The sequence below is a fragment of the Scyliorhinus torazame genome, chromosome 12 (genome assembly GCF_047496885.1).
Source record: "Scyliorhinus torazame isolate Kashiwa2021f chromosome 12, sScyTor2.1, whole genome shotgun sequence".
Taxonomy (NCBI): domain Eukaryota; kingdom Metazoa; phylum Chordata; class Chondrichthyes; order Carcharhiniformes; family Scyliorhinidae; genus Scyliorhinus; species Scyliorhinus torazame.
This window is the reverse complement of record NC_092718.1, coordinates 91205743-91276518: the sequence shown is the minus strand read 5'-3', so window position 1 is coordinate 91276518 and position 70776 is coordinate 91205743. Positions and strand designations below refer to the sequence as shown.

Sequence of the window (70776 nt, the reverse complement as noted above, 5' to 3'; positions counted from 1 at the left end):
TGAGTGGGGTGCCCTTTCAGAGGGCGAGTGCAGACTCGATGGGCCCAACGGCCTCCTTCGGCACTGTAGGGTTTCTATGGAGTGGTGTCTTTCACCCTGTCAAACCCTCTCAGGATTAAGTACTCACGTTTCAGTGAGATCACCTTTCCAGTGGATGTCAGTCCACTCCACTCCATCCCTCCTCCCACGGGCAACCTCCCTCATCCCGGGAATCCATCAAATAAACCTTCCTGGCACCCCAACCTAGGTAGGTGTACCCTCATAGAATCATAGAAGCCCTACAGTGTAGAAAGAGGCCATTCCCAAAACCGGAAATCCTGTCACTTATGGGCCCGCTCCAGTGGGAACATAGCTGGCACACATAATCCGTGCTTACCCACAGCTACCAGGAGCAGAGAGAGCAGGAAACCCTTCATCCTGACACAAAAGACAAATTGGGGCCAGTAACAGCGGCAGGGGTGGTGGCTATTTATCCTCTACCGTCCCGCCCACCCCAACCTCCCCTCCCAACCCCCAGCTGTGAAAATCCACCTGCCGTGTTGGAAGCAGATGGAATTCTCGTCAAGAGATAGCGCAGGCGATTCAGCCAGAGGGTCATTTGCAAGCAAGTGTTGGCTTCTCACACTCGATGAAGAGGGAGCCATGGTGACACTGCGGTGCAAGGGAAGCAGTTTGGTCAGAAATCTCCAGGCTGCCTCCTGATGCCTCCTCTCCTGACACCCTCATTAGCCCAGGGCCGGATTCGATCTGACGTTCAGGGACAAGGTCAGGTTATGGAATCACAGAGCATCGGAGGAGGCCATTCGACCCATCGTTCCTATTCCGGCTCTCTCTAATTAGTCGCCAAGTACCTCTGCCTCCACCCACCCCACCACGTGCTCTCTCCCCATATTCTTGAAATATTTTCTCCTTCCAGTATTTCTCCAACTCCCCCTTTTGAAAGTTCCTGTAGAATCTGCTTCCACCGCGCTTTCAGGCGGCACCTCCGGATCACAACAACTCGCTGTGTCAAATTTCCCCACATATCGTTTTCCCAAACACATTAAATCTGTCTGCCTGGTCGTCCATCCTTCCACCAGAGCTTTCCCCTCTCCACTCTCCATAGAATAAAATCCATAGAAACCCAACAGTGCAGAAGGAGGCCATTCAGCCCATCGAATCTGCACGAGCTTCTGAATGAGCACCCTACTGAGGCCCACTCTCCCCCCCCCCCCCCCCCCCACACCCTATCATAATTCCGTAGCCCTACCTAACCTGCACACCTTTAGACTTTGGGAGGAAACCGGAGCACCCGGAAGAAACCCATGCAGACACGGGGAGAAAGTGCAAAATCTACACAATCACCCGAGGTCAAAATTGAACCCGGGTCCCTGGCAATGTGAGGCAGAAGTGCTAACCACTGTGCCAACTGGCGAAGCTCTGTCCAGACCCCCCTCGTGATTGTGAAATTCCCCTCTCCACCTTCCCTTCTCTTGAGGAAAACAGTCCCAGATTCTCCAATCGATCCGAGTCACTGAAGTCCCTCATCCCAGAAACCATTCTCCTGAATCTTTCTCTGCACCCTCTCGCTCGCCCTAACGCCACTACATCTTTCCAAAAGCTCGGCACCCAGCACTGGACGCAATGCTCCAGCTGAGGCTGAAGCAGAGTTTTATTCACATTTATCATAACCTCCTTGCTCTTGTACTCTGCCCCCCTGTTAATGAAACCCAGGATACCATCTGCTTCATTAACTGCTCTCTCAAACTGTCCTGCCACTATCAGTGATCTATACACATCTACACCCAGGTCCTCGGCTCCCTCACCTTCTTTACAATTGCACCATTTATTTTATATTGTCTGTCTGCATTCTTCCAACTAAAATACAGCAAGTCGAGCATGTAATGAGGAACGTTGATAGAATGTTAGTGTTTATTGTGAGGGGAATTGATTGAGGTTATGCCTCAGTTGTACAGGGCGTTGGTAAGACCACATCTGGAGTATTGTGGACAGTATTGGTCTCCTTATTTAAGGAAAGATGTAAATGTGTTAGAAATTGTTGAGAGATAATGTACTCGACAAATCCCAGGAATGGGCGGGTTGTCTGATGAGGAAAGGATGGAGAGGTTTGGTTTGTATCCACTGGAGTCTAGAAGAGTAAGAGGTGGCTCGATCGAAACCTTTAAGATGCTGAGGGGTGTTGAGGGTGGATATGGAGAGGATGCTTCCTCTTGTGGGACAATCTAGAACTCAGGATCACTGTTTAAAAGTAACGGTCGTTACTTTTGGATAGATTCTTCATTAACAAGGGGGTGAAAAGCTATCGGGGGTGACGCAGGAAGGTAGGGTTGAGGTTAAAAAAGGTGAACAGCTTCAAATGCCATGGGGTAGACATCACCAACAATCTGTCCTGGTTCACCCACGTTGACGCTACCACCAAGAAAGCACAACAGCGCCTATACTTCCTCAGGAAACTAAGGAAGTTTGGCATGTCCACATTAACTCTTACCAATTTTTGCAGATGCACCATAGAAAGCATCCTATCTGGCTGCATCACAGCCTGGTTTCATGGAATCTCTACAGTGCAGAAGGAGGCCATTCAGCCCATCAAGTCTACACCGACCCTCCGAAAGAGTACCCTACCCAGGCCCACTTCCCTGCCCTATCCCATCTCTGGACACTAAGGGAAAATTTGGCACGGCCAATCCGCCTAACCTGCACACCTTTGGACTGTGGGAGGAAACCGGAGCACCTGGAGGAAACCCATGCAGACACGGGGAGAAAGTGCAAACTCCACACATAGAGTTATCCAAGGTCGGAATTGAACCCGGGTCTCTGGTGCTGTGAGGCAGCAGTCCTAACCACTGTGCCACTCTATGGTATGGCAACTGCTCGGCCCAAGACCATAAGAAACTACAGAGAGTCGTGAACACAGCCCAGTCCATCATGTGTACCCGCCTCCCATCCATTGACTCTGTCTACACCGCCCACAGCCTTGGGAAAGCGGGCAGCATAATCAGAGATCCCTCCCACCCGGCTTATTCTCTCTTCCAACCTCTTCCATTGGCCAGGAGATACAAAAGTCTGAGAACACGCATTAACAGATTCAAAAAAAGCTTCTTCCCCCCCCCTTACCAGGCTCCTGAATGCCCGTCGTATGGACTGAATTGATCTCTCCACACAGCTTCTCTACTGAGTAGTCCTACACTCCACATGCTTCACCCGATGACTATGTCTCGATGTTTACATTGTATATCTACCGTATGTCCTATGTTTTTCATGCATGGAATGATCTATCTGGACTGTGCACAGAACAATACTTTTCACTGTTCCTCGGTACACGTCAGCCAGATCATATAGAATGGGCGAGCAGGGTCGAAGGTTGAGGGGCCACCTCCTGCTCCATGTTTGTAGAAGTCAATCGCTTAACACTCCTCTGCACTAAATTTCATAGAATCCCTACAGTGCAGAAGGAGGCTGTGATGATATGCATAAGGCAAGTTTGTACATAATGTTATGCATGAACTCCGACCACTAGGTGGCAGAGTAAACCCATCACGTGACCCTGTGGTCTGGGAGTTGGGAGTAGGTTGTTCTGGAGGACAGATGTGTTTTGCAGTAGTTCCACAATAGTTAATTAGTGTTAGTAGTTTATTATTTTATTTATCGTAGTTATCACGCAGTTGTTCTAAAATAAATTATTTCAACTATATGTTCTGTAGTTCATCAGTCAATTCGGCCAGTGTGCAGAACATGACGGAGGCCATTCGGCCCATTGAGTCTGAACCGACCCCCTGAAGTAGCAGCATGCCTGGGCCCTATCCCCATAACCTCACCTAACCTGCACATCTTTAGATTGTGGGAGAAAACCCATGCAGAGATTGGGAGAAAGTGCAAACTCCACAGTCATCCAAGGCCGGAATCAAACACGGGTCCCTGGTGCTGTGAGGCAGCAGTGTTAACCACTGTGCCACTCTGTCCCCATTTCCACCTTGCCTGTGCCCTTTTGAAGTTTCACACGGTCCCCTCACAGTTGACAATTCCTCCGGGGTTTGTGTCACCCATAAATTTTGAAAGTGCTTCTTGTGCCCCAAAGACGAGGTGGGGGGGGATTCTCCTGTCTCCTAGCCACCTGTTTCCCGGCAGTGCCCCATTTGCTGGCGGTGGGATCCTCTCATCCCGCTGCTTATCAGTGGGATTTTCCATGCCGCGAGGAAACCCACGGGCACGGGTGTGCTGAGGTGGGAACAGGGAGTCTCAACAGCCGGCCAAGGTCATTAATAGTGAACGGGGTGATACTGTTCCAGTTGACAGCGATGCCGGGAAGCAGCGGATTTAAGGTGATTGGCAAAAGAAGGACTGGGGACAGGAGGGGAAAGTCATTCCCCCAGGGAGAGGTTAGGATGGGGAATGCGCTGCCTGACAGTGTGGGGGACGCAGGGTCACTTGAGACTTTTCAAAGGGAATCGGATCGCTGGCTGAACAAGAAGAATGTGTAGGGCTTAGGGAGAAGGTGGGGAAGCAGGACACTTGCAGAGAGCTGACGTACACAGATGGGCTGAATGGCTTCCTCCTGAGCTGCAGACACCCTGCGACTCAATGAATATACCCTGGTGACAATCCAACAAGTCTGCTCGACTCTCCGAGACCTTGACATCCTTCATCGAGTGGGTGCTACCCAGAATTTGGCCAGCTAAATGTTTTCCACATTCAGTTCCCATCTTGATATTTTTAGCGGGCGTGTGAAGCGAGCACTTGTTTTATTGAACTCAGCTGGACATTGTATGTGGTCTCAATGCTATTTATTTCAGCAGAGCCCCAAATATCACACCAGCAGCTAAACAGCTGCCGTTCAACTATCATCATCAAGGGTTTTCTCCTCAATGCTCTCCAAACTGCACAGAATATTAAAGCTTCTCTCTCTACAGACTGAATGACATAATCGAGGCTAATACACACAGCAAAGAAATGAGGAAGTGCTGGGCTGCTGGAGAGTCAGAACTGAGGGAGTGCTGCACATTCTGAGGGTCAGTACTGAGAGAGTGCTGCACTGTCAGAGGGTCAGTACTGAGGGAGTGCTGCACGAGCAGAGGGTCAGTACTGAGGGAGTGCTGCACAGTCAGAGGGTCAGTACTGAAGGAGTGCTGCACTGTTGGAGGGTCAGTACTGAGAGGGTGCTGCACTGTCAGAGGGTCAGTACTGAGGGAGTGCTGCACTGTCAGAGGGTCAGTACTGAGGGAGTGCTGCACTGTCAGAGGGTCAGTACTGAAGGAGTGCTGCACTGTCAGAGGGTCAGTGCTGAGGGAGTACTGCACTGTCAGAGGGTCAGTACTGAGGGAGTGCTGCACTGTCAGAGGGTCAGTACTGAAGGAGTGCTGCACTGTCAGAGGGTCAGTGCTGAGGGAGTACTGCACTGTCAGAGGGTCAGTACTGAGGGAGTGCTGCACTGTCAGAGGGCCAGTACTGAGGGAGTGCTGCACTGTCAGAGGGTCAGTACTGAGGGAGTGCTGCACTGTCAGAGGGTCAGTCCTGAGGGAGTACTGCACTGTCGGAGGGTCAGTACTGAGAGAGTGCTGCACTGTCAGAGGTTCAGTACTGAGGGAGCACTGTCAGAGGGTCAGTACTGAGGGTGTGCTGCACTTTCGGAGGGTCAGCACTGAGAGAGTGCTGCACTGTCAGAGAGGCAGTGCTTCTGGGTCAAGTTCAAACTAAACTCAAAAGGTCAAGTTCAAACTAAACTCAAAAGGTCATTCTGCCCTGAAAGTGTCCCTGGTCACTAAGCAACAGCCCATTCATTCTCTAAACTCTTTGTCGTAAACTCTCTAAGCACAATAGAGACACAGTGTGAAATGAAACCAAAAAAATCCCGCAACTAAAGTTTGACCCCTTTCTTACACATCAACACTAAATTAACCTCACTTAAATCTATACCTTATTTCTAATGTCCAACAATACAAAAAGAGATTACTTAAAATTATACCTGCTTCCTATTACCTCCCCCTTCGAAAAAAATTTTTTTTCGGCGCCTTGAAGATTTCTTTCGACTGGTGTTATATCCCCTTCACACAAACATAACATCATGAATATCTAACAACATAACTTACGATATCATACAAGTAAACAGCTCTTATTTCATAATTACACGTCATATTGTAGAATGCCAATGATTTTACTAAAGCAAAGGTAATCATTATAAAAGCATTGTCAGAATCTATATCTGAGACCTTTATCAACCTCAAGTCTTGAGTTTCTTTTTCTTCTGGTTTACACTTTTTAACTCAGAAAATAATGTTTTGTTTAAGTCTGCAGCGCAATTATCCTCTTCACTATTTGTAGGCGCAGTTCACTCTCAAGACCATATTCCCAAATCATGTGGTGAATTCTCATTTCGAAAGTACACATCTGATCAAATAACTCACCTCACTCAATTTTTGTTTGATTCATAAGGGCCATTAAATATTGCTTTTAATGGTTCACTACCCTTAGTAATGATACTAATACTTCCTCCCCACTCACAAGATTTTTGATTTCCTATTTGCCACTTTTTTCATCACATGTTGTGACAATTTTATATGCTTTTTAGCCAACTCCCCAGCCCTAGTTAATCTCTCCCTAAAGTTTGACACATCCATTATGGTCAACAAATGCTGATTCCCACTTTTCATTTTGGGCAGGGGTCCCATGCAATCAATTAGAACCCGAGCAAAAGGTTCCTCAAATGCTGGAATGGGTATTAAAGGTGCTGGTTTGATTAACGCCTGAGGTTTCCCTATTACCTGACATGTAACATATACGTCAAAATTCAACTATTTGTTATGCTGTCCAGGTCAATAAAAATATTTTTGTATTTTTGCTTGTGGTTTCCTTACTCCTAAATGAACCCCGACTGGAACCTCATATATTACCCGCAATACATCCTTTCTATAAGCCATCGGTAATGTCACTTGATGAACTTCTGCCATTTCTCATCTGCTTGAATATGCAAAGGCCTCCATTTCCTCATTTTACGTTATTTCCAATGTAATAACACTCCAGCAAATTTACGTGTATGATTTCTGATACAACTTTATCTCTGAATCTTTCTGCTGTAATTATGCCAGTTTTCTTGAACCAACGATATCCGCTTCATCCACCACCTGCTCTTGTTCTTTTTCAACCATCTGATCAAAGATTGTTTCTGATAATTGAACTTTAGCCTCTCTATCTGTACTCCTCAAGTTCCCTTCTTCCTGACTCAACCTATGGCTTTGTGATCTGGTTACCACACAATCAGAAACGCCCCAGGATATGCTTTGTGCAACACCTCAGTTGTTTGACTTTCCATTGGCTTTTCATCCACAGTAGATATCACCCCCACCTGTGATCCAGCTGTATCATTACCCAGGATAAACTGCACCCCTGAGAAAGGTAATGGGTGGGATTCTACGTCCCGCAGCACACCCACATTCTAGTGCTGCGTGCCCCCGCCGGCAGCGGAATTCTCCATCCCGGCAGACATCCAGTGGGGTTTCCCATTATGGGCACCCCCACACTGTCGGGAAATCCGCGGGCATGAGTGTGCTGCTGGCGAAACGGAGGATCCCACCGACTGAGAATGCAGCCCAATGTCTCTATTATTCCGACTCCAACTTCACCACTTTTCACCGGACTCTCTAACCTTACCTTACATAATCACACACTACTCCTCTCACCACTAATTCCACATATTACTGCCTTTTCTGGAAGTACTCCTTCCGCGCGACATATCTCCTTATCTCTCACTAATATTGACTTGCTCCTGTATCCCTTAAGATTTTAACTTCCTTACCTACTCCACCTTGTACACATGAGGAAACCTTGTCCTCACAAATAAAATCTTTGAAACGATCTGGTTCCAACTCACTTTAGATACCTGGGGGTGCAGGTTGCTCGGGATTGGGGGGGGGCTCTGTAGGTACAACATTTCTAGTTTGGTGGGGAGGGTGAAAGCTGATCTGGCAAGGTGGGATGGTCTCCCTCGGTCACTGGCGGGCCGGGTACAGGCGGTTAAAATGAATGTGTTGCCACGATTCCTGTTTATTTTTCAATGGCTGCCAATTTTCCTGCCAAAGGCATTTTTTAGAGAAATTGAAGGGATGATTACCTCGTTCATATGGGGAGGGAAGGTGGCCAGGTTTAGAAAGGTGCACTACAGAGAGGAAGGCAGGCAGGGGGTTTGGGTCTTCCGAACCTAATGTATTATTACTGGGCGGCGAATGTGGAGAAGGTCTGAGGTCTGAGGGGTTGACTCCCAATGGGTCAGAATGGAGGAGAGTTTGTGTAGGGGGTGAGGATTGAAGGCGCTAGCGACAGCGCCGCTCCCGACGGCCCGGAGAGATACTCAGGGAGTCCGGTAATAATAGCTTTGTTGAGAATTTGGAGGCAGTTTCACCAGCACTTCGGGTTGGGGGCAGGGTCAAGGGAAATGCCGATTTGGGGCAACCATAGATTTGAGCCAGGGAAGTGGGATGGAAATTTTCGGAGATGTGAGGAGAAAGGAATTAGGACACTAAAAGATTTGTTTCTTGGGGGTCAGTTTGCTGGATTGAAGGAGCTGGGAGAGAAGTCTGGGCTGGAGCTGGGGGAGATATTTTGATACATGCAAGTTCAAGACTTTGCCAGAAAGGATATACAGAGCATCCCAGTAGAGCCGGCTTCCACATTCCTGGAGGAGGTGCTGACGACAGGGGAACTGGAGAAGGGGGTAGTATCGGCGGTTTACCGGGTTATTTTGGAAGAGGAGAAGGCACCGCTGGAAGGGATCAAGGCAAAGTGGGAGGAAGAGTTGGGAGAGGGTATGGAGGAGGGGTTCTGGTGTGAGGTGCTCCGGAGGGTGAACGCCTCCACCTCCATAAGACCATAAGACATAGGAGCGGAAGTAAGGCCATTCGGCCCATCGAGTCAACTCCACCATTCAATCATGGCTGATTTCAACTCCATTTACCCGCTCTCTCTCCATAGCCCTTAATTCCTCGAGAAATCAAGAATTTATCAACTTCTGTCTTAAAGACACTCAACGTCCCGGCCTCCACCGCCCTCTGTGGCAATGAATTCCACAGACCCACCACTCTCTGGCTGAAGAAATTTCTCCTCATCTCTGTTCTAAAGTGACTCCCTTTTATTCTCAGGCTGTGCCCCCGGGTCCTAGTCTCCCCTGCTAATGGAAATAACCTTGTGTGTGAGGTTGGGGCTGATACAGCTGAAAGTGGTATGTAGAGCGCACCTCACGAGGGCGAGAATCAGCCGGCTCTTTGAGGGGGTAGAAGATGTGTGAACGTTGCGGGGGGGCCCCGCAAACCATGTTCATAAATTTTGGCCGTGTCCAAAACTGGAGGATTACTGGAAGGAGGTTATTAGGGTAATCTCTAAAGTGGTGCACGTGAATCTGGACCCGGGCCCTCGGGAGGCCATATTCGGCGTGACGGACCAGCCGGAGTTGGAAATGGGCTTGGAGGCAGATGTTGTAGCCTTTGCCTCGGTGATTGCCCAAAGGCGGATCCTGTTAGGGTGGAAATCAACCTCTCCAACCTGTACCCCTGGCATGACGGGGGGAACCTGCTGGAACTCGTGACTCTTGAGAAGGTCAAATTTGAACTGAGGGGAAGGGTGGAGGGGTTCTACAATTCATGGGCGTTATTCATTATGCACTTTCGAGAATTGGATTACATCGAACATTGGGGGGGACTGGGAGGGTTGGGGAGAGGGACTATATGTGTTAATGGTGACTATGGGTGATTCATGATTCCTTTTGTCATTTGTTTATGTTAACACGCGAGCTAATGTTTGGGGGTTTGGTGGGGGGGGCGGGATTGTTGTTATTGATATGAGGATTGGCATTGCATTTGTTACTGATTATTGTTTATTGTTGGGTGTAAATTTGGGAGAAAATGCAAAAAAGGAGAATTAAAATATTTTTAAACAAAAAGATCTGCGCCTGCTTATCCACCAACTTCTGCACAGGCCGTGCACTCTGTTGCACCTCTTCAGTTGAAACCATGGGCTGGATTCTCCGCAACCCTGCGCCGAAATCGCGTTCGTCGCAGGGACGGAGAATCCAATTCACGCTGAAATTGGGCCCAGCACCGGTCCGGCGATTCTCCGGGACCCAAGAATGGGCGTGACCGCGGAGTACGCCGCGCGGCTGGGGGGCCATTGCCAGAGGCCCACCCAGCGATCCTCCACTCCCGACCAGCCGAGTTCCCGACGGCGTGGAACTAAACACCTATTGCCGGTCGGATGCGGCCGCCCTGGTTGGGGGCAGGAGGATTGGACACCGGTGGGGGGGGGGGGGGGGGGAGGGTGTTAGATCCGCGGGGTGAGATGTTTTGGCTCGTGGCCGATCTGGGGGGGGGGTCTAATTTTTCTGTCTGCCTCCAAGGTCCGGGTCTGCCATGGAGCTTGGCGCAGCCGCTGGAGGCTGCCGTCGTGCGCATGCGCGGACTCCGAAACCGGAAGTGTGGGGGCCCGTATCCGCAGCTAAAGCTGTGTGAATTACTCCGGGTCTCTGCTGGCCCCCTGCAGGGCATTGAATTAGCTGTACTTTTTTCCAGGAATCTCTAGAGTAAAGCTCCAGCGTTTTTATGCCGACGTGGCGACATAGTCCCATTTTGGGAGAATCCAGCCCTTTGTATTTTTTTCCATTTTCAGAAACAGGCTAACCCTGTTTTAACTAGTTTGTCTACCCAGTACTTTTCTTAAGCGACCAACACTGCGACTTCATGTGTCTGACTTTATTACAATGAAAACACTTCAATTTTCCTGTCTCTCTTCCCCTATCATAAGTTTCTTTTTTAACCCGAGGCAAACCCTCCTTGGTATCGTCTCCTGGGGACTCCTTGCAGTACCAGCAGTGGCCACTGCTGTCTTCTGGTGCTTCTGACACTGCATGGCTGCTGGCCAAGCCTGATTGGCCGGCATCTTTTGGCGGCAGGTATTCCTGTCCTGGAGGGTCAACGTTCCCCACCTTAACTCATTAAGGCTCCTCCCCCCCTCCCCCTCCCCCTAGCGTATTATCACTGGGGGCAGGCGATTTAAAGATGTCAAGGTTCCGCCTGACTTTCTGCTGGGGTGGGGGAACGTGGTACTTGTTACATCCCCCCTGTGACATTCACCCTCATAAATACTTTTGAGAGGCAGTTGGACAGGTATCTGAGGGTGAGGAACTTTCAGGGATACGGTCAAAAAGCGGGGGATTAGAAGGGGTGGTTTTGATGCAACTGTACAAGGTACTAGTGAGGCCACATTTAGGATACTGTGGACAGTTTTCACCCCTCCTTATTTAAGGAAAGAGTTCAGAAGAATGAGAGGTGATATGATTGCATATTTAAGGTGAATGGTGGAAGATATAGGGGGGATGTCAGAGGTAGGTTCTTTACCCAGAGAGTAGTGGGGCATGGAATGCACTGCCTGTGGAAGTAGTTGAGTCGGAAACATTAGGGACCTTCAAGCAGCTATTGGATAGGTACATGGATTACGGTAAAATGACATAGTGTAGATTTATTTGTTTTTAAGGGCAGCACAGTAGCATTGTGGATAGCACAATTGCTTCACAGCTCCAGGGTCCCAGGTTCGATTCCGGCTTGGGTCACTGTCTGTGCGGAGTCTGCATATCCTCCCCGTGTGTGCGTGGGTTTCCTCCGGGTGCTCCGGTTTCCTCCCACAGTCCAAAGATGTGCAGGTTAGGTGGATTGGCCATGATAAGTTGCCCTTAAAGTGTCCAAAATTGCCCTTAGTGTTGGGTGGAGGTGTTGACCTGGGGTAGGGTGCTCTTTCAAAGAGCTGGTGCAGACTCAATGGGCCGAATGGCCTCCTTCTGCACTGTAAATTCTATGATAATCTATAATTGATCTAAGAAAAAGGTTTGGCACAACATCGTGGGCCAAAGGGCCTGTTCTGTGCTGTATTTTTCTATGTTCTATGATTGAAAACACATCAGATTCTTAGGGAGTTAGACTTGGTAAATGTTGGGAGGATGTTTCCACTCGTGGGAGAGTGTAGAACAGAGAGCATAGAATCATAGACCCCCACAGAGCAGAAGGAGGCCATTCGGCCCATCGAGTCTACACCAACCCTCTGAAAGAGCCCCTTACCTAGGCCCATTCCCCTGCCCTATCCCCATCGTTCCACCTAACCTGTGCATCTTTGGACTGTGAGAGGAAACCCACGCAAACACGGGGAGAAAGTGAAAACTCCACACAGGCAGTGACACAAGGCCGGAATTGAACCCGGATCCCTGGTGCTGTGAGGCCGAATGGCCTGCTCCTGTTCCTATTTTTTAAAACGAATTTTATTACAAACATGTATCAAAGCAGGTTACAGCAAGTAAACACGCCGGGAAACATGCTTCCCAACAATCAACTATACAGTCTGTACAGATTTTCCCCTTTTCCACCTCCCCCCCCTCCCCATCACCCACCCCCCTGCGACGAACAGCTCCTCAAACACGGTCACAAACGTCCCCCACCTTTTCTCAAACTCCCCTGCTGAGCCCTTTAACTCATAATTTATCTTCTCCAACCACAGGAAGTCGTATAGGTCACCCAACCAAGCCGCTAACCCCGGTGGCGATGCCGACCGCCACTCCAGCAAAATTCACCGCCGTGCAATCAGAGAGGCGACGGTCACCACATCGGCCTTCCTCCCCCAAAACATGTGCACGTGATTGGCTGGCCCCGCCCACACTTCTCACACTCATCTGCTCCTGAAAGAACCCACTCATTCTCGCCCGAGTCATATGCACCCTGTGCACCACCTTAAACTGTATCAGGCTCATCCTTGCATAAGAGGTCCCGTTTACCCTTCGCAGTGCCTCACTCCATACTCCCCAATTGATCTCCATTCCGAACTCTGCTTCCCATTTCTCCTTGGTCTTCACCACCCGCTCACCTCCCTGCTCCCCCAGCCACTTATATATATCCCCAATTTTTCCCTCCCCTTCCACATCCGGAGGCAGCAGTCGCTCCAGCAGGGTGTATCCCGGCAACCATGGGAACCCCTCCAGATCTTTCGTGCCAAGTCCCTAACCTGAACTCACTCCCTCTCGGCAGCTCTCCCCTCTCCCTTAGCTCCTGCAGACTGGCGAACCCTTCCTCCAAACACAAATCCCTCACCTTGACCAGGCCCACTTACCTCCACCTCCTGTATACACTATCCATCTCCCCGGCTCAAACCCATGATTCTCGCACAGCGGCGTGAGCACCGACATCCCTTCCACCTTAAAATGCCTCCTCAGCTGATTCCATATCTTCACCGTGGATTGCACCACCAGGCTCCCTGAATACCTACTCCGAGCCACTGGCAACACTGCCATCACATTGTCCTTAAACTAGATCCTTTACAAGGTACCTTCTCCATCCTGACCCACTCTACCCCTTCTCCTTCCCACCGCCGCTGCACCTTGTCCACATTCACCGCCCAATAATAATGAAGCAAGTTCAGCAACACCAACCCCCCCTGCTGCCTCTGTAGCAGGGTCCTCCCCACCCTCGGCACCTTCCCCGCCCATACAAAGTCCGAGATGATCATGTCCACGTTCCAAAAAAAGGCCTTTGATATAAAGATCGGGAGAGCCTGAAAGATAAACAAGCACCTCGACAGAATATTAATTTTCACCACTTGGACCCTCCCCACCACCGTTAAGTGCAGTGTATCCCACCTCTTAAGATCCTCCCTGGCCTCATCCGCCAGCTTGATTAAGTTCCACTTATGGAGCCCATCCATTCCCTCGCTACCTGAATCCCCAAATACCTAAACCTATCCCTCGCTACCGTAAATGGCATCCCCCCTAAATTAGCCCGCTGTCCCAGCTCATTCACTTTAAAAGCTCGCTTTTCCCTACATTCAGCTTGTATCCCGAGAACCCTTCAAATCTCTCCAACAGGTCCATAATCCTTCCCATACTCTCCAACGGATCCGAAACATACAGCAAGAGGTCATCGGCATAGAGCGATACCCAATGCTCCCTCTGTCCCCTCATTATCCCCTCCACTCTGCCAACCCCCTGAAACCTGTTCCTATTTCTTATGGTCTTTTTGAACTGCTGCAGTTCGTGTTCTGTAGGTACACCCACAGTGCTGTTAGGGAGGGAATTCCAGTATTTTGACTCAACGACAGTGAAGGAACAGCCGATATATTTCTAAGTCAGGGTGGTGAGTGACTTGGAGAGGAACCTCCAGGTGGTTGTGTTCCCAGGTATCTAGATGGCAGTGGATGTGGGTTTGAGAGGCGATTAAGACACATGAGACAAAATGCAGTGGGGCAGGTTTTTTGATCTTTGAGAGAAAATTTAAAGGAATGCAGCACATATTCACCATCTCCACTCAAGGCCCAGGTTCAGATTATCCAACTGACACAATATTGGCCCAGCAACTGAGTTCTTTGATTCTTTTCTCTCCCATTGCTTTATCGCTTGCAGAAGCAATGGAACGTGCACAAGGTTACAGTTTATAGAACCCTCTGTTTGATTATTAACCTAACCCCCTACTCCAGATGTTTAATTGGCTTTCCATTATCGCATTTCCCTTCATCTATCCAGTTAGAGATTGGTGGACTATTATAGCCTTGGGCTATGATTATCAGCGTAAGAAATCATCAGGAATACAAGAGGTCATCAGCCCCTTGGGCTGGGTCTAGCATTCAACGAGATCATAACTCAATATGCCTTAAAAAACATTGGCTAGCAAAAAATCTATAAATCTCAACTTCCATAGAATCCCTACGGTGCTGAAGGAGGCCATTCGGTCTATCGAGCCTGCACCAACCCTCTGAAAGAACACCCTACCTAAACCCACTCCCCTGCCCTACCCCTGTAACCCCACCTAACCTGCACATCTGTGGACACTAGGTGGCAATGGCCAATCCACCTCACCTGCACATCTTTGGATTGTGGGAGGAAACCGGAACACCCAGAGGAAACCCATGCAAACACGGGGTGAAAGTGCAAACTCTGCACAGACAGTGACACAGGGCCCGAATTGAACCCAGGTCCCTGACGTTGTGAGGCAGCAGTGCTAACCACTATGCAAGTTCATATTACAAATCCACTGTTGAGTTAAACAACAACCACTTACATTTCTATAGTGTCTGCAACGGAGTAAAACAGCACAAGGAGCTTCACAGGAACCTAATTCAGGCTAAATTTGACCCCAAACCAAATGAGGAGTTATTTGGGACAGGTGACCTATAGGTCGGTCAAAGAGGTTGATTTAAGAAGAGTCTTAATGGAGGATATATATATATATACAGAGAGAGAGAGAGAGAGCAGAGAAGTTTAGGGAGGGAATTCCAGAACTTAGGACCTCAGGTAACTGAAGGCATGGCCACCTATGGTGGAACGATGGGAATCGGGGTTTTTCAAGAGGCTGGAATTGGAGGCGTGAAGAGATTTTGGAGGGTTATAGGAGCTGGAGGAGGTTACAGAGATGAGGAGGGATGAAGGTGCTGGAGGAGTTTAAAGAGATAGGGAGGGTTGTAGGGGCTGGAGGAGGTTACAGAGGTTAGGAGGGTTGTAGGGACTGGAGGAGGATACAGAGAGAAGGAAGGTTGTAGAGGTTGGAGGAGGTTGTGGAGGCTGGAGGAGTTTACAGTAATAGGGAGGGTTGTAGATGCTGGAGGAGGTTGCAGTTATAGGGAGAGTTGTAGGAGCTTGAAGAAGTTACATAGACAGGGATGGTTGTAGGGGGTCTGAGAACGATTACAGAGATAGAGAGGATTGTAGCAGTTGGAAGAGATTATAGTGATAGGACTTGTTGTCCGGGCTGGAGGAGGTTACGGAGAAAAGGAATTGAATATGAAAATTGTGTTTTGACGTTGAACGAGATGTCTTTGTACATTTGGCCAGCTCAATCTGTTAGCAAAACATCAGGTTTAACCTCAATAAGAGCAACTGAATGTAAGTGAGCAAGATAAGGGGACAGGATATAAATGGATTATGGAATAAGAATATAAAGTGTCTGTAAACCAGTCAGAACCAGCATTTTAACTGAAAGACAAGGGGCCACAAGAAAGATGGAAGGGCTTTCACGTCTCTTTCATGACCGCAGTATCTCCTGGGATGTAGAATTCAGGCCATCGAACCTGCACCACCGTTCAGTACAGACATGGCTGCCTTGTCCCCTGGTGTCCAAATATCTATCAATCTCAGGTTTGAATATACTGAGTGACGGAACAACACAGCTCTCTGGGATAGTGGATGCCAGAGATTCACCACTCTCTGATTGAAGACATTTCTTCACATCACAATCCAAAATGGTCGCCCCTTACTCTGAGACTTCGACCCCCCTCTCGAGTTCTAGACTCTCCGGGCGGGGGTGAGATGGGGAACAGCCTCTCAACATCAAACCTGTCAAACACTCAGAATATCTATTGTCTTCCAATGAGGTCATTTCTCACTCTTCAAACAGGAGAAAATATCAGCCCAAACAACACTGGCATCGACCTGGTATTGTGGAAAATTGCCCAGGTATGTCCTGTCCAGTAAGAGCAGGGCAAATCCCATCCAGCTGATTACTGTCCTTTCAGTCTGATCTCCATCATCAGAAAAGTGATGGAAGGAGCTATTAGCAGTGCTTTCAAGCAGCACTTACTCAGCAATAACCTGCTCACAGATGCTCAGTTGAGTTCCTGACCGCATCACAACCTTGGTTTAAACATGGACAGAAGAGCTGGACTCCAGAGGTGATGTGAGCGTAACTGCCCTTGACATCAAGGCAGCATTTGATCCAGTATGACATCAAGGAGCCTGAGCTAAACTGGAGTCAATGGGAATGAGGGGGGAACTCTTCGCTGGCTGGAGTCATACCTGGCACAAAGGAAAATGGTTATGGTGGTTGGAGGTCAATCATTTCAGTCCTGGGACATCACTGCAGGAGTTCCTCAGGGTAGTGTCTGAGGCCCAACCACACATAGAAAATAGAAGCAGGAGGAGGTCTGCTCAGCCATTCATTATGATCTTGGCTGATTAAGTTCAATACCCCGATCCCGCCTTCTCCCCATATCCCTTGATCCCTTTAGCTCCAAGAGCTATATCTAATTCCTTCTTGAAATTACACAACATTTTCGCCTCAAATATATTTTGTGACAGTGAAGGAATTTCTCCTCACCCCAGCCCTTATCCTCAAACTTTGACCCTTGGTTCTGGACTCTCCCACCATTGGGAATATTCTTTCTGAATTTACCGTGTCCAATCCTGTTCGAATTTTATAAATTACGATGAGATCTGTGTCACTGTTCTAAACTGCAATGAATATAATCCTAACCAACTTAATCTCTCCTCATGACAGTCCCGCCATCCCAGGACTCAGCCTGGTAAACCTCTGCTGCCCTCCCTCTAGAGCAAGAACATCCTTCCTCAGATAAGGACACCAAACCTGCACACAATATTCCAGGTGTGGCCTCGCCAATGCCATATACAATTACAGTGAAACATCTCTATTCCGATACTCAAATCCTCTCGCTATGAAGGCCAACATTCCATTTGCCTTCTTTACTGCCTGTTATACCTGCGCGCTTACTTTCAGCGACTGGTACACGAGGACACCAAGGTCTCTCTGAGTATCCACCTCTCTCAATTTACACCCATTCAAATAATAATCTGCCTTCCTATTTTTGCTATCAAAGTGGATAACCTCACATTTATTCACATTATACTGCATCTGACATGCATGTGCCCACTCACCCAGCCTGTCCAAATCCCGTTGAAGTATCTCTGCATCCTCCTCACAGTTCATCTACCTACCCAACTGTGGTAGTCTGTGTAGAGGTATTACAGTACCTAGTAATGCTGGAACACCATTGGTAGATATTGTACGTTTCCCATTGGTCAAGCTGTATGGTAGCTCCAACCTGCAAGGTGGGGTATAAGTGCCCGTGCCGCCCCATCAGCCTTCTTTCTGTACCTGAGCTGCTGGGGGCAACATCTAGCTTATTAAAGCCTTCAGTTGGACTACAACCTCACTTTAGTAGTCATTGATCGTGCATCAATTTAATAAGCTAGATTTAAAAGGATGGAGCTCCGAATCAAGCCGGAGTGTCTGCAACTCAGCACCCACGCGGCAAACTCAGCGGCAACCTTCAAGCACTGGCTGGCGTGCTTCAACGGATATCTCGGAACGGCCGAAAACACACCCACAGGAGAACAGAAATTGCAAGTCCTGCACGCGAGGGTGAGCCCGGAAATTTACACCCTCATCGAGGACGCGGACGACTTCAATGCAGCAATGGAGCTGCTAAAAGGACATTATATTCGCCCGGTAAACCAGGTCTACGCCCAACATCTGCTAGCGACGAGGCGACAAATCCATGGGGAATCACTGGAAGAATTCTACCGTGCGCACCTGGTGTTGGGGAGAAACTGCAGCTGCCCGCAAGTTTCGGCGAGCGACCACACAGAACTTTTGATCCAGGAAGCTTTCGTTGCAGGTATGCTGTCCTCCCAAATCCGCCAGCGATTGCTGGAGAAAGACACCCTAGGCCTCAAGGAGGCACGGGCCCTTGCCGGCTCCTTGGATGTTGCCTCCCGAAACGCCCGCGCTTACATCGCCGACAGCACGGCAGCTCCTGGGCAGCGTGGGACCCCCCCCGCGGCCGACCCCGAGGCATCGCCCATCCCCCCACAAGCTTGTGCTGCAAGACGGCCTGGAAAACCCGGGGGGCCCCGCTGCTATTTTTGCGGGCAGGCCAAGCACCCCCGACAGCGCTGTCCGGCCCGCACCTGCAAGGGATGCGGTAAAAAGGGCCACTTTGTGGCAGTATGCCAGGCCCGGGCGGTCGCTGCGGTCTCCGATGGTGAATGTGGACCGCCACCACAATCCTCTCCACGGTCCCCTTGCGGCCAGCAGGCGCCGCCATCTTCCTCCTCCAGGACCACATGCAGCCTCCGGATGCCGCCATCTTGTCCCGCGGATGCCACTTGCGATGGATGGGTACCGCCATTTTGTGCACCCCCAGCCATGTGCGACCAATGGGCGCCGCCATCTTGGATGGACTCCCAGGACCCCAGCTCGGCTGACCACTCACCGCCCGAAGAGAACATTCAACTGCTGCCGCGATTAGCCTCGGTGACCCTGGACCAGTCCCGGCCTCGAACACTCGCAACTGCTACAACAACGGTATTAATCAACGGGCACGAGACGTCCTGCTTAATCAACTCCGGGAGCACTCCCACTCAGTAGGGATAAAGGGGTTTTGTGTAGCAAACCTCACGGTCCAGGGAAGGGAGTTTAAAAATTACCGGCTCTACGTCCTTCCCCACCTCTGCGCAGCCACACTCCTCGGGTTAGATTTCCAGTGCAACCTGCAAAGTCTAACTTTCAAATTCGGCGGCCCTATACCCCCTCTCATTGTCTCGCGACCCTCAAGGTCGATCCGCCTTCCCTGTTTGCGAACCTCACCCCGGAGCCCAGGATAGGATCTTTATTAGGTCAACGGCTACTGAGGGAAGGAGTCATTGAAGCTAGCAACAGTCTCTGGAGAGCTCAAGTAGTGGTGGTAAAGACCAGGAAGAAGCATAGGATGGTCATCGACTACAGTCAGACCATCAACAGGTTTACGCAGCTGGACGCGTACCCTCTCCCCCGCATATCCGACCTGGTAAACAGGATCGCGCATTACAAGGTCTCCTCCACGGTGGATCTTAAGTCCGGCTACCACCAGCTCCCCATCCGCATTAGTGACCGCAAGTACACTGCCTTCGAGGCAGATGGGCGGCTCTACCACTTCTTAAGGGTTCCCTTCGATGTCACTAGCGGGGTCTCGGTCTTCCAGCGCGAGATGGACTGAATGGTTGACCGGTACGGTTTACGGGCAACATTCCTGTATCTCGATAATGTCACCATCTGCAGCCACGACCAGCAGGACCACGACACCAACCTCCGAAAATTCCTCCAGACCGCAAAGATCCTTAACCTTACGTATAACAAGGATAAATGCGTGTTTAGCACCGACCGCCTAGCCATCCTCGGCTACGTAGTGCGAAATGGAGTTAAAGGCCCCTGATGTGTTGGGTACTCTGCTACACAGACGAACCAACACGGTTGCGAATGGTACAACTCAGTTTTATTACTAACATTTATTTACAGTGGTAAACTGGTTACTGAGGTTCGATCATAACCATAGAATCTGTGGACCTATTCCTAAGACTATCTTGTAGTGGCACTCAGCACATGGTGGATGTCTGAGTGGCTTGCTATGAGATCTGTGCCCTGAGCTGTCTCCTGCTGGAATCTTCAGGAAGTGTTGTGTTCCCTGTTTTGTACTGTGTATGCTCGTGCCTGTGATTGGCTGTAGTGTTGTGTGTGTGTTGATTGGTCCGTTGACCTGTCCATCAGTATGTATGTATGTTTGTGCTATGATGTTTACCTGACTATCATGACAGCCCCGACCCTGAACGCATGCACCCCCTTATGGAGTTCCCCCTCCCTCACTGCTCCAAGGCCCTGAAGCGCTGCCTAGCATTTTTTTCTTACTATGCCCAGTGGGTCCCCAACTATGCAGACAAGGCCCAACCCCTGATCCAATCCACAGTCTTTCTCCTGTCGATAGAGGCCCGTCAGGCCTTCGGCCGCATCAAAGCAGATATTGCAAAGGCCACGATGCACGCCATCGACGAGTCCCTCCCCTTCCAGGTCGAGAGCGACGCGTCCGACGTAGCTCTGGCGGCCACCCTCAACCAAGCGGGCAGACCCGTGGCCTTCTTCTCACGTACCCTCCATGCTTCCGAAATCCACCACTCCTCAGTGGAAAAGGGGGCCCAAGCCATCATGTTCGATAATGCACAGCGGGGCAAGATAAAAAACGATAAGATCTTGCGGTGGAGGATCGAACTCTCCACCTATAACTACGAGATCTTATTTTGTCCCGGGAAGCTGAACGAGCCTCCTGATGCCCTGTCCCGCGGCACATGTGCCAACGCACAAGTGGACCACCTCCGAGCCCTCCACGAGGACCTCTGCCACCCGGGGGTCACTCGCTTCTTCCACTTTATCAAGACCCGCAACCTGCCCTACTGCATCGAGGAAGTCAGGTCAGCCACAAGGGACTGCCAAATCTGCGCAGAGTGCAAACCGCACTTCTATGAGCCAGAGAAAGTGCACCTGATAAAGGCTTCCCGTCCCTTTGAACGCCTCAGTATGGACTTCAAAGTCCCCCTCCCTTTCACCGACTGCAACACGTACTTCCTGAACGGGATTGACGAGTACTGCCGGTTCCCATTCGCCATCCCCTGCCCCGACATGACCGCAACCACCGTCATCAAGGCCCACCATAGCATCTTTACGCTGTTCGGGTTCCCCACTTACATACATAGTGATAGGGGGTCCTCCTTTATGAGCGCCGAACTGCGTCAATTCCTGCTCAGCAAGGGCATTGGCTCGAGCAGGACGACCAGTTACAATCCCCGGGGTAACGGACGGGTAGAGAGGTAGAACGGAACAGTCTGGAAGACCATCCTACTGGCCCTACGGTCCAGGAATCTCCCAGTCTCCTGCTGGCAGGAAGTCCTCCCGGATGCCCTCCACTCCATCCGGTCACTGCTGTGTACCACGACCAACCAAACACCTCACGAACGTCTCCTTGTCTTCCCCAGGAAGTCCTCCTCTGGGACATCGCTCCCGACCTGGCTGGCAGCTCCCGGACCCATCCTGCTCCGAAAACACGTGCGGGCGCACAAGTCGGACCCGTTGGTCGAGAGGGTCCATCTTCTCCACGCTAACCCCCAGTACGCCTACGTGGCGTACCCCGACGGCCGAAAAGATACGGTCTCCCTACGAGACCTGGCGCCTGCCGGATCCCCACGCACAACCCAGCCAGCAGTCCCCCCCCTCCCTCCCACCGGTGCACCTTACAGCCGCCCCCTTCCCAGGATTGGTTCTTCCGCCGGCCCATTCTAGGCCCCCCCGCCCACCAACGCACCCCGCAGACGCTCCCTTCCCAGGTCAAACGGCTTCCCCACCAGCGCCATCTAGGGGTGTTGAAGCTGCCACAGAGATCGAGGCCATGCTCCCGGAGTCACAGATGCTCGAGGCTCCACTGGCGTCACCACCAAAGCTTCGACAATCACAGAGGATGACCAGGACTCCCGATCGACTGATTGCTTCATCTTAAAGTGTAAATAGTTAATTGTGAAATTGTAAATAGTTACGACAATAAGACAAAACGCTGTACAGAGGTATTACCGTACCTCCATAACTATAACTTCTGCCACGCTACCATGTTGTAACATAAGAACATAAGAACTAGGAGCAGGAGTAGGCCATCTGGCCCCTCGAGCCTGCTCCACCATTCAATGAGATCATGGCTGATCTTTTGTGGACTCAGCTCCACTTTCCGGCCCGAACACCATAACCCTTAATCCCTTTATTCTTCAAAAAACTATCTATCTTTATCTTAAAAACATTTAATGAAGGAGCCTCTACTGCTTCACTGGGCAAGGAATCCCATAGATTCACAACCCTTTGGGTGAAGAAGTTCCTCCTAAACTCAGTCCTAAATCTACTTCCCCTTATTTTGAGGCTATGACCCTAGTTCTGCTTTTACCTGCCAGTGGAAACAACCTGCCCGCATCTATCCTATCTATTCCCTTCATAACCTTATATGTTTCTATAAGATCCCCCTCATCCTTCTAAATTCCAACGAGTACAGTCCCAGTCTACTCAACCTCTCCTCATAATTCAACCCCTTCAGCTCTGGGATTAACCTAGTGAATCTCCTCTGCACACCCTCCAGTGCCAGTATGTCCTTTCTCAAGTAAGGAGACCAAAACTGAACACAATACTCCAGGTGTGGCCTCACTAACACCTTATACAATTGCAGCATAACCTCCCTAGTCTTAAACTCCATCCCTCTAGCAATGAAGGACAAAATTCCATTTGCCTTCTTAATCACCTGTTGCACCTGAAAACCAACTTTTTGCGACTCATGCACTAGCACACCCAGGTCTCTCTGCACAGCAGCATGTTTTAATATTTTATCATTTAAATAATAATCCCTTTTGCTGTTATTCCTACCAAAATGGATAACCTCACATTTGTCAACATTGTATTCCATCTGCCAGACCCTAGCCCATTCACTTAGCCTATCCAAATCCCTTTGCAGACTTCCAGTATCCTCTGCACTTTTTGTTTTACCACTTATCTTAGTGTCGTCTGCAAACTTGGACACATTGCCCTTGGTCCCCAACTCCAAATCATCGATGTAAATTGTGAACAGTTGTGGGACCAACACTGATCCCTGAGGGACACCACTAGCTACTGATTGCCAACCAGTGAAACACCCATTAATCCCCACTCGTTGCTTTCTATTAATTAACCAATCCTCTATCCATGCTACTACTTTCCCCTTAATGCCATGCATCTTTATCTTATGCAACAACCTTTTGTGTGGCACCTTGTCAAAGGCTTTCTGGAAATCCAGATATACCACATCCATTGGCTCCCTGTTATCTACCGCACTGTAGATACTGTAGAACACCAAGCCACCACCCCCACCCCCCAGTCTCTTTTTTTAACAGGGGGTGAATGTGGTAGTCTGTGTAGAGGTATTACGGTACCTAGTAATGCTGGAACACCATTGGTAGATATTGTATGTTTCCCATTGGTCAAGCTGTATGTTAGCTCCACCCTGCAAGGCGGGGTATAAGAGCCCGTGCCGCCCCAGCAGCCTTCTTTCTGTACCTGAGCTGCTGGGGGAAACATCCAGCTTATTAAAGCCTTCAGTTGGACTACAACCTCGCGTTAGTCGTCATTGATCGTGCATCACCAACTTTGTATCATCTGCAAATTTGGAGATAGTTCCCTTGTCCAAATCATTAATATATAATGTGAACAGTTGGGGTCCTAGCACAGATCCCTGCGGTACCCCACTATTCATTGTCTGCCAATCAGAAAAGGACCCATTTATTCCAACTGTTTGCTTCCTGTCTGCGAACCAGCTTTCTATCCATCTCAAGACACCACCCACAATCCCATGTTAACTTTACACATTAGTCTGCTATGTGAGACCTTATCAAAAGCCACATCTTCAGCTGCTTCATCAATGACCTTCCTTCCATCATAAGGTGTGGGGATGTTTGCTGGTGATTGCACAATGTTCAGCACCATTGGCGAATCCTCAAACACTGAGGTAGTCCGCATGCAAGGCAATATCCAGGTTTTGGTTGACAAGTGGCAAGTAACATTTGTGCCACACAAGTGCCAGGTAATGACCTCCTCCAACAAGAGAGAATCTAACCACTGACCCTTGATGTTCAAAGGCATTACCATCGCTGAGACCCCAGAATACAAAATCCTATTTAGTGATGGCGGAGTGAGTTCCAGATTTCCTCTCACCTTTGTGTGAGGAGGCGTCATGTATGAACAACCTGGCTCCGGTTTTAACATTCTGCCCCCCCACCCCCATGTTCAGATTGGCCTGCTCCTTCCAATCTCCCCTGTCACCACAGAGAAAATACTTTCTCCCTGTCGATCCTATCAGTTTATCATCTTAAACTCCTCGATGAGAGTGAGGTCCACACAAGCCAAGTTGTTACAACCAGCAGGAGAGAAGATTGAGGGTGGAAGATGTGAGAATGAACAAGCCCAGGCGTGGTGTCTCTTTGCTATTATTTTATTGATACGCCACATGAAGGGGTAGAGAGGGGGTCAGATTGAGGACACGGAGCTGAGATTTATTCAGCACACGTTCCCGCCCGACAGCTCGTTCCAGCCAGGTCATGACCTCAGCTGGTGGCCATGGTGTCGTGAATCCAGGAGACGAAATTGCAGACCTTGGTGTAGACTCCAGGGTGGTTTCTCTCCGCACAGCCATAACCCCAGGACACGATACCCTGGAGCACTCCATTACACACCACCGGACCACCGGAATCTCCCTGCAGACAAACAACACGTCCAAATTCATCAACGTCACAGCGCACATAGGTCACCCTTTACAGAGAGTTCAAAAGCCGCGACCTCATCACAGACATTCAAACACATTGCATTTATATAGCACCCGTAACAGAGTAAAACTCATCAAGAATCTTCCCAGCAACAGTAAACTGACTCACCATGACCCTCAGACATACAAGAAGATATCAAAGACGGGTGACCCAAAGCTCAACCAATGAGGTCGTGTGGAAGTGCATTATGGGAGAGAAAGAGGAAGGGAAAGAAAGAGAGAGAGAAAGTGAGAGAGAGGAAGAAAGAGAGGTGGAGAGCGAGCGAAGATAGAGTGCCATAGGTGGAGAGGTTTCGGGATGGAAATTCCAGAGCTCAGTGTCCCCTGGGCAGCTGAAAGCACGGCCGCCAGTGGTGGAGCGATGGGAATCAGGACATGCTCAAGAGGACGGAATTCGATGCGTGCAGACATCTCGGAGGGTTGTGGGGACTGGAGGAGGTTGCAGAGATAAGGAGTGTTGTAGGTGCAGGAGGAGGTTACAGAGATAAGGAGCGATGTACATGCTGGAGAAGGTTACAGAGACGGGGAGCATTATAGGTGCAGGAGGAGGTTACAGAGATAGGCACCTTTATAGGTGCAGGAGGAGGTTACAGAGACAGGGAGGGTTGGAGGGGCTTGAGGAGGTTACAGAGACAGGGAGGGTTGGAGGGTCTGGAGGAAGTTACAGAGTTAGGAAGAGTTGTGAGGGCTTGAGGTTACAGAGATAGGGAGGGTTGGAGGGCTTGAGGTTACAGAGATAGGGAGGGTTGGAGGGCTTGAGGAGGTTAAAGAGATATAGAGAGTTGGAGGGGCCAAAGGAGTTACAGTGATAGGGAGGGTTGCAGGGGCTGCAGGAGGTTACAGAGATAGGGAGAGTTGTAGGGCCTGCAGGAGGTCACAGAAATAGGGAGGATTGTAGGGGCTGGAGGAGGTTACAGAGATAGGGAGAGTTGTAGGGGCTGCTTGAGGTTACAGAGATCGGGAGGGTTGTAGGGGCTGGAGGAGGTTACAGAGATAGGGAGAGTTGTAGGGGCTGGAGGAGGTTACAGAGATAGGGAGGATTGTCGGGGCTGGAGGAGGTTACAGAGATAGGGAGGATTGTCGGGGCTGGAGGAGGTTACAGAGATAGGGAGGATTGTCGGGGCTGGAGGAGGTTACAGAGATAGGGAGGATTGTCGGGGATGGAGGAGGTTACAGAGATAGGGAGGATTGTCGGGGCTGGAGGAGGTTACAGAGATAGGGAGGATTGTCAGGGCTGGAGGAGGTTACAGAGATAGGGAGGATTGTTGGGGCTGGACGAGGTTACAGAGATAGGGAGGATTGTCGGGGCTGGAGGAGGTTACAGAGATAGGGAGGATTGTCGGGGCTGGAGGAGGTTACAGAGATAGGGAGGATTGTCGGGGCTGGACGAGGTTACAGAGATAGGGAGGATTGTCGGGGCTGGAGGAGGTTACAGAGAGCGGGAGGATTGTCGGGGCTGGAGGAGGTTACAGAGATAGGGAGGATTGTCGGGGCTGGAGGAGGTTACAGAGATAGGGAGGATTTAGGGGCTGGAGGAGGTTACAGAGATAGGGAGGATTGTAGGGGCTGGACGAGGTTACAGAGATAGGGAGGATTGTAGGCGCTGGACGAGGTTACAGAGATAGGGAGCATTGTCGGGGCTGGAGGAGGTTACAGAGATAGGGAGGATTGTCGGGGCTGGAGGAGGTTACAGAGATAAGGAGCGATGTACGTGCTGGAGAAGGTTACAGAGACGGGGAGCATTATAGGTGCAGGAGGAGGTTACAGAGATAGGCACCTTTATAGGTGCAGGAGGAGGTTACAGAGACAGGAAGGGTTGGAGGGGCTTGAGGAAGTTACAGAGTTAGGAAGAGTTGTGAGGGCTTGAGGTTACAGAGATAGGGAGGGTTGGAGGGCTTGAGGTTACAGAGATAGGGAGGGTTGGAGGGCTTGAGGAGGTTACAGAGATAGAGAGAGTTGGAGGGGCCAAAGGAGTTACAGTGATAGGGAGGGTTGTAGGGGCTGGAGGAGGTTACAGAGATAGGGAGAGTTGTAGGGGCTGCTTGAGGTTACAGAGATCGGGAGGGTTGTAGGGGCTGGAGGAGGTTACAGAGATAGGGAGAGTTGTAGGGGCTGGAGGAGGTTACAGAGATAGGGAGAGTTGGAGGGGCTGCTTGAGGTTACAGAGATAGGGAGGATTTTAGGGGCTGGACGAGGTTACAGGGATAGGGAGGATTGTCGGGGCTGGAGGAGGTTACAGAGATAGGGAGGATTGTCGGGGCTGGAGGAGGTTCCAGAGATAGGGAGGATTGTCGGGGCTGGAGGAGGTTACAGATATAGGGAGGATTGTCGGGGATGGAGGAGGTTACAGAGATAGGGAGGATTGTCGGGGCTGGAGGAGGTTACAGAGATAGGGAGGATTGTCAGGGCTGGAGGAGGTTACAGAGATAGGGAGGATTGTCGGGGCTGGACGAGGTTACAGAGATAGGGAGGATTGTCGGGGCTGGAGGAGGTTACAGAGATAGGGAGGATTGTCGGGGCTGGAGGAGGTTACAGAGATAGGGAGGATTGTCGGGGCTGGACGAGGTTACAGAGATAGGGAGGATTGTCGGGGCTGGAGGAGGTTACAGAGATAGGGAGGATTTAGGGGCTGGAGGAGGTTACAGAGATAGGGAGGATTGTAGGGGCTGGACGAGGTTACAGAGATAGGGAGGATTGTAGGCGCTGGAGGAGGTTACAGAGATAGGGAGCATTGTCGGGGCTGGAGGAGGTTACAGAGATAGGGAGGATTGTCGGGGCTGGAGGAGGTTACAGAGATAGGGAGGATTGTCGCGGCTGGAGGAGGTTACAGAGATAGGGAGGATTGTCGGGGCTGGAGGAGGTTACAGAGATAGGGAGGATTGTCGCGGCTGGAGGAGGTTACAGAGATAGGGAGGATTGTCGGGGCTGGAGGAGGTTACAGAGATAGGGAGGGTGCAGCGCGAGATTATTGTCCGGTTACTGAAATGGAGCCCACACCCAAACCCCAACAATTAACTCTCTGAATGAATATGTATGAATAAACATTCTGTATTTATTATTTGACATGAGAATCGAGAATATGATGATGCTTTTTAAAAATGTAACTATTCATCGGATACCCATTTTCTGCCCATCCCTAATTGCCCCTGCTAGGTCATTTTAGAGGGGCAGTTAAGAGGAACCCAGGTAGCTGTGGATCTGGCGTCTCATGTCGGCCAGACCAGGTAAGGACCAGGGGTTTCCCTATCTAAAGGGACATTAGTGGAGTAGATGGGTTGTGAGGACAATCAATGATAATTTACTGGTCTTCATTACCGAGGCTAACTTGTACTTCGAGATTTAATTAGTCAAATTCAAATATTACCAGTTTCCCTGGCGGAATGTGAACAGGGCCTGCAAAGCATTCGCCAAGGTCTGCGCATTACTAACTGGGTGAGATTACACTGACATCAAACATTCCACCTCATTGCACTACACTTCCCACAGGATCTGTACTGGAATAAACGCCTGTTTTACTCTGTAATACAGCTCTCAGGATGTTATCCTCTGGGCGGGATTTTCCACCTCCTTCACCCGCCACCGGGATGGTCCAGTCCTGCCGAGAGCCAATGGGCGATTAGGCTGTGCCGGAAAATCTCTCACCGTGACGGTACTGGAAAATCACAGCCTCTGTTGCCCTGCAGGTTACTGTACAGCGTTCTGGATGGTTTACACAATCAGTTATCACGGCGGTGTGGGTAAGATTAAATTACATTCTTCACTAATAGTCACGGTTTCTGGTGGAGTTACACAAATGTAGAAAGTTGCGAAACCATCGCATGAACTGAATGAAGGATGTAATGTGAAATTGTGGGAAAGGGCCAGAGTAAACATTTGGAAATCTCTCGGAGTGTCAGGATATGTGGATGTCCACCCCTGGATTGACGCCTTTCACTGGCTTTGCTGAAATCTGCCTGTTCACTCTGGTAGTTACAGGAATTGTTCATTCTGCTTTCTGTCGCACCCTCCCCTGCAAATGTTGCTGCTCTGAGCGACCCCCCCCCCCCCCCCCACCAAGTGTTGACCTTATGGTTGCAACAGCCCTGATTGTAGGTAATGTGACTCAGGAGGGAGGCCATTCAGCCGATCGTGCTAATGATGGCTCCTTGACCGAGTGGCCCGTTTATTACCCCCTCCCCCACCATGATGCAGAGTGAGGTTTGCTCCCTCCCCCATTTTGTTAAAGGAACCATACCTGACACGAGTCCTTCCCCCCTTCCATGTATCCGACGCACATCATGTTACTCGTGATCATTCCCGGATAGGAGCCGTGGCAATCCGTATCGCTGAGTACAGGGGCATCCAGGCACTGAAGCTCATTGTCGTTAACCGCTAAAGCAAAGGTCACAGGTTAGAGGCCATGTGAGCTTACAACGTCTACGGAAGTGGGGGTCAAAATATTCGATGCTGCAAATTGGGTCATTTGAATCAGATCCTCTTGTTACTTACTGTTGTCCATGGTGTTCCCCCAGCCGGATATCAGGCACATTTCACCAGCATAGGCACAGCTGCTGGGCAGGGCGATGGATCCCACATTGCGGTTGAATGTCGCAGGGGTGGACAGTTTGATCAGCATGATATCATTGTCCAGATTGTAGTAGTTGTAGGCTGGGTGTTTAATGACTTTACTGGATTCGATGAATTGCTCAGTCCCCTCGTTGACCTGTATGTTGTGCTCTCCCACACGCACCTGGATACGGCTAGGGAATAAAATGGAAAATCAATAATAATTTTTATTGTCACAAGTAGGCTTACATTTACACTGCAATGAACTTACTGTGAAAAGCCCCTAGTCGCCCACACTCCGACATCTGTTCGGGTACACTGAGGAGAATTCAGAATGTCCAAATTTCCTAACAGCACGTCTTTCGGAACTTGTGGGAGGAAACCGAAGCACCCGGAGGAAACCCACGCAGACACAGGGAGAAGTGCAGACTCCACACAGACAGTGATCGAAACTGGAACCCTGGAGCTGTGAAGTAACAGTGCTAACCACGATGCTACTGTGCTGCCCTTAACGGAAGGCAGCTGTTGACCGGTGGCCATCTTGATTCAACCTGACACCATCCATACGTAACTCGGAATTGGCTGTTCCTGGCTCTTTGGACCGCAGAGTTTTGGGTGAGCTGAAGTTGAAGCAGGAGGGTGGGAGATGGCAGGGTTCCAGAATTACCCAGATTCCATAGGATAGTGAAGACATGGATGAGGGCTTCAGCAGCCAATCAGCTGAGGTAGTGGTGGAGTGAGGTGATGTTACGGAGGAGGAAACGGGCAACATTGGTGATGGGAGATTATATGGGGGGGGAGGTCAGTGGGAAGCTCAGCTCGGGTTCAAATAGGAAAAGAGAGAAGGGGAAGGGTGGAGAGATCGATTCCTGGAGAATGACGTTTGTGATAGGGACCAAAGACAATACAATTAATGGCTTCACTCACCCCAACATTTAATCACAGCAAATTTCTACACATGACACAGGTATAACCTTGGAAAGTTAATCAAAGAACTTGCGAGACTTGGGAACTAATCTCTGGGGTTGAAGAGTGAACTCTTAATTTGACCTTTTAACTTCTTGATGCACTATCAATTACGACGAGACAAGAGTAGAGTGATATCGAGGCCTTATTAAGCAGCGATGTGTAGCCTCCTGCAGCTGCTGCCGAAATGGCTGCAGCTCGGTGAGCACATACATTTATACTCCGCCTACTGGGCGGAGCCAGCAGGCACGGATCTACCCCCGTACCTGTAGTACAGGAGCCTTACCGCATTACATCCCATATGTGATATTTACAACAGTGGTGACTACCACATTCACCCCCTGTTAAAAAAAGAGTCCAGCTGGGGTAGTGGAAAACTATTCACATGCATTTTAAGGTTAACATTTTGGGGAAAGTTCACAAATTCAGCCGATCGGGTGCCTTGATCCTCCGTTGTGAGCGCCGCAGTCCCGGTGGTGATGCAGGTGTCGGCTCGGTCGCCGGTGACTTCGGGAGCATGTAGACCTCATCTTCATCCATGGGTGGGACCAAGGGGAGGATGGATCGTCCTGGAGCGGGGGCTGTGGTAGGTGCGCTGGGGGGAGGATAGGTGGCGCCGGGGCAAGGGGGGCCAGGACCCAGCTGGTGCCAGGTCCCTGAGGGGGATTGTGTCTTGGTGGCCGTCGGTGTACGCCATGTAGGCGTGCTTCGGGTTTGCATGGAGTAGCTGTACTCTCTCGGCCAACGGGTCCGCCTTGTGGAGCCGCACGTGCTTGCGGAGGAGAACTGGTCCTGGAGCTGCCAGCCACGTTGGGAGCGAAACCCCGGAGGTGGACGTCCTGGGGAAGGCAAGGAGACGTTCATGGGGGGTTGCATTAGTCACCGTGCAAAGTAGCGATCAGATGGAGTGAAGGGCGTCGGGGAGGACCTCCTGCCAGCGGGAGACTGGGAGAGTTTTGGACCGTAGGGCCAGCTGGACGGCCTTCCAGACCATCCCATTCTCTTGCTCCACCTGCCTGTTTCCCCGGGGGTTGTAGCTGGTCATCCTGCTCGAGGCAATGCCCTTGCTCAGCAGGTACTGATGCAGTTCATCACTCATAAAGGAGGATCCCCGGTCGCTGTGGATGTAGGCAGGGAAACCGAACAGAGCGAAGATGGTGTTGAAGGCTTTGATGACGGTGGCAGACGTCATATCAGGGCATGGGACGGCGAATTGGAATCTGGAGTATTCATCGACCACGTTAAGGAAGTACGTGTTTCGGTCGGTGGAGGGGAGGGGCCCTTTGAAATCCACACTGAGGCGTTCAAAGGGAGTTTTGGGTGAGCTGAAGTTGAAGCAGGAGGGTGGGAGATGGCAGGGTTCCAGAATTACCCAGATTCCGTAGGATAGTGAAGACATGGATGAGGGCTTCAGCAGCCGATCAGCTGAGGCAGTGGTGGAGTGAGGTGATGTTATGGAGGAGGAAACGGGCAACATTGGTGATGGGAGATTATACGCGGGGGGGGAGGTCAGTGGGAAGCTCAGCTCGGGTTCAAATAGGAAAAGAGAGAAGGGGAAGAGTGGAGGGATCGATTCCTGGAGAATGACGTTTGTGATAGGGACCAAAGACAATACAATTAATGGCTTCACTCACCCCAACATTTAATCACAGCAAATTTCTACACATGACGCAGGTATAACCTTGGAAAGTTAATCAAAGAACCTGCGAGACTTGGGAACCAATGTCTGGGTTTGAAGAGTGAACTCTTAATTTGACCTTTTAACTTCTCTCAATGCAAAGTTCCAGATACTTGCCTCTTGTAGCAGTGGGCAGCGGAGACCACCCAGTTGGGATGGATCAGGGACCCCCCACACATGTGCCAGCCCACGTTCAGAGAGACGATCCAGGGCACCGAGTGCTTGGTGCACTGGTACCCACCCACAATCTTGTCATCGGAAGGGGCAGCCGCTGTGATAGGAGGAAAAGAAACATTGTCGTTAAACACTGGCGTCAACAAAAGAACAGCAGCAGAGAGAAAGAGAGAGGGGCTGGAAAAGGCTTCGAGAGACGGAGCAGGAAGGGTGAGAGGAAACTGGAGAGAGAGCAAAATCAAAGAGCGGATCCGGGACCCATTTACCAGCAAAACCCAGAAACACAGCGAGCAGCAGGATCTTCATGGTGTTTCAGGTGTGACGATGGCTGACTGTCGACAGTCAGGCTGTTTTATAGGTCATAGGAGCTCTGTTATCAGAGAATAACACAACTACAAGATCATTAATTGTCACGAGGGGGTGGCAGTTAAGTCCTTGAGAACATGAAGGGCATCTGTGTGTTTCTCAGCTACCATCTGTGTGTTGTTCCATTAGACAGAGTTCACATGTGTAAACCTTTCACTCTGTCACATTGAGAGTACAAGACGCGAACAAAAGTTTTGACCTTACAGTAGAATTATTTTCATCTGTGCTGCCATGGAACACTAAACCAGGAGACTCCACAACAGGAAGAATGGGATCTTTCCTTGCACTGTGCTGAATCACCGGAATTATACTACACTGGGACATAAAAGAGTTAATTGATAAGGATTGCTTGCCAGTCTTTGCGTTGCGATGGTTAAGGGGAGATCTGATTGAGGGTTAATGTGGGACTGGGAATGGTACAATACAGTCCACAGTGTGAGGTAAAGAGTCACATGACGGAGTCTGGAAAGAGTTATGGACTGGACAGAGACCTGTGTAGAAGGCAGCACGGAGTTAGCTCCGAGCTTGGCTGTACCCTAAAGATATATATATATATGTGCGTGTGTATGTACATAATTTAATGTTTAACAATCCTTCTTCATGAGGAATTTAGAATAAGGGCATACAACACAGTACTGGCCAAGTGCATTGGCCTTGACTTTGTGCTCCAAGAGTCGAGGATGAGGCATGAACCCACAACATGAGAACTGAGAGTGCCACTCACTGGACCAATCTGACACCTTAAACAAGCAAACTGCAAGACCACAAGAAATTAGGAGCGGGAGTGGATCATTTGGCTCATCGAGCCTCTTCCACCATTCAATATCATAACTGATCTTGGGCTCCCCCTCCATTTTCCCACCCATTCCCTGCATTCCTTAATTCCCAGAGAGAGCAAAACTATGTCTATCGAGCTTTAAATGTGTTCAACGATGGAGCATCCACAACCCTCTGTGGTAAAGAACTCCAAAGATTTATAACCCCTTTGAGTGCCGAAATTTCTCCTCATCTCAGTCCTGAATGATCGCCCCCCTTATCCTGAGACTGTGGACCCCATGTTTTAGATTGCCCTGACCAGAGTTAACATTTCAATAACAATATGACTTTCCTTTGAACTCATCCCTCCTCCCTTAAACACAGAGGCCAAAACTGCAAGTAGTACTCCAGATGTGGTCTCACCAAAACCCTGTCGCAAGACCTCTTTATTCCTATCCACTCACAATAAAGGACTACACACCATTTGCCTTCCTAATTGCTTGTCACGTGCTGACTTCTCTGTGTTTCTGAGTACCTCTGGATATCAACATTCCACACCTTTAAAAGAAATTCTGCGATTAATGTGGGATTTTCAGATATGTTATGGTGCAGTAAGGGTTAACAGCCTGGGTTTGTGTGTGTGTGACTGCTCTGGTAATGTTTTTAATAATCCTGGTTTGAAAGACAGCAAAGCTTTTTACAGCTAAAGGTGCAATTAAAGCATCGTAGAAACATTTGGGCAAAGGGATTTTTATTTAGATTAATAGGATTCTCTGGGGAGCAGATAATTAGAGACACAGGGTAGAGCTTAGTGAGATGATGTAGTTAATGGGAGGAGCCAGGGGCTGAAGCAGTCAGGTGTTAAACTTTTTCAGTGTTAATTTTTGGCTGGATGGTGGAGCAGAGAAGGTCGCTGAAGAAATACAGCCAGAGATTCTGCATTATTCTGACAGGGGGTCCGGTCTCTAAGCAGTCTCAAAAGATCTCTCTCAAAGAACCTGTGTGGGAGCCACCAAAATCGGGGCGTGCAATGGGGCACAGAATAACTTCCGACACTGAAATTGCAGCAGGCGCCGGTTTGACTCCGAATCGCTGTGCTCTGCCTCCTCAAAAACGGCATCAATGCGACTGACATAGTTGAAACACCGCTTGCATCTCATGAGTGGGCCCACCCTCGATGCTCCGCCTCCGATGGGCCGAGTTCCTGACTGCGCGGTCCGGGTGTGCTCTCACAAATCGTGAACCTGGCTTGGTGACTTCTGAGAGAGAGAGAGGGCGTACGAACTGTCCGTCATAAGTTGCCGACAGGTGTGCCACTGGCCGGGGAGAGTAGTGGGAGCTGGCCAGGAGGTGGGATGTGGGGTCGGGGTGGACGGGTACACACCATTACCGCAGCTGGCAAGGCAGCCATAAAGCTGTGCAAGCCACTGACAGCCTGATTTAAACCTGGTGTCTGGGTCGTATAGATGATCTCCCCCGGGGCACCCCGCTGGGTATCCTTGGTCCCAGCCGACCCATCAGCTGTATGGGTGCTCCAGCATAACCTGTCCCATCTTTCCAGCCACAATCAGTGTGTGTGAGGGGGTGTATAATTTAAAAGCGGTTGTTGGTGTTCCATGCAGCACCAGTGTGAAATGGGTGCAGGTGTGGCGCCAATTCTTCTGACGTGGAACTCCATGGATTCTCCGGTGGTGTCAGCACTTAGGCTCAGAAATGGAAATCCAGTCACATCTTTTTCTCAAAGTGCAGTATCCAAGACATCTCTTCACAGCAAGCATACCTGAATGCTAACTGTATTTAAAAGTGGATTGTGACCTGAGATGGTTTTGTTGTTAGAGTGGGAATAAAGATAGCAGTTAAGGGTATTGTATTCACTGTATTGCGTAACATTGCTTAAGGAGTAATTGTAAGCTATTTTCCTGTGGGATGTTAAAGGTATTTTAATACTGTGTTAGTAATGAAGTTTGTTGCAATATATCATATCCCTATTTCTTTGTGCAGTCACTCCTGGAGGGAGGTATCCTTTCCTCACAGTCTTACAAAATTAAAATAATGTAGAAAAATAGAAGCAGGAGTAGGCCACCCGACCCTTCGAGCCTTCTCCGTCATTCATTATGATCATGACTGATCATCAACTTCAATACTCTGATCCCGACTTCCCCCCTCCCATATCCCTTGATCCCTTTAGCCCCAAGAGCTATATCTAATTCCTTCTTGAAATTACACAACTTTTTGGCCTCAACTACTTTCTGTGGTAGCGAATTCCACAGATTCACAACTCTCTGGGTGAAGACATTTTTCCTCACCTCAGTCTGAAAAGGTTTACCCCTTATCCTCAACCATGACCTCTAGTTCAAGACTCCCCCATCATCAGGCATATTATTTCAGAATCTGCCCCGTCTAATCCGGTTAGAATTTTATAAGTTTCTATGAGATCCCCTCATATTCTTCCAAACTCCAATGAATATAATCCTAACTGACTTAGTCTCTCCTCATCCGACAGTCCCGCCATCCCAGGAATCAGCCTGGCAAGCCTTCACTGCACTCCCTCCATAGCAAGAACATCCTTCCCCAGGTAAGAACACTAAGGGCAGCATGGTAGCATAATGGCTAGCACCATGGCTTCACAGCGCCAGGGACCCAGGTTCGATTCCCGGCTTGTGCGGTGTCTGCACGTTCTCTCCGAGTTTGAATTCTCCCTCTGTACCCGACATGGCGCCGGAATGTGGCGACTGGGGGCTTTTCACAGTAACTTCATTGCAGTGTTAATGCAAGCCTATCTATGACAATAAAGATTATTAATTGAATTAAAACTGCATGCAATACTACAGATGTGGCCTCACCAATGCCCGATACAAATTGCAATAAAATATCTCTGTTCCTATATTCAAGTCCTCTTGCTATGAAGGCCAACATACCATTTGCCTTCTTTACTGCCTGCTGTACCTGCACGCTAACTTTCAGCGACTGATACACAAGGACATCAAGGCTTCATTGAGTATCCATCTCCCTCAATTTACACCCATTCAAATAATAATCTGCCTTCCTATTTTTGTGCCTAAGTGGATAACCTCACATTTACCTACATTATACTGCATCTGCTATGCATGTGCCCACTCACTCAGCCTGTCCAAATCCCGCTGAAGTATCTCTGCATCCTCCTCACAACTCACCCTCCCACCCAACTTTGTATCATCTGCAAATTTGGAGATAATATTTAATTCCCTTGTCTAAATCATTACTATATAATGTGAACAGTTGGAGACCTAGCACAGATCCCTGTGGTACTCCACTAGTCACTGTCTCCCAATCAGAAAAAGACCCATTTATTCCAACATTTTGCTTCCTGTCTGCTAACCAGCTTTCTATCCATCTCAAGACACTGCCTGTAATCCCATGCACTTTAATTTTACATATTAATCTGCTTTGTGAGACCTTGTTGAACATTTTCTGCAAGTCTAAATAAACCACATCCACTGGTTCTCCCTGGTTAACTCTAGTAGTTACATCTGCAACGAATTCGAATAGATTTGTCAAGCATGATTTTTCTTTCATAAATCCATGCTGACTTTGTCTGATTACACCACTGTTTTTCCAAATACTGTGCTCTGAAATCCTTGATAATGGACTCCAGCAACTTCCCTACTACCAACGTTAAGCTCACTGGCCTATAGTTCCCTGTTTTCTTTCTACCTTTTTGAATAACCGGGTTACATTCGCTACCCTCCAATCTGCAGGAACCATTCCACAGTCCAAGAATTTTTGAAAATGACCACCAATGGATCTTTCTTAACTATTTGGAGATGAAAATTATCAGTCCCTGGAAATCTGTCCGTCTTCAATCCCATTAATTTCCCCAAAGCCATTTCTTTACTAATGCTAATTTCCTTCAGCTCCTAACTAAAACTTTCTCAGAACTTCTGGTACATGATTCATTTCTTTGTTCCCTGTTATGAATTCCCCTGTTTCTGGCTGTAAGGGGCCTACATTCGTTTTTATCAATCTTTTTCTCTTTACATACCGATAGAAACTTTTTTTTTAATTCGTCCTTTGGATGTGGGCATATCTTGCCCATTTATTGCCCATCCTTGAAGGCATTTAAGTGTGAACCACATTGCTGTGGACCTGGAGTCACATGTCGGCCAGACCAGATTTTCTTCCCTAAAGGACATTAGTGAACCAGATGGTTTTTTATGACAACCGACAATGGTTTCATGGTCATCTTTAGACTTTTAATTCCTGATTTTTAAATTGAATTCAAGTTGCACCACCTGCCACAGCGGGATTCAAACCTAGGTCCCCAGAGAATGACTTTGGGTCTCTGAATTACCAGTTCTGTGACAATGCCTCCCCCTACAGTCAGTTTTATGTTCTCCGCTAGTTTATTTTCAAATTGTATAGACGACACTCTCCGCTTCACAGATGCTCCACAGTGTCCCCAGCCGCCGCTCCAGCTCTGAAACCCGAGCTTCCAGAAGCTGCAGCTGGAGACACTTCCTGCACACATGCTGGTCCTGGGCACTGGAAATGTTCCCAGCCTCCCACATGGAGCAAGAGTACACCAAAACTTTGAGTTGTCCTGCCATATTGGGGTTTCTGAATAGCATCCTAACCACTTTGGGGTCTAGTCTGGGATCATAATAGTTCTATTTTTCTACATTCACGTCCCAAAGTGAATCACCTCGCAATTCCCTTTTATACTCCAAACTTCTGTTATTCAGTTGTTGATGATTTATTTACACCAGAAATCCAGAGCATTCTGTCACCGAATTACATAGAATTTCAGCACAGAAATGGTCATCCGTAGCACATATAGAGAGATGGTCACACCGCAGGCTTAGACTCCACAGGCAGGAAAGGAATGGATAACCACCAGGCAGAGCAGGAGAGCTAAGCAGGCAGTGCAGGATTCTCCTGTGGCCATTCCCCTGCAAAACATACACAGATATAGTTTTGGTCATCTGCTCCATGCTGGTGTTTCTACCTGCACATCTGCTTCCTCTCAATCCCCTCTCTATCCCACCCCCATCACCATATTGTTCCAGCCCTCTCTCCCTCATGTTTATCCAGCTTCCCCCTTAAATACATTGATACGATTCACCTCAACCACTCCCTGTGGGAGCAAGTCCCACATTACCCTGCTCCCTGTGGGAGCAATCCCATATTCTCCAAAGAAGGTGTGCATTCATGACGCTAGTCAATTGGCTTGAGAGTAAACCTGCTGAATCCTTCTAAAATCACACACACCAATGGCAGGTGGAAGGAGTGGGACAGATTCCTCCTCAGCCATGTGATGGAATGAATTGTGAAGTCTCAAACGTCATTATCCTTAGCTCCCGACTACAACATGCCTTTGCAAAGTGTAAGTTACCACAGCAACACGGATCCCTCCGTGACTATGGACCAAGTGCTGGAAAATGGGAGAGAAGGGATAGGTTCTGGATGGCTGGCGCAGACACGATGGACCAAATGGGCATCTTTCTGTCCTGTAAAACCTAATGGTCATCAGCATCTTGTATCCAACTCTCCAAATTTCGAAAATACTCTACTTTTGCCCATCAAAACTTTAGAATTAATGTTTCGAAGCACCTTTCAACCTTCCCTGTGGCAGCGTAAAGAGCGCCAGGATGTGAAATTCCCCAGAGTCTATTCAATGCACCCTAACTTAAGTGACAGCAGAGCTGCACAGCCCAGCTCGGGCTGGTTAAAGTGTGGGACACATCCCACAGATGGTAGCTGAGAAACACACAGATGCCCCTCATGTTCTCAAGGACTTAACTGCCACCCCCTCGTGACAATTAATGATCTTGTAGTTGTGTTATTCTCTGATAACAGAGCTCCTATGACCTATAAAACAGCCTGACTGTCGACAGTCAGCCATCATCACACCTGAAGCACCATGAAGATCCTGCTGCTCGCTGTGTTTCTGGGTTTTGCTGGTAAATGGGTCCCGGATCCGCTCTTTGATTTTGCTCTCTCTCCAGTTTCCTCTCACCCTTCCTGCTCCGTCTCTCGAAGCCTTTTCCAGCCCCTCTCTCTTTCTCTCTGCTGCTGTTCTTTTGTTGACCCCAGTGTTTAACGACAATGTTTCTTTTCCTCCTATCACAGCGGCTGCCCCTTCCGATGACAAGATTGTGGGTGGGTACCAGTGCACCAAGCACTCGGTGCCCTGGATCGTCTCTCTGAACGTGGGCTGGCACATGTGTGGGGGGTCCCTGATCCACCCCAACTGGGTGGCCTCCGCTGCCCACTGCTACAAGAGGCAAGTATCTGGAACTTTGCATCGAGAGAAGTGTGGTAGTCACCACTGTTGCATATATCACATGCGAGATGTAACACGGTAAGGCCCCTGTACTACAGGTACGAGGGTAGATCCCTGCCTGCTGGCTCCGGCCAGTAGCGGAGAATAAATGTGTGTGCTCACCGAGCTGCAGCCATTTCGGCAGCAGCTGTTGGAGGCAACACATCTCTGCTTAATAAAGCCTCGATTACTCTCTACTCTCGTCTCATCGTAATTGATAGTGCATCAATTTATTAATCAGAGATTTTACAACAATTGAACTCCGCATCAAGCCTGATCGCCTGCAGCTGCACCCTCAAGCAGACAATGCCAAGTCGGCCTTCGCACATTGCCTAGCTTGTTTTGAAGCCTACATCGGATCTGTGGCAGAACCACCTTCAGAGGCACAGAAGGTCCAGATTCTGTACACGCGGCTGAGCTCCGATATCTTTCCCCTCATCCGGGACCGATCTACGCTGAGGCCATGGCGCTACTGAAGGAGAACTACACTCAGCAGACCAACAAGCTCTACGCCAGGCACCTCCTGTCCACGCGGCATCAACTCCCCGGTGAGTCTGTGGAAGATTTCTGGCGTGCCCTGCACGCCCTGGCGAGGGACTGCGATTGCCAGGCCGTTTCGGCCGTTGAACATTCCGAACTCCTAAGGGTCGGCGTAATCCGCCAACGCCTCTTAGAAGGGGCTACCCTCGACCTCGCGGCGACCAAGAAACTCGCGATCTCACTAACGGTCGCCTCCCGTAATGTGCAAGCGTACACCCCCAACCGCACGGCGCCCCCCTCCTGGACATCATGGACCCCACCAGCGAACACCCCATCGTAGACCCCACCAGTGGCCGCCCCCAGACAACCCCAAGCCTGCACCGCGCGGCAGCCAGCCAACCCCGGGGGACCCAAGTGCTTCTTCTGTGGGCAGCGCTGCCCGGCGCGGAGCGCACTTTGCAAGGCCTGCGGGAAGAAAGGACATTTCGCCGCTGTAATCTGGCCCATTGTTCCTGCACCCCCCAACGTGCGACCCATGGGCGCTGCCACTTTCACCCCCGCAACCCACGTGCGAGCCGTGGGTGCCGCCATCTTCCTCGCCTCAGACCACGTGCGGCCCGTGGGCGCCGCCATCTTGCTTGCCTCAGGACACGTGCGGCCCGTGGGCACAGCCATCTCCCCCCATCAGGCCACGTGCGGCCCGTGGGCGCCGCCATCTTGCTTGCCTCAGGACCCCTGCTCGTCGGGCACCTCATCGGGCCGCTCATCGCCTGCCGACCAGCCAGGGGCCTTCCATCACCAGCTACAGCTCGCCTCCATCACGATCGATCAGTCCCGGCCGCACAACCTCGCAACCGCGTCGACGACGGTAAAGGTCGATGGGCACAAGACATCATGCCTTCTTGACTCCGGGAGCACAGAGAGCTTCATCCACCCATATACGGTAAGGCACTGCTCCCTCGCGGTAACCTCCAAAGTCTAACCCTGAAATTCGGCGGGCCCCTACCACCCCTTACTGTATGCGGTCTCACGACGCTTAAGGTCGACCCGCCTTCTCTGTTTGCAAACCTCACCCCGGGTTGCAAACCCGTCGCCACCAGGAGCAGACGGTACAGTGCCCAGGACAGGACATTCATCAGGTCCGAGGTCCAGCGGCTGCTGCGGGAAGGCATTATCGAGGCCAGCAACAGCCCCTGGAGAGCCCAAGTGGTAGTTGTGAAAACTGGGGAGAAAAGCAGGATGGTCATTGACTACAGTCAGACCATCAATCGGTACACGCAGCTCGACACGTACCCCCTCCCACGCATATCTGATATGGTCAATCAGATTGCACAGTACCGGGTCTTCTCGACAGTGGACCTGAAATCTGCCTACCACCATTCGCAAGGCGGACCGCACGTACACCGCGTTTGAAGCGGACGGCCGCCTTTACCACTTCCTTAGGTTCCCTTCGGCGTCACTAATGGGGTCTCGGTCTTCCAATGGGAGATGGACCTAATGGTTGACCGGTACGGACTGCGGGCCACCTTCCCATACCTGGATAATGCCACAACCAGCAGGACCACGACGCTAACCTTTCCAAATTCCTCCACACCGCCAAATTCCTCAACCTAACGTACAACAAGGAGAAGTGCTTGTTCAGCACCAACCACTTAGCCATCCTCGGCTATGTGGTGCAAAATGGAGTTCTGGGGCCCGACCCCGATCGCATGCGCCCCCTCATGGAACTCCCCCCTCCCCCACTGCCTCAAGGCCCTCAAACCTTGCCTGGGGTTCTTCTCATACTCCGCCCAGTGGGTCCCTAACTATGCGGACAAGGCCCGCCCACTCATTCACTCCACCGTTTTCCCGACGGCCGAGGCTCACCAGGCCTTCAACCGTATCAAGGCCGACATCGCCAAGGCCGCGATGCACACGGTCGAAGAGACGCTCCCCTTCCAAATCGAGAGAGATGCATCAGACGTCGCTCTGGCCACCACCCTCAACCAGGCTGGCAGACCCGTGGCATTCTTTTCCCGCACCCTTCTTGCCTCCGAAATTTGGCACCCCTCCGTCGAGAAGGAGGCCCAAGCCATTGTAGAAGCTGTGCGGCATTGGAGGCATTATCTGGCCGGCAGGAGATTCACTCTCCTCACTGACCAACAGTCGGTAGCCTTCATGTTCAATAATACACAGCGGGGCAAGATCAAAAATGATAAAATCTTGAGGCGGAGGATCGAGCTCTCCACCTACAACTACGAGATTTTGTATCGCCCCAGGAAGCTCAACGAGCCCCCCGATGCCCTATCCCGAGGTACATGTGCCAGCACACAAGTGGACTGACTCCGAACCCTACACAACGCTCTCTGTCACCCAGGGTCACCCGGTTCCTTCACTTCATAAAGGCCTGCAATCTTTTCTGCTCCATTGAGGAAGTCAGGGCAATCACCAGAGACTGGCAGGTCTGCGCGGAGAGCAAACCGCACTTCTACCGGCCAGATCGTGCGCATCCAGTGAAGGCCTCCCGCCCCTTTGAACGCCTCAGTGTGGATTTCAAAGGGCCCCTCCCCTCCACCGACCGAAACACGTACTTCCTTAACGTGGTCGATGAATACTCCAGATTCCCCTTCACCGTCCCATGCCCCGATATGACGTCTGCCACCGTCATCAAAGCCTTCAACACCATCTTCGCTCTGTTCGGTTTCCCTGCCTACATCCACAGCGACCGGGGATCCTCCTTTATGAGTGATGAACTGCGTCAGTACCTGCTGAGCAAGGGCATCGCCTCGAGCAGGACGACCAGCTACAACCCCCGGGGAAACGGGCAGGTGGAGCGGGAGTTGGGATGGTCTGGAAGGCCGTCCAGCTGGCCCTACGGTCCAAAACTCTCCCGGTCTCCCGCTGGCAGGAGGTCCTCCCCGACGCCCTTCACTCCATCCAATCGCTACTTTGCACGGTGACTAATGCAACCCCCCATGAACATCTCCTTGCCTTCCCCAGGACGTCCACCTCCGGGGTTTCGCTCCCAACGTGGCTGGCAGCTCCAGGACCAGTTCTCCTCCGCAAGCACGTGCGGCTCCACAAGGCGGACCCGTTGGCCGAGAGTACAGCTACTCCATGCAAACCCGAAGCACGCCTACATGGCGTACACCGACGGCCACCAAGACACAATCCCCCTCAGGGACCTGGCACCAGCTGGGTCCCGTCCCCCCCCTGCCCCTGCGCCACCTATCCTCCCCCCAGCGCACCTACCACAGCCCCCGCTCCAGGACGATCCATCCTCCCCTTGGTCCCACCCGGGGTTGAAGATGAGGTCTACACGCTCCTGGAGTCACCGGCGACCGAGCCGACGCCTGCATCACCACCAGGACTGCGGCGCTCACAACGGAGGATCAAGGCACCCGATCGGCTGAATTTGTGAACTTTCCCCAAAATGTTAACCTTAAAATGCATGTAAATAGTTTTCCACTACCCCAGCTGGACTCTTTTTTTAACAGGGGGTGAATGTGGTAGTCACCACTGTTGTAAATATCACATACGAGATGTAATGCGGTAAGGCTCCTGTACTACAGGTACGGGGGTAGATCCGTGCCTGCTGGCTCCGCCCAGTAGGCGGAGTATAAATGTATGTGCTCACCGAGCTGCAGCCATTTCGGCAGCAGCTGCAGGAGGCTACACATCGCTGCTTAATAAGGCCTCAATATCACTCTACTCTTGTCTCGTCGTAATTGATAGTGCATCAAGAAGTTAAAAGGTCAAATTAAGAGTTCACTCTTCAACCCCAGAGATTAGTTCCCAAGTCTCGCAAGTTCTTTGATTAACTTTCCAAGGTTATACCTGTGTCATGTGCAGAAATTTGCTGTGATTAAATGTTGGGGTGAGTGAAGCCATTAATTGTATTGTCTTTGGTCCCTATCACAAACGTCATTCTCCAGGAATCGATCTCTCCACCCTTCCCCTTCTCTCTTTTCCTATTTGAACCCAAGCTGAGCTTCCCACTGACCTCCCCCCTCCCCCCCGTATAATCTCCCATCACCAATGTTGCCTGTTTCCTCCTCCGTAACATCACCTCATTCCACCACTGCCTCAGCTGATTGGCTGAAGCCCTCATCCATGTCTTCACTATCCTATGGAATCTGGGTAATTCTGGAACCCTGCCATCTCCCACCCTCCTGCTTCAACTTCAGCTCACCCAAAACTCTGCGGTCCAAAGAGCCAGGAACAGCCAATTCCGAGTTATGTATGGATGGTGTCAGGTTTAATCAAGATGGCCACCGGTCAACAGCTGCCTTCCGTTAAGGGCAGCACAGTAGCATCGTGGTTAGCACTGTTACTTCACAGCTCCAGGGTCCCAGATTCCATTCCCAGCTTCGGTCACTGTCTGTATGGAGTCTGCACGTTCTCCCTGTGTCTGCGTGGGTTTCCTCCGGTTTCCTCCCACAAGTTCCGAAAGACGTGCTGTTAGGAAATTTGGACATTCTGAATTCTCCCTCAGTGTACCCGAATAGATGTCGGAGTGTGGGCAACTAGGGGCTTTTCACAGTAAGTTCATTGCAGTGTAAATGTAAGCCTACTTGTGACAATAAAAATTATTATTGATTTTCCATTTTATTCCCTAGCCGTATCCAGGTGCGTGTGGGAGAGCACAACATACAGGTCAACGAGGGGACTGAGCAATTCATCGAATCCAGTAAAGTCATCAAACACCCAGCCTACAACTACTACAATCTGGACAATGATATCATGCTGATCAAACTGTCCACCCCTGCGACATTCAACCGCAATGTGGGATCCATCGCCCTGCCCAGCAGCTGTGCCTACGCTGGTGAAATGTGCCTGATATCCGGCTGGGGGAACACCATGGACAACAGTAAGTAACAAGAGGATCTGATCCAAATGACCCAATTTGCAGCATCGAATATTTTGACCCCCACTTCCGTAGATGTTGTAAGCTCACATGGCCTCTAACCTGTGACCTTTGCTTTAGCGGTTAACGACAATGAGCTTCAGTGCCTGGATGCCCCCGTACTCAGCGATGCGGATTGCCACGGCTCCTATCCGGGAATGATCACGGGTAACATGATGTGCGTCGGATACATGGAAGGCGGGAAGGACTCGTGTCAGGTATGGTTCCTTTAACAAAATGGGGGAGGGAGCAAACTTCACTCTGCATCATGGTGGTGGGGGGGGGGGGGGAGGGAATAAACGGGCCACTCGGTCAAGGAGCCATCATTGGCACGATCGGCTGAATGGCCTCCCTCCTGAGTCACATGACCTACAATCAGGGCTGTTGCAACCATAAGGTCAACACTTGGGGGGGGGGGGGGGGGGGGGGAGAGGGTCGCTCAGAGCAGCAACATTTGCAGGGGAGGGTGCGACAGAAAGCAGAATGAACAATTCCTGTAACTACCAGAGTGAACAGGCAGATTTCAGCAAAGCCAGTGAAAGGCGTCAATCCAGGGGTGGACATCCACATATCCTGACACTCCGAGAGATTTCCAAATGTTTACTCTGGCCCTTTCCCACAGTTTCACATTACATTCTTCATTCAGTTCATGCGATGGTTTCGCAACTTTCTACATTTGTGTAACTCCACCAGAAACCGTGACTATTAGTGAAGAATGTAATTTAATCTTACCCACACCGCCGTGATAACTGATTGTGTAAACCATCCAGAACGCTGTACAGTAACCTGCAGGGCAACAGAGGCTGTGATTTTCCAGTCCCGTCATGATGGAACCCTGCCTGGGATTTAACGGCACAGCCCAATCGCCCATTGGCTCTCGGCGGTACTGGACGATCTCAGTGGCATGTCCAGAGGATAACATTGTGAGAGCAGTGTTACACAGCAAACCAGGTGTTTGTTCCAGTACAGATCTTGTCAGAAGTATAGCACAATGAGGCTGAATGTTTTGGGGAGACATTGGTGTAGTGGTGTAGTCACTGGACTAGTAATCCAGAGGCCCAGGTTACTGTCCTGGGGACTTGGGTTCAAATCTCCTCACGGTGAAATTTAATTTCAATTAATAAAATATTAAATGTAAAAGCTGGCCTCAGCAATGCTGACTAGTACACTATCATAACAATCCATCTGGCTCACTAATGTCCCTTTAGGGAAGGAAATCTGGCATCCTTACCTGGTCTGGCCTACATGATACACCAGGCATAACAATCTGGTTTGACTCTTAAATGCCGTCAGGGATTGGCTGTCTGAAATGGCCCAGCAGGGGCAATTCGGGATCGGCAGCAAATGGCTATCCGATGAAACAATGAAATGCTGGCTCTACTGGAAACCCCTGCTGCATCTCAGCGAGGCAATAATCTCTCGCCAGTCTCCCCATCTCTGTAACCTCCCCCAGGCCCGACAACCCTCCTGATCTGTGTAACCTCCTACAACCGAGATCGTTACTCTCCTCCAATTCTGGCAACTTGAGCATCCCCAAATTCCCATCGCTCCACCATTGGTGGCTGTGCCTTCAGCTGCCTGGACCCTAAGCTTTGGAATTCCCTCCCATAACCTCTCCCTCCACCTCACTTTTCCGCCCTTTCTCACTCTCCCATAAGACGCTTCTTCCACACGACCTCATTGGTTGAGCTTTGGGTCACCCGTCTTTGATATCTTCTTGTATGTCTGAGGGTCATGGTGAGTCAGTTTACTGTTGCTGGGAGGATTCTTGATGAGTTTTACTTTGTTACGGGTGCTATATAAATGCAATGTGAACAATGTGTTTGAATGTCTGTGATGAGGTCGCGGCTTTTGAACTCTCTGTAAAGGGTGACCTATGTGCGCTGTGACGTTGATGAATTTGGACGTGTTGTTTGTCTGCAGGGAGATTCCGGTGGTCCGGTGGTGTGTAATGGAGTGCTCCAGGGTATCGTGTCCTGGGGTTATGGCTGTGCGGAGAGAAACCACCCTGGAGTCTACACCAAGGTCTGCAATTTTGTCTCCTGGATTCACGACACCATGGCCACCAACTGAGGTCATGACCTGGCTGGAACGAGCTGTCGGGCGGGAACGTGTGCTGAATAAATCTCAGCTCCGTGTCCTCAATCTGACCCCCTCTCTACCCCTTCATGTGGCGTATCAATAAAATAATAGCAAAGAGACACCACGCCTGGGCTTGTTCATTCTCACATCTTCCACCCTCAATCTTATCTCCTGCTGGTTGTAACAACTTGGCTCGTGTGGACCTCACTCTCATCGAGGGGTTTAAGATGATAAACTGATAGTCTCGACAGGGAGAAGGTATTTTCTCTGGCGGTGACAGGGGGGATTGGAAGGAGCCGGCCATTCTGAACATGGGGGTGCTGAAAGGTGAGAGGAAATCTGGAACTCTTTCTCCCACCCCAAAAAAAAATACCGGCAAGACTTAGCAGGGAACAACTGGAATGGAGTTGAGGTGTAGATCAGTTGTGATTGGCCTGAACAGCAGAGAGGAGGGCCTGAACGGTCTCCAGCTCTGTTTCCTCAGGGATACGGTCAATGGAGTTATGGCCAGTTTACAAATGGTTGCAGCGAGAGGCAATTTAAGAGCGAACCTCTTGTGCACAGGAGGAGTGTCGGACCATTGCACGCTTCCGCCCATGGAGTGGCTGAGGCAGAGTTTGTTCCATTTTCACGAGGGCGCTGGCTCGATATTTGAATTCGGGGAAGATACAGAGATATTTGTGGGGAGGGGGGGAAGAGGGCAGGGATGGCGAGGGCTTGGGCTCAGTGCCACCTAGGCCACTCTCTCCACCGCAATGGAAACACTGGCTTCCTCCTCAGGTGCGAGTGTCCCTGCTTCTCTCAGACCCCGATTAAAAACTCCCACTGTTAAAGCTTCCATCACCAGTCAGATAAGACTGTAGGCAGCAATTCAACTGCAATAGGCCTCACCATGGAGAATTGGTCTGAGTCTCAGCGAACAGGCTGGTTATATACAGGAAGAGTTTGAAGTGCATGCACAACACTGCTCCAAAATTTGCCACAACACTACATGCGAGTGCTCAATGGCAGCCATTTTGTACCCAGCAGGGTCCCACGCCGTGTCGGACTGATCAGACACCAGAATGGCTGCCTCTTACCAGCCCTTCAACATGGAGTCCCGAGACACTTAGTCAGGTTATAAACTTTCTGCAAACAAATCTCTCCCAATACATCCTACACAACCTCTGTCACACTGGGGGAGAGGTGACAGTAATCAACCTCATTACAGCCTTGATTCAAACATGGACAAAAGCGCTGAATGCCGGAGGTGAGGTGGGGGGTGGGAAAAGAGAGACTACCCTTGGCATCAAGGCAGCATTTGATCAAGTATGGCATCAAGGAGCCCTAGCTAAATTGGAGTCAATGGGAATCTGGGGAAAACTCTCCGCTGGTTGGAGTTACAGCTGGCTCAAAGGAAGATGGTTGTGGTGGTTGGAGGTCAATTATCTCAGCTCCAGGACATCACTGCAGGAGTTCCTCAGGGTAGTGTCCCAGGCCCAACCATCTTCACCTGCTTCATCGGTGACCTACCTTCCATCATAAGGTCAGAAGTGGGGATGTTTGCGGATGACTGCACAATGTTCTGCACCCTTCACTACTCCGCAGATAATGAAGCAGTCCATGTCCAAATGCAGTAAGACCTGGACAATATCCTGGTTTGGGCTGACAAGCTGCAAGTTACATTTGTACCACACATGTGCCAGACAATGACCATCTCCTACAAGAGAGGATCTAACCACTGCCCCTTGACAGTCAATGGCATTATCATCGCTGAATTCCCCACTATCAACATCTGGACGCTACCAAATAGCCAGAAACTGAATTAGCCATCATTTGGCGACAAGAGCAGATCAGAGGCTTGGAATCTGTTACTAGTAACTCACCTCCTGGCTCCCCGTGGAATGGAATACTGTCCACTTGCCTGGATGAATGCAGCTCAAACATTCAAAGCTCAATGCCATCCAGGACAAAGCTGGATTGGTGCCCCTTCCACATTCAATCCCTCCACCACCATCGCACAGTACGTCCACCACCAACGTCTGTACAATCTACAAAATGCACTGCAGGAACTCACCAAGGCTCTTTCGGCAGCACCTTCCAAACCTACAGCCATGACCAGATAGAAGGACGAGGGCAGCAGATACCTGGGAACCCCACCATATGGGGACTGCCTTCCAGGTCACTCACCACCCGGACTTGGAATTACATCGCCGTTCCTTCACTGTCCTAGAATTCCCTCCCTAACAGCACTGTGGGTGTGCCTACACCACATGGACTGCAGCAGTTCAAGAAGGCAACTCATTACCACCTTCTCAATGAATGGGCAACAAATGTTGCCCTAGCCAACGACGCCCACATCCCATGAAACAATAAAGGTGGGGAGGACAACTCAGTGCTGAGTTGAAGCAGTTCCACATATCTGGGGAAATTTTAATGAAAATTTGAGGCTAATTATAAAGTGGAAGTTGATTGCCGGTGCCAGAGGGCCTGGCATGAGAGAGTACAACCATTACAGGACAGCAAGATCAGACCACACAGCTGGTAGAGGATCCGAGGAGATGATAGATAGAGAGAATCACACATTGTGGGTTTAATATCAGTGTTTTTGAAGCTGAACCAAATCTCCGAGTGACCAGAAGTCGCGCATGGCACACAGATTCAGGCCCAAGGCCTTCAGTGAATACCAGCGCAACACTGTGATTCGGGTATACAATCCCAGATTTCCATAGGCAGCCTGAATGAGCTTGGTAGATCCCCAGGAGGTCGAAGGGTCAGATATAGGGGAGCAGCCACGCTTCGTCCTCTGACCCCCTGACCCAAGGCAGGTCGATATCCCAGCTAGGCCGCACTCGAAGCCTGGGTGTCGCCGCTGCCCGAAGCTCCCTTGAACGCCACCTCTTCCCTGTAGCCCTTCAGCAGCTGATTGATCAGAGTCTTCTCATTGGCTCCTGGGCGCTTGGCAATGAGGGGTGGCAAAGGATTACGCCTGAACTCAATGACGGCCATTCTGGCCCTGTCCCTCTCACGGGTCGGAATCTGTAGCATCCGAACATAACTCCCTCGGTCCTCCTGGAATCGGGGAGCCAGTACCTTGAAGAGCTTTGGGACGAGATCTTTCTCCTAACGGGAAAATAGAGAGAGGTTAATATTCCCAGGAATAGTCCACTCGACAAACCCTCTCCCCATACACGCTAATCTTTTATGTGGGACTTTGTCAAAAGCCTTCTGAAAATCCAAATACACCATATCCACTGGCTCCCCTTCATCAGTTCTAATACTTACATCCTCAAAGAATTCTAGTAGATTTGTCAAACATGATTTCCTCATCACAAATCTATGCTGACTCTGTCCATTCTGCCATTATTTTCTAAGTGCTCTGTTATAAAATCTTTGATAATGGATTCTAGAATTGTCCCCACTACTGACATCAGGCTTACTGATCTATAATTCCCTGCTTTCTCTCTACCTCCCTTTTTAAATCATGGAGTTACATTAGCCACCCTCCAATCTGCAGGAACTGTTCCGCAATCTATAGAATCCTGGAAGATGACCACCAATGCATCGACTATTTCTAGAGCCACCTCCTTCAGTACCCTGGGATGTAAATTATCAGGCGCTGGGGATTTATCAGCTTTCAATCCCAGCAATTTTCCCAACACCATTTCTCTACTATATGGATCACCTTCTCATTAAACCCTGCGTTCCCCAACATTTCTGGTATCTTATTTGAGTCCTCATTTGTGAAAACAAAACCAAAGTATGTATTTAGTTGCTCAGCCATTTCTTTACCCCCAATAATATTCTCCTGTTTCTGACTTCAAGGAACCTACATTTGTCTTCAACAATCTTTTACTCTTCACGTACCGATAAAAACTTTTCCTTTCCGTTTTTATGTTCCCTGCAAGCTTACTTTCGTACTCTATTTTCCCCTTCTTAATCACCCGTTGGAACTTCTTTGCTGAATTCTAAATAGCTCCCAATCCTCAGACTTGTTGTTTTTCGTGCCAATTGATATGCTACTTCCTTGGATCGAATACTAACCCTAATTTCCCTTGTAAACCATGGATTGACCACCGCTCTGTTTTACTTTTGTGCCAGACAGGAACAAACAATTGTTGCAGTTTTTCCATGCACTCTTTGAATGTTTGCCATTGCCTGTCCACTGTTACCCCTTTAAGTAACATTCCCCAATCGATCACAGCTAACTCATGCCTCATTTTATCGTAATTTCCTTTGTTAAGATTCAGGGCCCTAGTCTCAGAATCAACTACTTCACTCTCCAATTTGACAAAAAATTATTATGGTCGCTCATTGCCAAGGGATCGTACACAACTAGATTGCCAATGATTCCGTTCTCATTGCACAGTACCCAATCTAGGATGGCCTGTTCTCTACTTGGCTCCTCAACATATTGATCCAGAAAACCATCCCGTATACATGTCAGGAATTCCTCCTCGATGGTATTGTGGTAATTTGATTTCTCCAATCTATATACTGATTAAAATCACCCATAATTACTGTCGTTGCTTTATCACGTTTCTTTAATTTCCTGTTTTAATAATAATAATCTTTATTGTCACAAGTAGGCTTGCATTAACACTGCAATGAAGTTACTGTGAAAAGCCCCTGGTCGCCACATTCCGCCGTTGTTCAAGTACACAAGAGGGAGAATTCAGAATGGCCAAATTACCTAACAGCACGTCTTTCGGGACCTGTGGGAGTAAACCCTCGCAGACACGGGGAGAACGTGCAGACTCTGCACAGACAGTGACCCTAGCCATGAATCAAACCCGGGACCCTGGCGCTGTGAAGCAACAGTGCTAACCACAGTGTTACCGTTAATGCCATTCTGATAGATTATTGATTTATTCATGATTTTAGGTGCCAGTTGAATGCATAGCTAGAGTGAAATTATTAAAAGTATCTTGACTGTGAGAATACAGTCATTGTTTCAGAATATGAATCAACTATTGAACTCTAGTTTCTGGACTGTGGAAATACATACATTGTCTCAGTGAATGTTTCAGATAATGAATTGACTATTGTATTTCAGTGTATTCAGCAATATGAATGCATCAGCTAATTAGTTACAGCAAGGTCTATGGCCAGCAGTGGCGTGAGAAATCTATTTTCATGAGACTTTGCACATAGACACTGAGCTAACTTTGATGGATATCAGTCAATCTTAAGTATTGGCAAATGTTTGATTAATAAATCATCCTCTAAATAACAGACATCCATTTGAACAAATCAGGATGTCTCAGCTGAGAATTAGAAACCAATGAGGGTAAATGAGGGATTAGACCATAGATAAGGATTCCCTTAAAATTAAGACCTCGTGGTTGAGGTCTTGTTCATGAATTTCTGTCTTACGAATTCTTGAATCATCTATCCATTTGTCAGAGATTTCTTTATGCTTTTATGTTTAATGCTTTTTTTTGCCATGTATTTGATCCGTTTATGTATTGTTCGATATTTGTTTCCAAGTTTTGATTCAGTTCTTATGCAAGTGTTTTAAAGTGAATAATTAGCAGTAAAGTTGTATTTTCGACACCCCCAATCAACTTGGCAATCGACTCTTATTAGAAGAAGGAAAAACAAGAGTCCTAACACATTGCCAACAATATCACTGCAGTCCGGGAGTCTATATATGATAGCCACTAACGTTTTTTGTCCCTTGCTGCTTCTCAGCTCTACCCATACAGATTTCGCATTGTCAGAGCTAAGATCCTCCCTCACTCTTGTGTTAATTTCCTCCTTAAGCAGCAATGCACTCCCACCACCTTTTCCTTTTGTCTGTCTTCCTAAATACTGAGTACCCCTGGACATTCAGTTCCCATCCCTGATCATCCTGGAGCCATGCCTCCGTAATCCGGACTACATCATATCCGTTCACGTCTATTTGTGCATTTGTTCATCCACTTTATTGCGAATGCTCCATGCGTTAAGACACAAAGTTTTGAAGCTTGTCTTTACACATTACTAGTCCTCCTCCCAATATTTTTCACTGTGGCCATGTTTGAATCTAGCTTTTGGTTTATCTGCCTGTCACTTTTCGTATTCTCCTTTCTCTCTTTTGTTTTTGTCCTTATTCCTCCTCCTGACTCCTTGCATAGGTTCCCATGCCCCTGCCATGTTAATTTAAACCCTCCCCAACCACTCCAGCAAATGTTCCGCCCAGGACATCAGTAGCGGTCTTGCCCAGGTGTAACCCGTCCAGTTTGTACTGGTCCCACCTCCCCCCAGAACTGCTCCCAATGCCCCAGGAATTTGAAACCCTCCCCCTCACACGAAAGTTCATAAGACATAGGAACAGAATTAGGCCATTCGGCCTATCAAGTCTGCTCTGCCATTCTATCATGGCTGATATGTTCCTCATCTGCTACCTACAATGTTACAGGCCAACAGCTGGATTGCAAAATCAGCCAGAGCATCTCCTCCCAAGAGCACATGACCGAGGAACGGGAGTAGGTAATTTAGCCTCCCGAGCCCATCACCCTCAATGTGATCATGGCAGATCCCATCCTGGCCTCAGCTCCACCGTCCTGCCCGTTCTCCATGACCCTTCAATTCATTACCAATTAAAAATTTGTCCAACTCCTTCTTAAATTCACTCCCTGTCCCAGCATTCACCACACTCTGGGGTAGCGAATTCACAACCCTTTGCTAGAAGTAATTTTTCCTCAAAACTGTTTTAAATTTGCTACCTCTTATTCTAAGATACCTCTTATTCTACCTCTCGTTTTAGAATGCCCCACAAGAGGAAGCATCAGCTCCACGTCTACTTTATCCATACCTTGAAAATCTCAATTAGATCTCCCCTCATTCTTCTAAACTCTAGAGAGTATCGGCCTAAACTGTTCAATCTCTCCTCATACGACAAACCCCTCATCTCTGGAATCAATCTAGTGAACATCTTCTGAACTGCCTCCAACGCCACTACATCTTTCCTCAAATAAGAGGACAAAAACTGTGCACAAGACTCCAGATGCGGACTCCCCAATGCCTTGTACAGTGGCAACAACACTTCCTTAGCTTTATACTCAATTCCTTTTGCTATAAATGCCAACATTCCATTTGCTTTCCTTATTATTGCTGCACCTGCATGCTCGTTTTCTGTGACTCATGCCCAAGGACACCCAGATCCCTCTGCATCAGAGCACCCCAAAGTCTCTCCCCATTTAGATAACAAGTTGCCTTTCCACTTTCCTGACCAAAATGCATGACCTCACACTTATCCAAATTAAACACCATCTGCCACATTTTGGCCCACCCTCCTAACCTATCTATATCCATATGTGAGGTTCTCATTCCTCATTGCAACTTACTGTCCCACCTATTTTCGTGTCATCTGCAAATTTGCCGATAGATCCTTCTATTCCTATATCCAAGTTGTTAATATAATATATAATATAATATATCCCTGTATCCAAGTTGTAAACAGCTGGAGTCTAAGGACCGAACTCTGTGGACCCCACTAGTTACATCTTGCTATCCCAGTCCATCACACGAACCGCCCAGTCCATCACACAAATCTGCCTCCCATCCATTAACTCCATCTACACCTCCCGCTGTCTGGGGAAATGAAGAATGAGATGAAATGAAAATTGCTTGTCACAAGTAGGCTCCAAATGAAGTTATTGTGAAAAGCCCCGAGTCGCCACATTCCGGCGCCTGTTCGGGGAGGCTGGTACGGGAATTGAACCGTGCTGCTGGCCTGCTTGGGTCTGCTTTAAAAGCCAGCAATTTAGCCCAGTGTGCTAAACCAGCCCCTAGCAGGCAGCATAATCAAAGACCCCTCCCACCCAGCTTACTCACTCTTCCAACTTCTTCCATCAGGCAGGAGATACAAAAGTCTGAGAACACGCGCAAACAGATTCGGAAACAGCTTCTTTCCTGCTCTTACTAGACTCCAAAACTAACCTCTTATGGACTGACCTGATTAACACTACACCCCTGTATGCTTCATCCGATGCCAGTGTTTATGTAGTTACATTGTGTACCTTGTGTTGCCCTATTATGTATTTTCTTTTCATGTACTTAATGATCTATTGAGCAGCTCGCAGAAAAATACTTTTCACTGTACCTCGGTACACGTGACAATAAACAAACAAACAAAAGACCCATTTATCCCGACTCTCTGTCTCCTGTCCGTCAGCCAGTCTTCTATGCAAGCTAATAAATTACCCCTAATCCCATGTGATCCCACCTTGTGAATTAACCTTCTCTACGACATCTTATCAAATGCCTTCCGGAAGTCCAGATATACTACATCTACAGGATCCCCATTATCCACTTTGCTTGTGACATCTTCAAAGAACTCTAGCAAATTAGTCAAACGTGATTTGCCCTTCATAAGACCAAGCTGACTCTGATGGATAGCGTTTGGCTTTCCAAATGTCCTGATATTACATCCTTGATAATTGATTCATTCTAACAATTTTCCAACAACAGATGTTATACTAACTGGTCTGTAATTTCCCACATTCTGCCTCTCACCCTTTTTGAATAATTAGCATTTTTCCAATCCACTGGAATCTTTCCCGTGTCCAGGGAATTTTGGAATATTATAATCAATTGATCCACAATCTCTGCTGCCACTTCCTTTAACACCCTAGGATGTAGGCCATCAGACCCTGGGGACTTGTCTGCCCTCAATCCCAAGAGCTTGTTGAGTATCATTTCCTTATTGATGCTGATTGTTCCAAGTTCCACCCTTTCTATTACCTGTGAATTACCCGTTCCTATAGGAATGGTGCTCGTGTCCTCGAGGCAAAGTATTGATTTAGCATCTTTGCCATCTCTGTGTTCCCCACTATTAACTCACCAGTTTCATCTTCTAAGGGGCCAACACTCACCTCAGCAACTCTCTTCCTTTTATGTACCTGTAGAAGCTTTTGCTATCCTTTTGATATTCTGTGCTAGTTTTTTTTTGTAATTTATCTTAGTTTTTTAAATCACTTTTTTAGTATCCCTTTCTTTATGTTTGAACGTTTCCCAATCTTCCAGTCTGCCACTGGTCTTTGCAATATGATATAACTTAGTTTTGTCTTTATTATGTCCTTGACCTCCTTGTTTAGCCATGGATGTTTTTTTACCCCCTTCCCATCTTTCTTCGCACTGGGATATATTTTAGTTGTGAGGAATTGAGTATTTCCTTAAACAACTGCCAATGCTCATCAGCTGTCCTACCTTTTAGCCTTCCTGCCCAGTCTACACGGGCCAAATCGGTCCTCAAACCCATTTAATTTCCTTTGTTTAATTCCAGAACATTAGTGTGGGACTCACTTCCTCGTCCCCAAACTGAATCTTGAATTCTACCATACTATGGTCATTACTCCCGAGTGGATCCTTAACTATGAGGTCATGAATTAATCCCTCCTCATTGCAGAATACCAAATCGAGAATAGCCTCCTCCCTGGATGGTCCCCACCATATCTGTTCTAGATATGGCGGCACTCTCGGAAAATAGATGATCCCAGGAGCACGATTTTGAAGAGGTGCAGAGAGTTCTTCCCGGAGTCCCCTCAATAGTAATCACACAACCAACATCACTAATGAACAGCTGATCCGAGTTATGACCCCATTGATGTTTATGGAAGCTTACAGTGTGAAAACTGTCATCCCGAGCGAGACCATAAAAGCCCTCCATTGGCTGTGGAATTATTTTGCAATATCCTGAGCCCTGAAAGGCGTTCTATAATCACATGTCCACCTCAGAGAGAGAGAGAGAGTGAGAGAGAGAGACAAAGAGAGAGAGAGACAGAGCGCCGAGGGGGACAGAGCGCGCGAGGGGGACAGAGAGCGAGGGGGACAGAGAGAGAGAGGGAGACAGAGAGAGAGGGGGACAGAGAGAGAGGGGGACAGAGAGAGAGGGGGACAGAGAGAGAGGGGGACAGAGAGAGAGGGGGACAGAGAGAGAGGGGGACAGAGAGAGAGGGGGACAGAGAGAGAGGGGGACAGAGAGAGAGGGGGACAAAGAGAGAGGGGGTCAGAGAGAGGGACAGAGAGAGAGAGAGATGGACAGAGAGAGAGAGAAAGGGACAGAGAGTGAGAGACAGAGAGAGAGAGAGGGACATTCAGAGGGAGAGGGACATTCAGAGGGAGAGGGACATTCAGAGAGGGTGGGACAGAAAGAGAGGGTGGGACAGAGAGGGTGGGACAGAAAGAGAGGGTGGGACAGAGAGAGGGTGGGACAGAGAGAGGGTGGGACAGAGAGAGGGTGGGTCAGAGAGAGGGTGGGTCAGAGAGAGGGTGGGACAGAGAGAGGGTGGGACAGAGAGAGGGTGGGACAGAGAGAGGGTGGGACAGAGAGAGGGTGGGACAGAGAGAGGGTGGGACAGAGAGAGGGTGGGACAGAGAGAGGGTGGGACAGAGAGAGGGTGGGACAGAGAGAGGGTGGGGCAGAGAGAGGGTGGGGCAGAGAGAGGGTGGGACAGAGAGAGGGTGGGACAGAGAGAGGGTGGGACAGAGAGAGGGTGGGACAGAGAGAGGGTGGGACAGAGAGAGGGTGGGACAGAGAGAGGGTGGGACAGAGAGAGGGTGGGACAGAGAGAGGGTGGGACAGAGAGAGGGTGGGACAGAGAGAGGGTGGGACAGAGAGAGGGTGGGACAGAGAGAGGGTGGGACAGAGAGAGGGTGGGACAGAGAGAGGGTGGGACAGGCCGAGCGAGAGAGGCCGAGCGGGAGGGACCGAGCGGGAGGGACCGAGCGGGAGAGGCCGAGCGGGAGAGACAGAGTGGGAGAGGCCGAGCGGGAGAGACAGAGCGGGAGAGGCCGAGCGGGAGAGACCGAGCGGGAGAGGCCGAGCGGGAGAGGCAGAGCGAGAAAGGATGAGCGGGAGGGGCCGAGCGGGAGGGGCCGAGCCGGAGGGGCCGAGCCGGAGGGGCCGAGCCGGAGGGGCCAAGCGGGAGAGGCCGTGCGGGAGAGATCGAGCGGGAGAGATCGAGCGGGAGAGACCGAGCGGGAGAGGCCCAGCGGGAGAGGCCCAGCGGGAGAGGCCGAGCGGGAGAGGCCGAGCGGGAGAGGCCGAGCGGGAGAGACCGAACGGGAGCGAGACCGAGTGGGAGAGACCGAGCGGGAGAGACTGAGCGAGAGAGACCGAGCGAGAGAGACCGAGCGAGAGAGAGACAGAGTGATAGAGACAAAGGGAGAGACAGAGAGAGACACAGAGAGAGACAGAGTGCGAGAGAGATCACCCGACGGAGACACAGAGAGTGAGAGAGAGACCGACCAACAGAGAGAGAGAAATCCTCCATCTGAAACCAGTCACTACCGAGTCTTTGGATGATGTGGGGGCAGATAAGAGAACAAATATTTTCTGCCTTCAGCACATCGAATGGCAACAGGCTGATCCCCAGGGTCACAACATCACTGTATTGTGAAAGGATCCAAGAGTGAATGTGGGTCCAGGCGGGTACATTTATGGCTGCTCATTGTTGCACTGAAGAAGGCCAAGCAGCCATTGAGCACATAGCAAGTTCCAGCGGACCCCACCCTCCCCAACATCCCATGAGAGGCATACCGTCAGCCAGAAGTCGGCTATCTTCATGGCTTTCTCGTCCGTGTCACCCCGTTTCGCATAGTCCACAAGCTGAAAGGCAAGATGGGAGGTTCGTTAATTTGCAAACTTCATCTCTCGCTTTCTCCGTCTCTATCACCTTCTCCCGCCCTCTCTCACCCTTCAGTCGATAAAGGCACTCAACACATCATCCCCACTTGCGCACGGAACTTGAGCGATCCCAGAAGTCATCCCACAGCTCGACACACACTCAATTTCAAAATACTTGCCTCCTCAATGCCTTTCAGTCATAAGAGTCGCACATTCAATCAATGTGAACCTCCAACCACGACATTCCTCCCTATCTTTGTAACTTCCTCCAGCCCCAACAACGCTCCTTACCTCTGTAACCTCCTCCAGCCCTAATAACCCTCCCCTTCTCTGTAACTTCTTCCAGCCCCAACAACCCTCCCTATCTCTGTAACCTCCTCCAGCCCCAACAACACTCTCTATCTCTGTAACCTCCTCCAGCCCCGACAACCCTCCCTATCTTTGTGACCTCCTCCAGTCCCGACAACCCTCCGGATCTCTGTAACTTCCTCCAGCCCCAACAACACTCCTTATCTCTGCAACCTCATCTAGCCCCTACAACCCTATCTCCCCATCTCTGTAAACTACTCCAGTATCTACAACCCTCCCTTTCTCTGTAGCCTCCTCCAGCCCCTATAATCTTCCCTATCTCTGTAAACTACTCCAGCCCTTAGAATCTTCCCTATCTCTGTAATCTACTCCAGCCCCTACAAACTTAATTATCTGTAACCTCCTTGAGCATCTACAACCCTCCCTATGTCTATAACCTCCTCCAGCTCCTACTCTCCTATCTCTGTAACCTCCTCCAGCCCCGATAACCCTCCCTCTCTCTAACCTTCTTCAGCCCCTCCGAGGTCTCTGCTCTCCTTCAATTCCGGCCTCTCGAGCACCCCTCAACTCCCATCACTGCAACATTGTCCACCGTGCCTTCAACATCCTGTGCCCTAAGCTCTGGAATTTCCCCGCAAAACCTCTACACCTCTCTCTCTCTGTCTGTATCCTCCTTCCTTTTCTCTCTCTCTCTTCTCCTTTAAGACTCTCTTTAAAACCTCACTCAGTGACTGAGCTCTGGTCACCTGTCCCTCATATTGTCATGTATGATTTATGATGAAATTATGTTTGATAATCCTTCCTGTGAAGCTCCCAGGGATGTGTTATTACATTTGAAGTGCTTGATCAATACAAGCTGCTGTTGGCAGGGAAGGAGATCTTCTGCTGTGCCTGCACGGCAGGAAGACTGGAGATAAATCTGGGCTGGCAACAGGAGGACTATATTACCTTCTCAGCATAAGGTTTCATCTCGTCAGCCCGTGCCAGCGTGGTTTCAATCCTCTCATGGCGCACTAACGCAGTCACAAGGTTCCGTAGCATATCGAGGCGGGATTGGGGCCCAAGTCCCATCCGACGGGCAACCTTTCCATGGCTAATCCACAGAGCAGTGGTCAGACGCATCGTTCCAACAGGCTGGGGATTCTGTGGGAACGGAGGAGAGAGATCAACAATCACAGCATCATGTCACCAGGGCAGGCTAGGAGTGTCCTGATCGCAAACCCAGCTAATCAAATAATTGGACCTTATCTAAGGAAAGATTTCCTGACATTGGAGGCAGTCCAGAGAAGGTTCACTAGGTTGATCTCAGGTACGGAGGGATTTTCTTCCAAGGAGAGGTTGAGTAGGTTGGACCTGTACCCATTTAAAAGAATGAGAGGTGACTTTATTGAGACATATCAGATTCTCAGGGGCTTCAGATGGTAGATGCTATGGGGATGTTTCCTCTTGTGGGAGACTCTAGGGTCAGAGGGCATACTTCAGAGTAAGGGGTCACCCATTTCAGACAGAGATGTGGAGAAATGTCTTCTCAGAGGTTAGTGAATCTGTGGAATTCTTTACCACAAAGAGCTGTAGAGGCTGTCATTAAGTATTTCAAGGCTGAGATCGACAGATTTTCAATCAATAAGAGAATCAAGAGGTATGGGGATAAGGTAGAAAAGTGGAGTTGAGGATTATATCAGATCAACCATGATCTCATTGAATGGTAGAGCTGACTTGATGGGCTAATGACCTCCTGCTCCAACATCTTATGGCAGTGGAGGACATCCAGAGGCCTTGTTCTGCATGTGGCCCATCTCGGTTCTGAGTCCAGCCTACGAGACATTTTGTTGACTGTTGCCCACGTGCAGGTTGCCACATTCCACTGATATCTGTCTGCATAGTTGTTTTTCTCCCGGTGTGACTGAAGTGATTTGCACGTAAAGCAAAGGGCCAGTGAAGTGAGGTGCATGCTGATTGTTGACAACATTTACCGTGAGAGCTGTGTACTCCCTCAGCGTCCAATCAAAATGTGATTATTTATTTTGTTCTTACAATTTGAAGTAGCTCTATCAATACATAAATCATTTACATGAATGAAATATTTACCACGTATTAAATCTTATATTACATATGGGGGGTCATAGTTCGTACGCAAGCCCGATTTCAATCTTGCGGCTCACTGTGATGAAGGAGGGCCACTCACCAACCTAGGTTACCCATCGCTGGGACTGACAGGCATTATAATAAGTGGTAAATAAGAGGCAGTGGCCTCGTGGTATTGTCGCCGGACTAGTAATCCATGGACCCAAGCTAATCATAGAAGTTAAAGTGCAGAAGGAAGCCATTCAGCCCATTGAGTCTGCACTGGCCCTTGGATAGAGCACCCTACCCAAGCCCACACCTTCACCCTATCCCCGTAACACAGTGACCCCACCCAACCTTTTTGGACACGAAGGGCAATTTAGCATGGCCAATCCACCTAACCTGCACATCTTTGGACAGTGGAAGGAAACCAGAGCACCCGGAGGAAACCCACGCAGGCACAGGGAGAACGTGCAGACTCCGCACAGTGACCCAAGCCAGGAATCGAACCTGGACCCTTAAGCTGCGAAGCAACTTTACTAACCACTATGCTACCATACTGCCCCTACCCGAGTCCCAATCCCGCATGGCAGATAGTGAAATTTGAATTCAACAAAAAATCTAAAACATGGCCATGCAAAATATTGTTATTAGAACATATAGTGCAGAACATACAGTGCAGGAGGCCATTCGGCCCATCAAGTCTGCATCGACCCACTTAAGCCCTCATTTCCACCCTGTCCCCGTAACCCAACAACCCCACCTAGCCTTTTTGGTCACTAAAGGCAATTTATCATGGCCATCCACCGAACCTGCACACCTTTGGACAGTGGGAGGAAACTGGAGCACCCGGAGGAAACCCACACAGACACGGGGAGAACGTGCGGACTCCGCACAGACAGTGACCCAGCGGGGAATCGAACCTGGGACCCCGGCGCTGTGAAGCCACGGTGCTATCCACTTGTGCTACTGTGCTGCCCATTGTAAAAACCCATCTCATGTCCTTTAGAGACATCGTCCAAGATGTCCTAGAATTCCATCAATGCAGATGGTGGCCATTTGGCCCATCAAGTCTGCACCAAACCAGGCCCACTCCCTGTTACCATACCTGACCTGCACATCTTTCGAGCCACATAGACACAGCGAGAATGTGCAAACTCCACACAGTCACTCGAGGTCAGATTCAAAATCTGCCATGTCCTCACCCAGTCCGGTCTACATGTGACCCCAGATAGCAATGTGGGACTGTTCTTAACTGCCCCTCTAAACAAGGGGCAATTAGGGATGGGCAATAAATGCTGACCTGCCAGCCCACGTCCCCATGGAAAAAATTCCAATTTATTCAATAGATTACATGTATTTTATAAATATGGAGTTAATTTAAAAGTTGAATTAAATGGAGAGGTGAAAGTAACCCAGGTTTGTTGAAATGAGGGTGATATGAAGAGATCACAGTGACTGTTTGGGACCTTTGACAAGCAGCTGGAACTGGCCTGCGGGGGGAGCTCGGGCCCAGTGATCAGAGCCAAGCAGGGGCTAAAGTTCCCACTCCGGGCTCAATTCACCCGCCAATCCCGCCTTTATCCGAAGCTAGGATGCACACTCCTCACCTCGCTCCGAACCCGCCCTTCTCCCCCTTTCCACTTAGAAAGCGGCAACGTTAACCCCGCATGGGCGCCGCCATCTTACTTGCTAGCCCCGGTGTCCGCCCGCTCAGACCTCCGGGTGGAGAACTGCGGCTCCGGCAGAAGGGTTCCGCCCGGTTCACAGCGCCCAGCTTGGAATCAATGGTAATTGCGGCACCAGAATGTGTTCCCCACTTTACTGCCCCCCTCTCCCAATGGAAACTATTGCAGCACCTGAATGTGTTCCCCTCTATACTCTCTCTAGCGTTTAGAAAAATGAAAGGCGAGCAAATCGAGGTACAGATGATAAAAGGTATTGACGAAAGTAGACGTAGAGCGGGTGCTTCCTCTTGTGGGCCAATCGGAGGTCATAGAATTAGGTAAAGGGGTAGCAGATTTGAAAGAGAAATGAGGAGAAAACTGTTGCTTCACAGCGATACAGGGACCCAGCTTCGATTCCCGGCTTGGGTCACTGTGCAGAGTCTGTACGTTCTCCCCGTGTCTGCGTGGGTTTCCTCCGGGTGCTCCACGTTTCCTCCCACAAGTCCTAGAAAACGTGGTGTTAGATAATTTGGACATTCTGAATTCTCCCTCGGTGTACCCGAACAGGCGCCGGAGTGTGACAACAAGGGGATTTTCACAGTAACTTCATTGCAGGATTAATGTAAGCCTACTTGTGACAATAATAAAGATTATTATTTCTTCACTCAAAGGATTGCGAATCTGTGGAATTCACTATCCCAGAATGCAGTTGATGACGGGACTTTGAGTACATTTAAGGAGGATGCGGAGATGCCGGCGTTGGACTGGGGTGAGCCCAGTAAGAAGCCTTCCAACACCAGGTTAAAGTCCAACAGGCTTGTTTCGAATCACTGGCTTTCGGAGCGCAGCTCCTTCCTCAGGTGAATTTACCTGGTGTTGTAAGACTTATTACTATTTAAGGAAGAGATAGACAGATTTTTTAAAAAAAAACTTTTCAAAATGTTTCCAATTAAGGGGCAATTTTGCATGGCCAATCCGAAACTGGCACTCCCAGTGCAGACTTTGAGTTGTGAGGTTGTTGCTGTGGCGGAGAGTGGCTGCTGCTGTTGCTGCTCCCTCTCTCTCCCTCTCTCTCTCTCTCTCTCTGTCTCTCTCTCCCTCTTGCTCAGTTTGCTGCCTGTTTCCAGTGCTGGTTGCAGCTGAGCTGCCCAGAGGATGGTGAGAGGAGAGAAGGAAGGAGAGAAGGACAACAAGAAGGTGACTGCAACATCAAGGTGGGAGTAAAGCCCTTTGGACTGCTTGTTTACTGGGACCCCCCAGGCTGAGGGCCCAGTTCTCCCAACTGTCAACAACTGCCTTCAGTAAGGACAAAGCCTTATTCGATCTGGTGTGCTTGTTCTGGGACGGGGTGATCGAGAGGACAGTGTGGTTGCTGAACCCCTCCCTGGCTGAAGACCCCATACACCAGCGACTTCTTTCTGCCGGGTGGAGGTCGATTCCATTGGGTGGTCGTTCCAGGGTGGGAACACGGACTGTGTTTTTGCTGAGCCTTGCTTGGGCCGAAGACCTCGCGAGCCAGCCACTTACCTCAGTGTGGACGTCCTAGGCTGGGAGCACGGACTGTGTTTGTTGCTGGACCCCTCCCGGGCTGAAGATCTGCCTCTGCTCCCCAATCTTCCCACCCTTCAGCTTCACCGGTGTCTCAGGAGTCTCCCACCTCAGGCATCCTACAATCTGCGGTGCCCGATCCTTCTGTGTTGCTGCCCTCACTGTGTCCCTTACTCTCTCTTCCCTTCCTTGTCTCGCTCTTCCATATAACTTCCTAGGGGGAGAGTACATTGTTCCACCTCGCTCTTTCCCTAACAACGCCCCCCCCCTGTCTCCTCCTCCCCCACCTCCAACTACTGGGTGAGGTTCGTTCCGAGGTGACGCTGCTCCCTCTAGGCCTGAAGGATGCCCCCCTCAGGCACATCTACTCCTTCCGGTGCCAGGCTTCCATCCGCCTGGCCCGGGAGGAGCTATTAGAGGGGGGATTCGAGGTCTCCTTCCTCGGAGAGACCTTCCCCATTTTTTGGTCTGCGGATGGTATGCGGTGCCACGCCTGCAAGAAGGTGGGACATGTGAGGAAGAACTGCCCTGCCTCCAAAGCCCCCCCACACACCAGGGCGGCTGTGGCTGGCACCGCCGCCCCCTCTCCCTCCCTTGGCGTCACCACCCTGACCCTGCAGGGGGACACCACACTGACGCCTACTGGCCAATCGACTGCCAGCGTGGAGGAGGGAGGGCATCCGCCAGGCTGCTAGGCCCAAAAGTCGGCCAGACGGGGTTCGGCTCCGGATACCCCCGACCCCATCAGCCTAGAGAACCCTGCGCCCCAGAATTCCGGACTGAGGGCCACTGAGGACACCTGGCACTGCGGGCACTCCATCTTATCCTGGGCCCATTGACGCCCCAGCCTCGGGTACTGGGCCTGGCGTTGTTTCGCCGCGGGTCAGCAAGGGGGGGGGGCGGGGTGGTGGTGTGATGCGCGTGATCCCAGGCTGGTGCGAAGGACACCCAAATCTCAAACCAGGGAGCAGGATATTTTCTGGAAGTGGGGGGCAAGATGAGGATGGCGGTTTCTTTGGCGCAGGCCACCCCCTCAAGCAGTGCCACTCCTTGGAGCGGGGACAAAAACATCATGCCCCCCCACCCCCCCCACCCCCGGTGCGGAGAGGGTGGCGCCACAACCCTGCCCCTAGATGTTACACTGCGCATCCGGATGAGACCAGAGAAAGTTCATCACGTTGCAACCCCTGAGCTGTCGCAGCCCCCAGAGCAGGTCATCAGGGAGCCGCTGCTCAGGAATCCGCCCCTACACCAATACCATTTCAAGTGGCTATATTTGATTGTTAAAAGTTTATTTTTTTCATCTCCACATGGAGTCCAAAGATGTGCAGATTAGGTGGATTGGCCATGATAAATTGCCCCTTAGCGACCAATGGTGTGAGTTGGTTGGGTGGTGTTGCGGGGATAGGGAGTAAGTCAAGGTAGGGTCTGGGATTCTCCTCACTGGAGGCAGAGAATGGGGCGTCGGACCTGCGATGCCTTTCCGCAATTCTCCGGCGACCGGAGAATCGCCGCCAGTCGCGCACATACGGTCGACGCAGCGCCGGTCGGGGGCCGTTGAAAGGTGCACCCTCGGTGATTCGCCGCGGTCGACCGGCCGAGTTCCCGCCGGCGTGGTTCCCGTATGGTTCCACCGGCGGGAGCACGGAGTCGGGGCTGCGGTGGCCGTCCTGGTGGGGGGGCAGGGGGGATCCGTCACTAGGGGGGATCCACGACGGCCAGGCCCGCGATCGGGTGCTACCGATCGGCGGGCATGCACGATCTGGGGTTGGGGGGGCCTACCTCTTCAGTACTGGCCCACTGTGCAGGTCCGCCATGTTGCGCGAGGCCGTCGCGTGCATGCGCAGACCCGCGGCCGGACGTGCAGGGCCCCGTATCGACAGCCGGAGCTGCGTGGAGCACTCCGGGGCCCTTCAAGCTCCCTTAACAACGGAGAATCACCCCGGACTTTCTAGAAAAAAGTCCGGCGTGATTCGCGTCCGTTGTCTCGCGGGCGTGGGGACATACCCCCATTATTGGAGAAACCCGCCCAGGGTTCCCTCTCTGGGAGTCAGTGCAGACTCGATGGGCCAAATGGCCTCCTTCTACACTATAGGAATTCTAAGATTCTATGAAACATTTCATTCACACAAAGTGCAATAATGTTCAAGTTTTGTACACAGATCAAGTTGCACGGTGAGGTGCTTCAATCCCATGTTAATATTCACTGTATGGATTCAATGTACACACAGCCCGAGGGGTTACGGGGATAGGGTGGGGTGGACATGGGTAGAATGTTCATTCAAAGGGATGATGTAGACTCGATGGGCCGAATGGCTTCTTTCTGCACTGTAGGAACACCCTCCCCCACCTTGAAAAAGTTGCTTCATTTTTGCCTCCACAATCTGGTATATGCGGTTGGGCCTGTGCATGAGTGATTGAAGTTGCAGGGTTGCCAAGTCTCCGGGACTGGCCTGGAGTCTCCAGGGATCGAGGGTCAATCTCCTGGGCACTGCTTTGGCCGGCATCAGGGAGCAATCGATGGGACATGAAAAAATAATACTTCTTTTTTTCTTTCAAATTTCTTTGAACGTTGCTCTTTGCTGGGGACAAAAATGTTGAAAATGAAAGAAAAAGGCTGTTTGGCTGACAGTGAAACATCGTCTAGTTGGGTAATGAGTGGTTTTCTTTCCGATTGGTGTAGGAAGGCAGCACAAAGAGGGATCTGTTGGCCAACTAATGGCTGAGGGGGTGTGAGGAGGGAGTGGGGAGAGGGGGGTGAGGGGGCAGTGGGGGGTTGGGAGACGGGAAATGAAATCTATAGAAATGCATTTCATCGTAGTTGGTAATCCTGCTCCAAACCTTCAGATAATTGTTTTAGTTTTGTGTCACCATCATTATGTGGGTGCATTTGTGCAGAAACAATTGAAGAAGGCTGGTTAGATTGAGAGTGCGGTTAATCATTTTATTCCGGATTTTTATTAATGGGGCAGGGAGTACAAGAGCAAGAAGATTACGTAAAAAGTGTACAAAATATCAGTTCAGCCTCAACTGATATATTCCATTTGGTTACACTGTGGGGAGGCTGTGGAGGCATCAGAGAGAGCGAGGGTACAGAGAAAGATTCACAAGAATGGTTCCCGGGATGATGAACTTCAGTGATTCGGATCGATTGGAGAATCTGGGATTGTTGTCCTCCGGAAAAGAGTTGGAGAGGGAGATTGGATCGAGTGTTCACAAACCACGAGGGTAGACAGGGAGAAAGAGTTTGCATTGGTAGAAGGATCAAGTACGGTAGGACACAGATTTATGGTAATTAAATGGGTTTAATTAATTAAGGTTATTGACCATGGCAAGGTGAGGGGAAATGCAACGTGTCTGAGAGTGTGATGGGGACAGATTCATTCGAAGCGTTCAAGAGGGAGGTGGATGACAAACTGGAAAGGATTGAGGTTGAGGTGACGGGGAGGGGGCTAGCAGTGAAACAAGTTCGATGGCTCATTCCGAGAGCCAGACCCAAAGGCCTCCTGTGCGGTAACCATTCTGTGGTAAAGGAAATGACTGGTTATTGCACGAATAGTGGATTGGCAGGGTTTGTTTCTCTTGGTTGGCAGGTGGCCAGTGGATTGGCCGGGGACAGTATTCTGTCCGGCAATCGGCAGAGATGGGTTTCTACTGGGTGGGATTTTTTTGGAGAGTACCCGAGAGAAACCACTGGATCTTCAAGGTTGAAGCAGCTCTCTCACTCTGATCTGCTGCTTACTGTCTGAAGCATCTAAAAGAGGAAGCTGTCTCTCTCTCTCTTTCTAATACTAGCTGCCTGCTATTTCTGTGAGTATCCAGTGAAAACCATCACAAGCTGAAAGAAAAGATAACATCTATCTGAAAGCCTAGACTGAAGAAGAAACTAACTGGAAGACGTCCATCTGAAACAAGACATTCATCATTATTATACACCCCTCTTTCTCCTCTGTGTTTGTTGATCTGTGTGGGTGTCGAGGGTGGAGGCGAGTTAAAAAGCAGGGCGTGGGGGAGGGGTTAGAGATTAAATACTAGTCAACCAATGGTATTTCACAGAATTCATAGAATTTAAAGTGCAGAAGGAGGCCATTCGGCCCATCGAGTCTGCACCGGCCCTTGGAAAGATCACTCCACTTAAGCCCACGCCTCCACCCCAGCCCTGTAATCACGTAATCCAGCAACCCCACCCAACCTTTGTTGGTCACGAAGGACAATTTATCATGGCCAATCCACCTAACCTGCATATCTTTGGACTGTGGGAGGAAACCGGAGCACCCGGAGGAAACCCACGCACACACGGGGAGAAGGTGCAGACGCCACACAGACAGTGACCCAAGCCTGGAATCGAACCTGGGACCCTGGCGCTGTGGAGCAACTGTGCTAACCACTGTGCTACCGTGCTGCCCGCTGCAGTTGATCGAGTGGATTCCAACCTGTAAATTATTCCCCGATATGCAATTTCCAGATATACACCAAAAACAAACATGACCCACAACATGGCATTACATACAGAGTAAACCTCCATCTACCCTGTTGCTATCAAACATGCCCAGGATTGGTACAGCATTGGGTTAGATACAGAGTAAAGCTCCCTCTACACTGGTGCTATCAACACTCCCAGGACAGGTACAGCACGGGGTTCGATACAGAGTAAAGCCCCCTCTATACTGTCCCCTTCAAACACTCCCAGGACAGGTACAGCATGGGGTTAGATACAGAGTAAAGCTCCCTCTACACTGTCCCCATCAAACACTGCCAAGACATGGACAGCACGGGGTTAGATACAGAGTAAAGCTCCCTCTACATTGTCCCCATCAAACACTCCCAGGACAGATACAGCACTGGGTTAGATACAGAGTAAAGCTCCCTCTACACTGTCCCCATCAAACACTCCCAGGACAGATACAGCACGGGGTTAGATACAGAGTAAAGCTTCCTCTACACTGCCCCCATCAAACACTCCCAGCACAGGTACCACATAGAGTTAGATACAGAGTAAATCTCCCTCGACACTGTTATTACTGAGGTGCTCACCAGCACTCCCTGATACAAGCACTCAAATAAAGACATACAACTCACAAAAGCTCCAAAGCACGCACAATGCGAGAGATGGTTTATTCAGAAGGAAATTATTCTGACAATGTGAAACTGTGCTGTGTGCTCATCTGAATATATCTGTGGCTTTCTTTACATTTTAACCATGTTGAATTAGTTTATTTGGGTCTGGATTCTGTCCAATCTACGGTGAGGATCTTAAACTCAGACTGTGTGTTTCTTATTTTCTGCTTTCGAGGTTGACAGAGCAGCAGCGAGTGTTTCCGTTCAATAAGACATCCTGTCTATATCACCACCAACATATCTTCACTGTGGCTCAGTGGCTGTCTCTCCTGCCACTGAGTGTGTGACCCATACAACAGACAAGAACTCATAATCCAGGTTGCAGTGACTACTGAGTGAGCACTGCACTGTCAGAGGGTCAGTACTGAGTGAGCACTGCACTGTCAGACGGTCAGTACTGAGGGAGTGCTGCACTGTCAGAGGGTCAGTACTGAGAGAGTGCTGCACTGTCAGAGGGTCAGTACTGAGTGAGTGCTGCACTGTCAGAGGGTCAGTACTGAGGGAGTGCTGCACTGTCAAAGGGTCAGTACTGAGGGAGTGCTGCACTGTCAGAGGGTCAGTACTGAGGAGTGCTGCACAGTCAGAGGGTCAGTACTGAGGGAGTGCTACACAGAGGGTCAGTACTGAGGGGTGCTGCACTGTCAGAGGGTCAGTACTGAGGAATGCTGCACAGTCAGAGGGTCAGTACTGAGGGAGTGCTGTACTGTCGGAGGGTCAGTACTGAGGGAGTGCTGCACTGTCAGAGGATCAGTACTGAGGGAGAGCTGCACTGTGAGAGGGTCAGTACTGAGGGAGCGCTGCACTGTCAGAGGGTCAGTACTGAGGGAATGCTGCACTGTCAGAGGGTCAGTACTGAGGGAGTGCTGTACTGTCGGAGGGTCAGTACTGAGGAATGCTGCACAGTCAGAGGGTCAGTACTGAGGGAGTGCTGTACTGTCGGAGGGTCAGTACTGAGGGAGTGCTGCACTGTCAGAGGATCAGTACTGAGGGAGTGCTGCACTGTCAGTGGATCAGTACTGAGGGAGTGCTGCACTGTCAGAGGGTCAGTGCTGAGGGAGTGCTGCACTGTCAGAGGGTCAGTACTGAGGGAGTGCTGTACTGTCGGAGGGTCAGTACTGAGGGAGTGCTGCACTGTCAGAGGATCAGTACTGAGGGAGTGCTGCACTGTCAGTGGATCAGTACTGAGGGAGTGCTGCACTGTCTGAGGGTCAGTGCTGAGGGAGTGCTGCACTGTCAGAGGCTCAGTAGTGAGGGAGTGTTGCACTGTCAGAGGGTCAGTACTGAGGAATGCTGCACAGTCAGAGGGTCAGTACTGAGGGA

The 70776-nt window shown here is 49.9% G+C and overlaps 4 protein-coding genes across 5 annotated transcripts in view; 1 reads left to right on the top strand and 3 right to left on the bottom strand.

The window, feature by feature from the left end:
- Positions 1 to 433, bottom strand: part of LOC140386551 (serine protease 1-like) — a 15825-nt gene extending 15392 nt beyond the window's left edge. Inside the window, exon 1 of the mRNA XM_072468973.1 lies at positions 377 to 433. Within this exon, the coding sequence (XP_072325074.1) occupies positions 377 to 416 (40 nt within the window). The 5' untranslated portion in view covers positions 417 to 433. The remainder of the gene's footprint in view (positions 1 to 376) is intronic.
- A 24145-nt stretch (positions 434 to 24578) lies between these two features.
- On the bottom strand, positions 24579 to 32623 carry LOC140386547 (trypsin-like). The gene is made up of 5 exons (XM_072468968.1): positions 32554 to 32623; positions 32231 to 32384; positions 29413 to 29663; positions 29159 to 29295; positions 24579 to 24856 (listed from the first exon to the last, which is right to left on the bottom strand). The coding sequence occupies exons 1-5, from the start codon at positions 32591 to 32593 to the stop codon at positions 24707 to 24709; spliced, it is 732 nt and encodes a 243-aa protein (XP_072325069.1). The 5' UTR covers positions 32594 to 32623; the 3' UTR covers positions 24579 to 24706.
- Positions 32624 to 39289: 6666 nt separating this feature from the next.
- On the top strand, positions 39290 to 47276 carry LOC140386549 (trypsin-like). Its single transcript, XM_072468969.1, has 5 exons — positions 39290 to 39348; positions 39518 to 39671; positions 44789 to 45039; positions 45157 to 45293; positions 46999 to 47276. Exons 1-5 carry the CDS (start codon positions 39309 to 39311, stop codon positions 47146 to 47148), a joined length of 732 nt encoding a protein of 243 aa, XP_072325070.1. The 5' UTR covers positions 39290 to 39308; the 3' UTR covers positions 47149 to 47276.
- Positions 47277 to 49535: 2259 nt separating this feature from the next.
- mrpl17 (mitochondrial ribosomal protein L17) lies at positions 49536 to 62933 on the bottom strand. Of its 2 annotated transcripts, none has more exons than XM_072468971.1 (4): positions 62813 to 62933; positions 60008 to 60202; positions 58664 to 58732; positions 49536 to 50259 (listed from the first exon to the last, which is right to left on the bottom strand). In XM_072468971.1, exons 2-4 carry the CDS (start codon positions 60179 to 60181, stop codon positions 49978 to 49980), a joined length of 525 nt encoding a protein of 174 aa, XP_072325072.1. In that variant the 5' UTR covers positions 60182 to 60202; positions 62813 to 62933; the 3' UTR covers positions 49536 to 49977. The 2 variants fall into 2 exon arrangements, with proteins under 2 accessions (XP_072325072.1, XP_072325071.1); XM_072468970.1 differs by having other exon boundaries at positions 62734 to 62864.
- Between the last annotated feature and the right edge of the window lie 7843 nt (positions 62934 to 70776).

Coding starts and splice junctions, on each gene's coding strand:
- LOC140386547 (XM_072468968.1), bottom strand. CDS start 32,593: ATGAAGATCCTGCTGCTCGCTGTGTTTCTGGGTTTTGCTG. Junction 32,385..32,553: donor TGTGTTTCTGGGTTTTGCTG/GTAAATGGGTCC, acceptor CTCCTATCACAG/CGGCTGCCCCTTCCGATGAC. Junction 29,664..32,230: donor GCTGCCCACTGCTACAAGAG/GCAAGTATCTGG, acceptor TTTATTCCCTAG/CCGTATCCAGGTGCGTGTGG.
- mrpl17 (XM_072468971.1), bottom strand. CDS start 60,181: ATGCGTCTGACCACTGCTCTGTGGATTAGCCATGGAAAGGTTGCCCGT. Junction 58,733..60,007: donor TGAAACCTTATGCTGAGAAG/GTAATATAGTCC, acceptor CTTGCCTTTCAG/CTTGTGGACTATGCGAAACG. Junction 50,260..58,663: donor TAGCCGACTTCTGGCTGACG/GTATGCCTCTCA, acceptor TTTTCCCGTTAG/GAGAAAGATCTCGTCCCAAA.
- LOC140386549 (XM_072468969.1), top strand. CDS start 39,309: ATGAAGATCCTGCTGCTCGCTGTGTTTCTGGGTTTTGCTG. Junction 39,672..44,788: donor GCTGCCCACTGCTACAAGAG/GCAAGTATCTGG, acceptor TTTATTCCCTAG/CCGTATCCAGGTGCGTGTGG. Junction 45,294..46,998: donor GCGGGAAGGACTCGTGTCAG/GTATGGTTCCTT, acceptor GTTTGTCTGCAG/GGAGATTCCGGTGGTCCGGT.